The sequence below is a fragment of the Misgurnus anguillicaudatus genome, chromosome 7 (genome assembly GCF_027580225.2).
Source record: "Misgurnus anguillicaudatus chromosome 7, ASM2758022v2, whole genome shotgun sequence".
Taxonomy (NCBI): domain Eukaryota; kingdom Metazoa; phylum Chordata; class Actinopteri; order Cypriniformes; family Cobitidae; genus Misgurnus; species Misgurnus anguillicaudatus.
This window is the reverse complement of record NC_073343.2, coordinates 16,594,179-16,655,126: the sequence shown is the minus strand read 5'-3', so window position 1 is coordinate 16,655,126 and position 60,948 is coordinate 16,594,179. Positions and strand designations below refer to the sequence as shown.

General features: G+C 39.4%; 1 protein-coding gene and 2 long non-coding RNA genes across 4 annotated transcripts; 2 read left to right on the top strand and 1 right to left on the bottom strand.

Moving 5' to 3' along the window:
* Positions 1-9,908: 9,908 nt before the first annotated feature.
* LOC129418070 (uncharacterized) lies at positions 9,909-11,957 on the bottom strand. The gene is made up of 3 exons (XR_008635965.1): positions 11,817-11,957; positions 10,144-10,199; positions 9,909-10,049 (listed from the first exon to the last, which is right to left on the bottom strand). It is a non-coding gene; the product is annotated as an uncharacterized lncRNA (long non-coding RNA).
* Positions 11,958-13,139: 1,182 nt separating this feature from the next.
* LOC129418069 (uncharacterized) lies at positions 13,140-15,382 on the top strand. Its single transcript, XR_008635963.2, has 3 exons — positions 13,140-14,664; positions 14,765-14,895; positions 14,979-15,382. It is a non-coding gene; the product is annotated as an uncharacterized lncRNA (long non-coding RNA).
* A 5,342-nt stretch (positions 15,383-20,724) lies between these two features.
* LOC141365290 (fos-related antigen 2-like) lies at positions 20,725-37,521 on the top strand. Of its 2 annotated transcripts, none has more exons than XM_073869477.1 (5): positions 20,725-21,015; positions 21,236-21,451; positions 23,940-24,194; positions 24,340-24,447; positions 34,146-37,521. In XM_073869477.1, the coding sequence occupies exons 2-5, from the start codon at positions 21,350-21,352 to the stop codon at positions 34,689-34,691; spliced, it is 1,011 nt and encodes a 336-aa protein (XP_073725578.1). In that variant the 5' UTR covers positions 20,725-21,015; positions 21,236-21,349; the 3' UTR covers positions 34,692-37,521. The 2 variants fall into 2 exon arrangements, with proteins under 2 accessions (XP_073725578.1, XP_073725580.1); XM_073869479.1 differs by having other exon boundaries at positions 20,729-21,015; positions 21,359-21,451.
* Positions 37,522-60,948: the final 23,427 nt, after the last annotated feature.

Here is a 60,948-nt window from a genome sequence, read left to right as displayed (position 1 = left end):
TTTTATTTGGCCTCCACCAGAATGGGACCAATGTCTGGAGCTTTCTTTCAGAGTTCCGATTCAAGTTTCAACGACGCCGAGCTTTACACTATTTTTAACCGTTGCCTCGATGTGGCCCTTAAACCCAGCGAGCTAAGGATGCTGAGACCTCTGGGTTTTGAGGACATGGCATGTTTCATCAGTAACTGGCCTGAGCCCAGGGTCTCAGCCAAGGTGGCACCTTCAGTTTCGATGCCTTCAATTCCTGAGGGCCTCGTCATGGGAGGGTTGACGCTGGAGGACCCGGCTCTCACCACATCAGCTCTGCCAAGCCTGTCAGCCTCCAAGGGAAACGCGAAAGGGGGATTTCTTGGGAGTCGGCATCCGAAGGATCTTCCATGGAGCCTGTCGCTCCCCCCAATGTGCCCACAGCAACAACCTCACTCTCTGCACCTCGCCCTCGGAAGAAGAAGAGGAGAGGGGCATCGGTTTTTCATGCTGCCCACTGCTACCCCTCTGGTCTCTGCCCCACAGGAGCCAACTCTGTCTTGCCTACCCCGTCTGCTCCCTTGTCTGCCCCTGTTACGCCTTGGAACCCTGTCGTGCCCCCAGTCATTCCTGCATCAGCCCTGCCACATTTTGCTCCCTCTAGACCTGCCTCTCCCAGAACCCCCACTTCACCCCCTGAACCCAAGTGTTTATCCTGTCTTGTGTTCAGTTAACTGTTTGCTCCATTGTGGGTTTTTTTGTATAATAAGGTGTGTTACATCTACGTCAGCGCTTGGGTTTGCTTCCTGCTAATTCCTAACACTAATTATTTTCACAGTATTAAGTAAATATTTTGTAAAAAAAAGCAACAATGCCATGTATTCTATACTTTTTTCCTGTTGTATCTACAGTATGTATTTTAAGTAGAAGTGATAAACAGCATTGGTTTTGTATTTTTATTGCACGTGGAATATTTTATTAATCAGTCTCAACATCCAAAGTCATTTATCTCTCAATAATGAAAACTAAAACTGATGACACACACCACTTATTTAAGTATTGAAAAACATCTGGACCAGTCATGGCTGTAGAAGTTGTAAGAACTCTGCCATTGGCATTCTTAAATCTTTAATGCCTCACTCTTGCACAAACAGTGTAATGCCAAAACAATGGAGACTGGTCCCAGAGCTGGTCCATAGTCTGGAAATGGGCTGAGAAAACTCTGGGATGGGCCCACTTAGTAAATACAAACAGCTACTCAGACAGTGCTTCTAGGCACATGACATAATGTATTTATTTTATCTCACAAACCCCCTATTGTCACACAAATACCACAAAATGTATAGTTCAACATAGTGTAGCAGGATTAGTTAAGCTGTGATTGACAGCTATCACCACCTATTAGGGAGTGGCAGTCCCCTTTTTAAGCGGCGATTGGCTGCTGCCACGAATGCGTCATGTCCGGCTTTCCCCCTTGGTGTTCGCAACGATGGCGATAGGTGAGCATTGCGTGTAAATGTTAGTAGTTTTAATCTGTTTGTTATTTAAAACTAATGTTGCGTTGGTTTTAGAGCGTTTGTCTATCGTGCTGGTGCCTTTCCTGTACTTGAGTGGGTTAAATGACTGTTTACCCTCAGTTAGCTGTTGTTTACCTGATGTTGGTAAACTTATGCCGTAAAACTGTAATGTGTCTGAGGTGATACCACTGTTTGGTACAATCTCAGAAATAAAGGTACAAAACTGTACCTTTTCTGTCACTGGGGCTGTACCCTTTCAAAAAGTACAGCTTTGCACCTAAGGATTTCATTTTAGTACCTCTGAGGTACATATTGGGACCAAAGAGAGCTTATTAGTACTTCAAAAATACATATTAGTATTTCAAAGGTACATATTGGTGCTAAATATTTACATATCTGTACCTAATGGTCCATACTATTACCTTCTTAAAGGGTGCTGACCCACTGACAGCTAGTGTACATATTTTGACTTTTTTCTAACAATATAGGTCCTAAAGGTACGGTAATCTACCCAAAATTGTATTCTGTTTTTTAGTCAGGTAAAGGTACCAAACGGAAACATAGGGTACAGCCCCAGTGACAGAAAGGGTACAGATTTGTACCTTTATTTCTGACAGTGTAAGTGTCCAGCCCAAAGTCGTAATGTTTGAGTGTATAACGTTGTGATTTAGTTTTAATATTATATTTATTCATTTTAGGATTCTCCCTTTTGTTCCACGCCGTGCTTCCTCTGTTGCTGCAGTTTGATTTTCGCGCTGCTGTGTCGTACCGCTGAAACAACTATCTTTACCGTGGTACCATGGACTGTACACAGTCTGGCTTCTAAGCTTTACTGCAAAATTCTATTTCTCAGTGGAGGATTGTCCAGCACATTGAAGCTGGCGTATGGACTTTGTGTTCGCGCCGTATGTTTTCTTCTGTTTAACCCATTTGCCATTTATTGGTGTGTGTTGATTTGCTTTCAGGGGCTGGGGGTTTCCTCGGGCAAAGGATCTTGTAATGGTGGTGGTACAGCGTCAACGGTTGCCGTGCTACACATTTTTGATGTGTATGAGTGTGTGCTCTGAATTCACGGTGTGGTGTGTGAGTGCTTTTTGATAATTTGCGCCAGTGATCACTCCTGAGGGAACCTCAGCTCTGTAAGTTGATGTATTGTGTTTATATTTGTTATTTTGACTGTTGTCAGTCACTGTATTCCTAAAAGAAATTATATTTCTTTTTTTTCTACAGTCGTTTTGTACTGTGTAATTTTGTTTTGTGTGATGTTTTATGTAATCTGTTTTGTGTCTCTTATTGTTGAAGTATAAGAGAGCTGTGTGGAGTAACATCAGTCTATGCCTGTTTTAAGTAATTCTCCTACCTCAATGAAGGTTGTAATAATACATTTTATATTTTTGTATTATACCCACGTCTCCTGCTCATTGCTCTTGTTCTGAGGAATGAACGTGTGTGCCTTACAGCCTTTTTGGGGGTAAGGATTATTTCCCTGGGTGTAAGTCCCGGGGTGGCGTAGTCGGAGTTTTATGCAAAATCTTTGCTTTCGTCACGAAGCTATCCCGCAACCCCCTCGTCATGCCACAATAGTTATGTCAACAAATCAATGAAGCAAAGGAGCTGAAACACAGTAAAACATTTCTTCAAAGACAAAGCAACTTCAAGTAACAATAAATAAAATAAATGTTCAATAACAGCTAAAGCTAAACCTTAAAAGTGAAAATGTAAGAAACAGTTTCATGTTACCAAATGAAACACAACAAAGATAGTTTATTTTGAATGTTTGTATTAAGCTATTATCAAAAATGTTTTACAAAAACAAATGACAGTACAGAATATATAGAACAAAAAAGTGTTTGTTAAAGGTCCCGTTCTTCCTGTGTTTTTGAAGCTTTGATTGTGTTTACCGTGCGCAATATAACGTGTTCATGTTTCATGTGTAAAAAAAAACATGGTATTTTTCACACAATTTACTTTATCTCTATAGTGCTGTTTTCACTGTCCTAAAAGCAGGCTGATGTCTTCCTTGTTCTATGAAGTCCCTCCTTCAGAAATACGTAACAAGTTCTGATTTTGTAGCTTGTTTAGTGTGTTGTGATTTGACAGCAGCTTAGCTTAGCAGTGCTGTTTGAGCTAGGCTGGCGACTGACGTAGTCCGGTGGGCAGAGGTTAGTCAGAACCCGGGAAGTAGAGGGCTGTAGTCCAAACCGACCTTTCGCTGTTGGCTTTGAAAGGGGAATTCTGTTTAAGAAAATATATCGCCTGGCAGGACTTTGAGCTTTATCATTTTGCAGATATTATTTGTGCTCTAACAGCAACATTACACACTAACTAAAGTTTGAAAAATGGGATCAGGAAGAACGTGACCTTTAATGTGTATAATGGTATTTTCAGGCAATTGTATTATGTTTTAAAATAACATGCAAAGAATTTCCAAATTATCCACTCATGTCTCCCTATTAGTGCAAAGCACTAATATAATATAATCTGTAATTATTATAACAATATAATAATGATTCGGGTAATGTTTGTGACGTTGTGGGTTCAGCATCCTCTTTGGTGAAAATGCAAGACAGGTTATTTTGTCCTGGGAATGGACAAAATAATATAAACATCTATTGTAATAGTGATAAATAATATTTGTATTGGCTACTGTGAAAAACAAGCACTGTGGTTATCTTTAATTACTTAAAGTTGTCTAGGTTTCATTCCAAAACAAGGTTTTGCCAGAATATTGTAAGCTGGTTAATATGTGTTAAGCCAGGGGTCTCAAAATGTTTATTACTGCTCTATGTGTTATTGCATAACAAGCTACATAATGATATTGTCAGGGATGGTGGTGGATGAACCCAAGTGCAGACAGCTCTCAACTCAAAATACTTTTATTAATAAACAAAAACTCCCTCGAGGGGGTAAACAAGACAAGAATTAAATAAAAGACATGGGGTAAACAAGAATTAAATAAAAGACATGGGGTAAACAAGAATTAAATAAAAGACATGGCAAAAACAAGACAAGAACTACTGACGGTGTCACACACGAATACAATGATCCGACAAAGACAAGAGACACAATGGCATATAAATAGGGGAACTAATAAGGGGACAATAACAAACAGGTGAGGAAACTAATCATACATAATAAGGAAACAGGAGGGTAAGGTTAAGACTAAAGACAGGAGAGCACGTGCCACACATAACACATAGGTCACGTGACTCTCCACACAAACACAGAACACGCATACGGGGGTGTCAGGATCCCGGCACCAGAAACAAGACTAAATACACTTAATAACATTCGGGATCCTGACAGATATATTAGATATACTTCATTATATATAGCAGTATACATACTTTTATCCTTTGTACGTTTCTCCTCATCTTTCCTCTTTTCCTAACCTAGGCACTTGATGGCTCTTTTTCTTATCTGTAGTTTAATATGTGTTGCATTACATCTACTGCTACCTCCCTATGCAGTCCATTAGAAGCTGTGACTTGATGTGATTCAACTAAGCCCACTGCAGCTCTTCTCTGAGTAACAGCAGAGTATTCACCAGGAAGTAACAAATCTTCTCTGGACAAACACTACAAAGTCCTGATATGATATGATATGATTGACCCAAGGTTCACAAACTCTAAAAAATGTTGGGTTAAAATTAACCCAACTTGGGTTGTTTTGAAACCCAACATTGGGTTAAATATGGACCAACCCAATGCTGGGTTATTTTATCCCAAGAAGTTGGGTTGTACAATTCAATTTTTTAAGATTTTTTAACCCATCTGTTGGGTAGAAATAACTTTTTATTGGGTTGAAACAACCCAATGTTTGGTTAATGTGTTTAAAGCTGTATAAAATGTTTAAAAGTATCATCTTCTTTTTGTGAAATTTTGGTGGTTTAAATTGCTTTCATACCTTTCATTGTGGTGTCTATAAATAACAAAGCATAAATTTAGAGAAACCATATTTATTGCCCATGAATAATTAAAGAGTACATAGCCCTACACAAACAATCACATTTCTGATAAAAATATATTAGAATATTTTATATCTCATAATCTAAAATGACAGATGCCCAGTTAACATTACAATTAGATTAAAAAGTTGTACAACTAACGGATAATGTATTGGCAGCAGGTCATCACAGAAAAAACCCCAACAGTTTCTTCAGGACAAATGTCACAAACACATTGGTTTAATCATTTGTAAATTTAATGTCGGATATGTTCTTAATAGACATTGAAATTAAATTTTTGTGTAATATTAAAATGATTTGCAGCATCTGAGTTTTTAGTTTGAGCAGTAGTAGGATGTCACGACTGGCAAATCAGAATCTAGCATTTTAGAAAATCGTGTAATAAGAAATGGTTAATGTAACAAATAAGAGCAACACAAAGTTGCACAAACAGTCAACATATGATCAACATGAATTATCATCTTAGCATGACAAAAACTACACAGACTTCTTATAGAAAGGGATTCTATTCTTGCAAGTTTGTAAACAACTGTCTGCAGAAAATCCCACACTGGTGTGCACTGCTTGGTAAAGTGAAAGTCTAAAACATAAACAAAAAGTTCAAAACGTTTCAACAGCACCAAGGAGGGTGTATTGCTGGAGTGGCTGTCTGTCAAAAACAACGAAGGCTTGATGGCACAGATCGCCATCTTCCAAGTCAATGACAAAAGGGAATGGTTTTCTCACCTCAGCCTCTCACAAGAATGCAACCATGTTGGTCCCAACGTGTTAAAAACACTTGTTAGAATGCAAGCAAAGACTAAAATCTATCTAGCAAAGTCTAAATGCATGATTCAGCATCATTATACAAAACCAAACAATTCATATTTCATAAACACAAATGTACCATCTAGTTTAATTTAATTTCTGTTTTATTTTTAATAAACTTGCAATGCACAAACCCTTTGTTCGTGCCAATAACTCAGATTCTCAGTAATTTCAGATTCTGCCACGTCACGTCATTTTTTGATTTCCCAACAACCTGCATACTTGCCCTTATTACTTAAAGGCGCTCTAAGTGAATTCACGCGTTTTAGACCATAAAACATTTTTTGTTAAATACAGAAAACATCTCCTCACTATTTGCTTGCTGCCTGTCCGCTGATTAAACTGTAAAAAACGCGATCTCTGTAGATAGCCCAGGCTCCGCAAACTGCAATACAAACAAAGTGGCCAAACCTACAAACAGAAACCATAACAAAGTGTTCCAGCCAATAAACGACAAGAAGGATTTGGGGGTGGGGATTGGGCGCGTTCATGAAAGCACGGAAGGGAGGGGGAGCGGGAGGAGTTAGCTACGCTCCGTTTGTTTGAAAACAGTTCAAACATCAACAAAAAGTGACGTCTCACAGATTCGCTTAGAGTGCCTTTAATAAAGCCAACGCTTTATATATTATGTAACGAAAACAGGGCTGGACATAAAGTTTGTCCCTAAAGTTAATGTTTTAGATGAGCGAGTGAAAGACAATTTTACTTGTCCGTTTTAACTCTATTACTACTTGTAAGCATGTCTACTTGCTAGTTCACCAACAAAATATTACATGTTCTAGGTCTTTCAGCCAATCAAACGCAAAGTTACAGGGTCCACATCCCTGAAGTCCAAAAAATTTTCATCCATCCTTCACAAAATAAATCCAAACGGCTCCACGATGTAGGGGTGGCACGGTTCACAAAACCGATGTAGAGGTGGCACGGTTCACAACACCCTCGGTTCGGTTCGTATCACGGTTTTATGGTCACGGTTCTCGGTTCAGTATGGTTCTTGTTGTTATTTTTTCTTTTAATTTTTAACACTCCAGAAATGTATTATCTTATTAATGTATTAATTATCCATAATTTAGGATACAGTATTAAAAAAGTTATCTCATGTAATCATGCACAAACTGAATTTGACTTTAAGCACATTATTGGGACCATCCATGATGAAAGCCAGGTGAGATTTTGATACAAAGAGGGAAGACATTGATGATTTCAACATGCTTTTCATTTATTTGGCAAAAAAGAGAATGTGCATTGCCATCTACATGAACTTTCTGTGCATTTTTAGCACACAAAGATAACTTGCATTTATCAAAGTACCAACTTCAGTGTAGCTCTTAGATATGTCATGGTTCTGCCATCTTGTCCTTTGTTTAATCTAGTCTTGTGGCAGAATCATGACAGACCCATGTTTTGTGTGGGTTCACGTGGTCTTGGTATTGGTTTACTGGACCACGTGTTCCCTGTGTCTTGTCTCTTTTACCCCGCTCCCTTGTCATCCTCCTCATTATTGTTTCATTTATATCACCTGTTCCCCTCTTGATTTGTTACCCTATTTAATCCTCTTGTATTCATTGTCCTGTGCTTGTGCATTGTTGTCTCATGCCTGTGTATACTCTGTCTCAGTTAAGTATAGTGATATTCAGTGTTTTGTAGAAAAGTGTTCTGTCAGTTTATTGTAAGTGTTTACCAGTTTAGTGTCTTAGTCTAGTCCTGTTTCCAGTTGTGTGTTTATTCTGCCATATTAGTTATCCGGTTTATGTTGTTTTGCTCCCTCGTGGGCCTTTGTTTTCTGTTTGTTAAATAAAGTGTTGTGTTCATCCCACTTCTGTCTGCACTTGGGGTCCCTCATACTTCCACATAACAAGATATGGGTCTGTGTACTTTTTATTTTAATTTTGTCAGTCTTGACTCAAGATTATATTGAAAATGAAATGTCAAATCATTAATTTAATTTTTCAATTTGGCCGGAATGATGCTTCATCACATTAAAAATGAAAATGAAATAATTTAATATAATGTTTTAATTTTAATTTTAGCATTTCATTTTCAAATTTGGGACATATTTTGCGATTTTATTTTATAATTTAATTAATTATTTTATAATTTAATTAATTATTTTATAATTTAATTAATTATTTTATAATTTAATTAATTATTTTATAATTTAATTAATTAAAAAAAGACCAAAAAAACCTTTCATACTTAGATTTATCACTGAGAGGCTGCAGACAGTAGCCTATATGTGGATGAGAGAGAAACATAACGTTTACACCTGTAATATTTACATCGGTCTCTTTTGTTCACTTTTGACTACTTCTGTCCTGATTACTTTGAGGGGCAATTTATGAAATAAGATTGCGCAACTTTCACACCCTAGCAAAATGAAACTACGCGGAAATCAGCCGCTTTCGTTTTATCAAAAGGCTAAAAATAGCGCTGAATACGAAAAAACATAAAACATTGTGTTCAGTACCTCAGATTAGATAAATGGGCGGAGAGAAGTCGTCTCCTGTGGCTGTTTGAACACATTTAACCCATAGACTGCAGTTCTATCTATCGTTTTATTTCCGTTGTCATCATACGTAACACGAAATAAAAAATGTTTCCACACACCAAACTTATACGATGCTGGCGCATCCTCCAACTCCGGGCAGACTTCCTTTTCTCTCCCACCTGCCATTTCTACACGTAACATGAGCTGCAGCACTCATTCTCCACACCAGTCACCTCTTCTTTCGCGCAAAAGGGAAACACGCTATCTGAGATCACATACAGAGCATGAGGCTACATTGCGCATGCCATGAACCGTTGAACCGTGCGACCCCTACCATGATGACAAACAAAGGCCCCCTCAGGGCAATCCACGTGGTGTTGTTGTAGAAATATCCATACTTAAAACTTTAAAACTATAAACGGAAAAAAAACTAGCTTCTGATAACACCACCATCTTGGTCGCGTCCACATTCAAGATGAGAGCTGTCCTGAATACAGAGCAGTCCAAGATGGTGGTGTTACCAGAATCCAGCCATTTTCATTTATAAATATAGATATCTCTACAACAACGGACAACCCTCAGAAGGCCTTTGTTTATCATCGTGGAGCCATTTGGATTTCTTTTGTGAAGGATGGATGCACATTTTTGGACCTAAAGAAGTGGACCCTGTAACTTTACGTTTGATTAACTGAAAGAACTAAAACATTTTCTAAAATAACTGAAAATGTGTTTGTCTGAAAAATAATGGACATATGCATCTCGGACGGCTTGGGGGTGAATAAATCATGGGTTTAATATCATTTTTGGCCAAACTATTCCTTTGATCATGCAGCCTTACATACCACTTTTCAAAAATAAGCAAAATAAGCAGCGATTCTTAAAGGCGGAGTCCACGATGTTTGAAAAACGCTTTGGAAAATTAGACGGGCCGTCTACCAAAACACACTTATACCCAATCAAATCAAATCAAATGCCGGGTTGCGTATGTGTGGGGCGGGTCTATCAACAGAAGGTCCAGATTCTATTGGGGTAGGGGCGTGTTTGTTTAGGTGATTTCAAATATCAACATTGGCTTTCAAACATCATGGACTCCGCCTTTAATAAAGAAATGCTTTGATATGCCTTAATGTAATTGTCACGGAGTGACTTCAGTAGGGTGGAATCTAATGAGAGTGTAGTGGTTCCGTCCGGACCTATCTGCAGCAAACACCAGCGCTTCCGGGTTTCCCGGGAATCCCCGAAATCACCGCAATGGGCAACAGCTGTGCCGATGACGTGGCGGATAGCGATTGGTCAGGATACGCTGGAGAGACGAGCATAAAAAGAGGAGTTAGAAGAGGCACAGTGCGTTGTGTTGTTATTGAACTGGTGAGTGTGTTGGGCAGACGCTGGGCTACCTCCGTAAGGATTACTCTGGGACTGCAGGAAAGGAAATTAGGAGATCGTTGGGCATCTGCAAAACAAGAGAGAGATATCGCGAGGATTAACGAAGGGTGAGCAAACGAGAATTAAGAACGCACAAACGATTGGATTGTTGCGGTGTGTACGGAGGCTGGAGAACGCTTTCTTACACGAGGCTGGAGAAAAACCACGGAGCTGTGAGTAATTGCATATATTGTTGTTGGCCACCGGAGTGTTAAAGGAGTGTGTGCTTTACCTTTCTAGCGGCCCCATTAAGGGAAGTCAGTGGGTGAGCCGTGAAGCTGGAGAGAAACCACGGAGCTGTGAGTAACTGTATATATTGTTGTTGGCTACCCGAAGTGTTAAAGGAGTGTGTGTTTTACCTTTCTAGCGGCCCCACCCAGGGAAGACAGTGGGTGAGCCGGAGACTAAGTGCGCCTACAGGCAGCGGGCATTAAAGCCTTTAGTTGATTGGGGTTTCGTCAGCGCGACATCAGAGGTTGCCTTCTTCAACTAGGAGCTGGCTTTGTCTAGAGAGGAGCCAGACCCTAATTATTCACTGGAGTGTGTGAAGTGCTGTGTGAGGAGTGATCGATTGACGTGAGTACACAAGTTGCAGTGTGGTGCCGTGCTTTATTGTCTGTGTTCCCCCTCAGGGAAAGGAAGCTCTTTGCGAGTACTATCGGCAGCCGCCGCGTCGGCGAATACCCAGTCTACTCTATACACGCCAGGATATAAGCCCTGTAAGGACCCTTGGACGCGGTAGGGAAGGCACTGAGAGGGACGTGGTAGTCTGTGCAAAAACCACTGGCGGAGGAGCCACCAAGAGGAGGGCTGGGGGGCCCAGGAGCCGTAAAAACGCTGTGTGTGGCTAGAGCACCGGAAATAACTGCTATCTGTCTAGATCTTCGCCTGCCCTAGGAGAAAGGGAAGAGGACGTGTGGATCCCGTTAGCTGGAACCCACGGATAGCGAGGCGCCACCCGCAGTATCAGGAGGGACCCCCCGCTCCCGTGTCTGGCTCCGTTGGCGATGTGGTGACGTATACCTTCCTTTCCTCCACTTCCTCCAGTGTCACCCGTACTGTACACATCTTGAACGCCCCGTAGAGAGAACACACTCATTACAAACAAGCTAAAGCTATACTTACCCAACACGTCTTGAATGCCCTGTGGAGAGAACACACTCAATGCAAACGAGCTAAAGCTATATTTACCCAACACGTCTTGAATGCCCTTTAGAGAGAACACACTCATTGCAAACGAGCTAAAGCTATATTTACCCAACACGTCTTGAATGCCCTGTAGAGAGAACACACTCATTGCAAACGAGCTAAAGCTATACTTACCCAACACGTCTTGAACGCCCTGTAGAGAGAACACACTCAATGCAAACGAGCTAAAGCTATACTTACCCAACACGTCTTGAATGCCTTGCAACGAGCTAAAGTTATACTTACCCCATTCGTCTCAAAGGCCCCGAGATCCCAGTGGAAGAATAAACTTACCTTGCACGCTCGAACACATAGTGGTACCTAGGAGAGAGAGAATACTTACCTTGTGGCGAGGTGACGCGGCCTATCTCCAGCTTGGCCCGAAGAACCTGATATAGAGAAACAGAGAAAGATTCAGCGACGAAGACGTGGGGCGTTAACATATCATCACACTCACTTTGTGTTTTATTCTATCCTCAGGAGGACGAAGCGGGCCGTGAGGAGACCGTCCATCCAGGAGGCTCCGCCCGACCCTTGCCCTGTGATCTCCTGGCCCTACAGTATCGACCTCTCCCCTCCAACGTCCCAGGCCCGTAGTGTTCCCCCTGAGGGCGAGAGGATATTATTAGATTCCCTTCCCCGTTCCCTTGATTCTTTTAACTAAATTAAATAAAGTTTTGTTATCATTTTACTTATCTTTCGTCTGTCTAGTCATTGGGGTGCTTTGGGGACCTCCTCAAGGCGGAACTTTGGTAAGAGCGTGACCCACGTAGCTCGTGGTCCGCTCGGGCCGTGACATAATATCAACATATAACTTTGAATAATAAAAGACAAACAAGTGCATTTTCATGTTACCTGTAAAGAACTTGGTAAAAGCTGGTATCAGAACCTCCAAGTTCTGTTGTTTTAGCTTTTCCAGGACAAAATTATCCATCTTTTATCCATCTCTACAGGGTCTGTGGAAAAAGAGCCAGAACTGTGACTTAAGTGGGCATAATTTCTCTGAAATAAAAACGTTAATAACAGTTATGTAATGTGAACCATCATTTTGCGTACTTTTGCATTCAGAAATAGTTTAATAGATTAAAAACAATGATAGAAACCTTGTTCCTTCAAATTAATCAAAGATAAGTCGATGAAAAACCATTCATGAATACGGACTACCGGCACATCCGGGAATTTGACTGTAAATTTTGTCCCCGCCTCTTTTGGGGGGAACACAAACTATACTTCTCATAGACTTCCATACAAAATAGTGGAACAAAGCAACGTACGTACACAGCCAGCAGGCGTAAATAACTTAAGAAATCACTCATATTAAACATGTCGAGCAATCATCTGTCCACCCCGCCCGCCACAGAGTGCGAAAGACACATCAACACACCCAACCCGGTCAATATAAAAACATGTCCCTTTCATTCTCCCACCATCCAATTTGTGCAACAATGATATCCAGTGATTGCTGGAAAATCACTTAGGCTAGTTGTATGGCTGGACGGAAAAGTGCACTCAGTAATCTAAATATAAAGACATAATATATAAATACAAAGTAACTTTCAAATACGAAGTAAAATCATTCCCTGGCTTCCCTGTTGACTTGATGAGGTACGGGTAAATGTCCAGGTAAGACACCTCTGGCCAATGGGGTTACACAAATTTGACGCTGTGAGAAAGGGGCATGTTTTTATTTTGACCAAATTAAATATGTTAATGTATCTTTCGCACTCTATGGCAGGCAGGGTGGACAGATAATTACTCAACATGTTTAATCTGAGTGATTTCTTGAGTTGTTTGTGCCTGCCGGGTGTGTGCGGGCGTTGCTTTGTCCCGCTCTTTTGTGTGGGGGTCGGTGGGAGGTCTGGTTTGTTTTCCCCGGAAAGTGGACGTGAACCTGTTCAGAGACATTCTATGACGTTGTGCCGGTTGTGCGTATCCTGAGGTAATAGTAAATTCCCGCTTCAGGTAGCATTGCAGTGAGAGGCAGGAGTTCAGCTGACGCGTCTGTGTGGGGGAGGGGAGGAGTTCTCTCTGGGGAAGAAGAACACTGACATCCGGTGGTTGCGCCTGGACCTTTTGTGACTTCACTTAAAGAGCACATATTATGAGATACAGGTTTTTAAACATCCTTTTCTGTGTAGGTGTGTATTAGTACATGCTAACGATATTCAAAAAGTACATACCTCAAAGAAAACAATGACGCGAGTTATCGTCTCTAACGTTCTAGGACTACAAAAAACACTCGGATTGTAGGCAACAGTTTACTTCCTGGGATTAGTGACATAGACAAGACCAACATTATCATAGTTCAGCCCTCTCTGCTTTGCTTGGGTACGCCCTCAAAGATGGGGGTGGAGAGCGCTGAGTCCGAAGAGAGCTGAAATGGTGGAGGTTGGGAGTCCCTGATCGAGTGTGTTTGTAAACTCTTTCATCGTTTAAGCGATTAAATCTCTCGAGTAGACGCTGTCTCTTTAGATGCGAGGGCAAAATAGCACTTTGTGGACTTCCACAGAGGACATCATGTTTAATACGGTTCCGGCAAAATCCAGTCAGAAGTTGTTTGTAAGTTCTCAGACTTTTTACAATGACTGCTTCATGAACCGAAGCTGGATTTGCGCAACATCTCCTCCTGAAAGTGGGATTACTGTGGACTTCTGGATCACAGGCTGTAAGTATTCATGTTTATTATTTGCCTTTTACTGTAAGTTACGTTACCGGTAACCGGAGCTTAACATTATGTGTGTGTAGAGCTAAGCTTGCAAGCTAATTGTTTTGTGTTGTAATACTGTATTTCATAACGTACCATATTTACACACGTGTATATTGAATTATGCAGACTATCGTTTTTTTATCAATGTTGATTTAACGTTAGACGTGATTTAAACTTGCTAAGTTACCAGCTAAACTGTTACCGGTAAAGTTTGTTCTCATGATCAAACTCAAGAAACTCTAAGTACAGATGATTTGTTTAACGTTATATGTATTTTACTGTTGTATTTACTTGAAGCTTTCTTAGATTTTGAAACGAAGTAAACACGTAATGTGTGTTGCTAATGTTGGGCCATGTAATATGTAATACATGAATGTTTTAATGAATAGTCTTACGATTTATAGTCGTTGTACCCTATTGTTATAATATGTCTTTTTGACTGAATACATGTTTGTTTTATTTGTCTATATCCTAGATTCGCAGCTGGACACATCCTTCTACACTGTAGGCAGCAGTAGACGTGATGTACAATGCCAAACATGCAACATGACAGTGGGCACACATTACAAGGAGTCATACTGGCATATGAGGAGCAAAGGTATGTAACACATATGATGTATTTAGCTAGTGATACCACTACCAGTCTTAAATGTATAACTAATGATGACAAAGTTTTTTTTTTCACTGCATAATCATAGGAACCCAGGCAGTAGCGTCGTTTCACAATGTTTCCATCACCATCATTAGTGGATGCCTTTGCCGTCCGTAGCCTGAAATTTCAGATTTGCAGAAAAAATGTGATTTTCCCATTTATTGGAATGCTGTGCAGGTATTTAAGTATTTTAGTAACTGTGTTAAATAAAGTAGTATTTACTTTTACAGTAAATGTATTGCTTGTTTATATTTTTACAGGTTGTACCTTGCAGCCATCCATTACAATGTTACCAAGCCGTAACAAAAGCAGGAGAGGGAAAGTACAAGGCTATGTTCCCAAAACACACAAGTGACATACTATAAGCAGTAATGTTTTTATTTCAAATATATTCATAAATAACAACTTAATGTATGAAGCAGGGAAATAAATGATCAAAACAAAAGATTTATTGACTGCAATATTTGAACAGTTATGCGGATGATGTGATCAGGCAGGTGTTTGATGAGGTATTTGAAGATAAGCTGAAGGAAACCCCGATTCCAATGGACCTGGCATCACAGTTTGAGAGACCTTCAAAGGAGGACGTGATTGCATGCCATCTCACGCGCTTCAGTGAAGGGGTCGTTGGAAGCCAACATACTGACCAGTCTGATCAGGAAGCTCCAAGCGTATCTGGAGAACAACACACGACAGGATGATAACCCTATTGTGTCGTCTTACACTGAAAAAAAAAATAATTGCATTTAATCAATTTTTTAAAGGTGAGTGGTTGCAATCAATTTATTTAAGCTACATTTAAACAAAAAAGATTAGCAACGTAAAGTAAAATATAAAACTTTTGTTTAAATGTAGCTTAAATAAATTGATTGCAACCACTTACCTTAAAAAAATTGATTAAATTCAATGAATCATTTTTTTCAGTGTAGATTTTTCATTAATCTGTATAGAACTTTTGACTGAGTACTATATTTTCTTTGTTACATCTTTTGTTCTTTTGGGTACTTTGTTACTATAATGCTACTTTAGTGTTATTAGTTTAAAAATGTAATACAACTTATAAACACTTACTCGAGTCTCCTGCGCCTCAAGGGCCCAAAGTTGGTACAATAAATGTTCTGTGTGTAGGGATTTACACAATTTGTGCAAAACCTGGATGATGAATCACGCAGGTAAGAGGCCATGGAACCTGTTCCATTCTCCTTAAAACCTAATAAGTAATAACATAGCACTTATAAGTAAGCAGTCTTTCATAAAAAAGTTTACCATAGTGAAATAATGTAGAACTAACATTAATTTCAATGAATACTTTATGTGCTACATTTGGTGTTTCCATATAGTTTGCACAGTAATATATTATGTAAGCAGTCTTTTATAATAAAGTTTACTATAGTAAAATAATGTTAACAAATAAAATAACAAATGAAATAGTCTTATAATCATTTCAACAAATACTTTCTATGTGCTACATTTGGTGTTTCCATATAGTTTGCAAAGTAATGAAGTACGTTATAATTACCTTTTGGATGTCTTTGCAACACATTTTCGTCTTCATTAGCATTCTGGCAGAGCTAAGGACACCTTAAAAACTTAAATCCAATCGCGTTCATTGACGGACATCGTTTATACCGTAACGGCCGTTTGAACTCTCTGGATCTAGCTCGAAGTGGTAAGGCAGTACAGATACCATCGTTTATAGAGAAATATAACTGTTTGTTTACATTCATGCCTGTGAATCTCAGTCAGAACCGGAAAACCCACGCGTAGTCAGGGGCGTAACCTTTGAAACACATGCTGAACCCAGTTGACCAATAACAGTTGTGTAGGTCATCTGACCAATTCGAGTACGCTAGACATTTTGGGAGGCGGAGACAGGAACTAAAGCGTTTCACAGACAGAGAAAAATCTGTGAGGTATGTAAGCAATTTATAAGACTCATAATGCATTAGTTCAAGTTTTAATAACATGTATGTACTATGGGATATTACAATAACGTGCTAACGTGCTAATTAATTAGGATAATAGGTGCTCTTTAATTAAATTTTAAAACTGCCGCTATCTCTACAAATTGACTGCAAATTTGACCATTAAACATATATATTCTCACCTGAACTTATCTTAAAAATAAATTTTGTGAACCAGAGAAAGTAATATTGAGAAACTATATGTATCTATTAAGTTGGCTCTGCTTCAAAATTACCCAACATTTAACCCAAATCGTTGGGTTACACAAAAACTATCCAACACTGATAAAACAATCCAACAAAAAAACAACGAAACATTTTTTAGAGTGCATGAGGAATTAAAATCAGATCACGCATTCCTTTATCCTCACCATCACGGAGAGTGCGGCACTTGGCTGTGTAGCAGACCCCCACGCCACGGTGCACATCCTCCCAAGCACTTTGGAAAGTAAGAAACACCTCGACTCGTTTTACAAAAAATGGTAAAATAGGTAACTTGGGTAACTGATTTCCAAAGAGGATGATTTGTGGGAGTTCATTTATCAGAATGTTTTATACTGTTTCACTGAATTATACAGATTTTTTACACAGTTCACTAGAGCATCTTCTAGACATTATTCAAAAGTTTGGATGAATCTATTGCAGCTGTATTAAAGGCAAACAGTGGTCCAACACTTTATATATTAAAGAAATTTACCTGGTGTTCACATTAGTGTGTCCAGTCCTTGTACTTATTTGTTTGTTTCTTTTGATGTTCACTAGATGTTTTTGCCAGAACACTTCATTGTAAAGACTTCTTACACCATTATTTGTTTGCAACAGTCATAAAAGGCAGGCTTACAGGGACTATATCAGATCAGACAACCAATTGGGCCACACTTAGTGTTATAAACAAATCTTTTATAACACTAACTCCATTCATACTTCTTATAAATCCTACAAGAACCTTATTAGATCAGACAACCAATCACTGGGGCCACACTTTTGTGCTTTAAACAAATATATTAGCATTCCAAGAGACTTTTACTCCACTCATACTTCTCATAAATCTAAAATAGTAAGCTAATTACCTTTCTGAAAAATTCTTCCCCATTGTGTTCTGTGCCTGTGATGAAAAACATTTAAAGGAAGTTGAAAGCAACATGCAACAAATAACTTGCAAAACAAAAGGAAAAAAAATGTAAATCTCTCAAATGCCCCTGCATCTTTCCTTTCTGCCCTCTTGGAATAAAGGCTAACCCTGATGGGTCATATTTGCCTTGGCCAAACACCCCAGCTTTACAGGAATACCCTTTTACAATAAAGACTGATGTTCAGCCTGTTATTCTTTAAAGTCCCCCCACCTCTCCTATTTCTTCTCCATTCGTTTAGTTCTTCCACTATACTCTCCTGCATTTGCCCCGTCTTTGTTTTTAAGTGGCAGTTACTCTGTTCTGTCGCTCTTTGTTTTGAGTCAGCAATGTGTTTATGACGCATTTCCTTCCATTCTAGCAGGAATTGGTTCTTGTAATAACTCTTCTAAACCACATTCAAACCTTTGGTGCATTTGTGTACAAATGTAGCATACCACCAACAAAACTGTTTTTCTGTTATAAAGCGCCTGCATAAACAGTCAGTAACACTGAGAAGGTAAAGCATTGTTAGGGTAATAGTAATAGGGTATAAGAATGTGACATTGGATATTGAAATGGCAGTCATTTTATTGTAATTTTAGATTTCAGCATTTGCTTATTTACAGCGAACCATTTCCTTTTTTTGATCACAGAGGGCTGGTGGTCTATGAAATTTCCCGGTAGATTTTTGGGTCCCACTCCGCCCCTGCTGTGGGCATTAGCATATGGCCAGACATTGCTTTTCCTAACATATATGTTTGTCTTGCCTAACAATATTAAACCATTCCACCTTTGTACACAAGGCTCATCATAATGGATGTTTTTTTAATGAAGGCTCACTGACAAAACTTAAGAATAAAAGTATTCACTGGTGTATTTTTATCCCAAAATTTTACATACCTGACATATGACTACTGCTACTGATTTACTTTTCCTTTGAGTCTTTTTTGCAGACTTCTCCAAATGTTTGTTGAATCTGTAAGCACAGTCGATCACACAACTACTTTCGCACTTTAGTTTTTCACGCAGTCGATCACACAACTACTTTTACACTTTAGTTTTTCAGGCTATGATGCTTAGACCGTTTGCCACTCGGTGGGCATAATCGCAGTCACTTTTGCCGAAGGTGACGTCACATGCATACCCTCTATACCTGCATATACCCTGCACTACACCACTGTTGCCAGGGAAACCTGCAAATAAAATTTTAAGAGATCATCGAATCTATATCAGATGATCTCACTCAGTAATCCACAAATAATTTTCTCACCAACCTTCACCTGAAACTGCCATACAGTGTGTAGAACATTGCGTGAGCAATGGGTTCAATATAAAAGGAACACAAACAGATAAAAACTGATGAAATATATACTTTAAAGGCACTGTGGGTTTGTTGAATGTATAAAATAGCCTACAAATGTAAATATATTTACCTTTGCAAAAAAATGTGTTACATTATTAAATGGCTTTAAAAGTGTGAGAGTAGACATGGTGTAATATTTGACAAACCAATTTTGCTTAATTGTGTATGATAAGCAGGTGTTGATGCGACAATTCTTTAAATACAATAAAGTATAATATGGACTATTTCTCAATAACTATGGCTTTAAGCCGAATTAAAAGTGTTTTTTTTTTCAGTAGCAATGTTTAACAGCTACTTTTAGGTAAGACTTTAGGATACAGAATGTGCCCTATACCGAAAACGACTTTAAAAGAAATTAATCATACTTAAAACTAGGTGAAAACTCCAAATCATTGATTTGTATACTTAATGTTTACACCTGACCCAGCGTTGTTCTTCTTCTGAACAGCGTTTTTCTTCTTCTGAGGTATTTATGGCAGGTATTGGATTTTATGACAGGTGTTGATAGTGATAGAAAATCGTAGCGTAATGTGTCCATGCGAACTGTTATAATTTGTTTCCCTGGTTTAGGAGAGCTGTGCCAGACAACGAGTGACGTTCACAAGTACCGAGAACGCGCGTCACTCTTGTTCTTGTTTTTTTCCATTATTCTCAGCTGTCGAGGCAGTCAAGTCACACAAACATACAGGCATTTAAAACAACAAGTACATACTTGTTTAGTTTGTAGTTTCTAGATTGTTGTTGTTTTTTCTTTTTTGTATTTGTTCATTAATTGACTGATTTCGTATTTTAATATAATTGGAGATGGATAGGAATTGAATGGTACACATATGACTCTACTCCTTTATTGTTGTACCTGGAACAGTGGTTGTGTCTAGACATGCCTGATCGCTTATTTATTCCTTGCAATACCAGATATAATACGTGGGCTGGACCTCACTTTGGGATCTAAAAACTGCATTAATCTAAACATCCCCTCCACCAGTGAACGTTTTGTATCTCTGGCGACATCTACAGTATCTGTTCTCCTAAAGATAAAGATGATTTATTGTAGTCTCAAAAATAATCTTAAGATATTTGTAAAACACAGACTGTAGCCTAACAAATGATATTTCCTTACACCGTGTCAAAATGATGTTAAAGGAATTGCGCAAGCATGCATGCAAATTCAAAAAGCCACTCGTGGTTTGTAGAGCACTTCCGCAAAGCAGCTCTGTGGCCGTTTTCTAGTGAACCCACGATCACCTCCATTTGATCTTGCGTGTTCCATGCATTCGGAACCCCTAAAACATGTGAACAGACCACCCAGTGAAAATACAGGTGGGGAAAGAGGGGAGGGAATCCCTGACGTGTCTTTACATTGCTTTTTACCAAGGAAACCCATGCGCGTGTGCTCTGACGCAACTGCCCATTTTTGGAAACATGCGTCAATGGTCGAAACCAAATGAGAAACGGGGATTGGAGTAAAAAGCGAACAGGTCTAAAGCAAGCCAAATCACAATTAACTAAATGCCCTTTGGTAAATACGATTAGTTTGAACTAGTTTTATTCAGATTGCAGTCTTTGTCTTGAATGATTATCAACGTCTGACCTAATATGTAACAACGTACGGATTGAACACCCCTATTTTATATCAGGGCTGTGACGAGTACTGTAGTTGGCGTTAATAAGTCAAGCTGCGAACTAGAGTAGTGCCATTGAAGTGAGTCATCTTACGGCGTGACCTGAAGAATTAGCACTAAAGTTCGCTTACTCGCCAAAATCAGTTCAGCAAAGTCCAGAGCGGTACACTCATCGCTGCCGTGAGTCACAGCTGTAGGGACAGGACTAAACCTGCGAGAACACCGAGTTCACTGAAGTAGGTGCTTCACGGATTTTTTTTCCAATTTTTATCTTGTTCTTGTAGAACATCATAGTGTCTTTTAGGTACGAGTTTACAACGGGATTATCAATTTATTGGACTATAGGAGACATTTGAGAGCACCGGCTTCGCTAATAATAGAATGTTAATGTATCTGGATTAATGTGCCTACTATAGCCTACAGACCATTAAGAAGTATTCTTGATATTATGTGTAGATTAGGCATAAAGGAGTCGCTTTGATTGGAAGTGCATATTTGCCACTGAAGACAATCTGATCGTGTGGGAACTCATTGTCAACCTTTTGAAATTTCCTCCTATTTCCCTGGATCATGTACCAGGATTACACAGGGACATACGACACATCATCCCGCGGAAGCAGCAGCTCACCGGCGCACCCAGACAGCAGCCCTATTCCTGTTTCCAACTACCAGGTACGTTACATCCTAGTTCTTGTATTTATGTATCTAATAGCCTAACTTCATACTTGCACATAGCCTACATTACACATACACTGCAAATCCTGTACTTACCAACCTGATAATTATTACAGTAGCCTACATTCAAGCGGCACCACAAAACAATTGCACATGTAAATAGGCATAGTCTTAAACTTATTATATCCCGAGAAGTGAATATCAGTTATTGGATGTTGCTTTTTTTACTTTGTTTTCTGATAGGAAAACTGCACACATGTTGCACCTGAATACAATTTACTTTGCATATTGTGACAAACTTAAAGTTTATTAATATAGCAAGATATGCTTGGGGCGCGCATCTTCGCTCAATGTTAAAAACATATCTTACGAATCCCTCTCGTGCTCGTAATGGAGTAATTTTCAAAGGAAAAATTTCCCTTCTGCAATCATATTGCTGCAAGAGTGCAGATGTTGGCTCTGATAACATTATATTTCCGTGGAATTAGACATCTTGACAGATAAGGAGAGCAATGGCGTGGGTGGCGTGCGTAATGTGAAATAACACGCGGGTGCGCACATAGTGGCCACAGGATGCCACACTTCCGGTACTGTATCATAGTTAATATACTTTATTAAACTTAAAATATGGTTTATGTACAGACTAGTTCTGTACCAGTCTTTTAATTTTTTTTGCAAAGAAGTCATTATTTTATGAATTACTTATACATTTGTGTGACTACATGATGAACAAAATGAAAGTAATAAAAATGCCCAAATGCATTATAAAGGTATTCTAGGTTTTATGCATTAAAATAATCTAAAAATGAAATTGAATTAAACTAATGCCAGGGTTCGCACAGGGTCAATAAAGCAAATTTTAATATCTTATAACTATCATGCTATCATTTACTGGTAAATTTGCTGTTTTACTAACATATAAAAATGAAATGCCACCTCCCATTCCAGCATGTGCTGTTTAATCAAGGGGAGTAAAGGCAAAAATTGTTTGGAGGGGAAAATTTGGGTCAACAGCAAAGCAAATGTTTCAGCAATAACACAAATACTGCTTTGTAAGAGAATAAAAGGCAATTTCAAAGTGCTAACCTTTCCTATGTGGTAGAAAATGTGGAAGCTTATAGTCTTTCACAATACTGATATTTTGAGAGAGAGAATAATCCTTAGTGAACATAAAAAGATTTAAGTAAAATGTTTGACTGTAACCTTTAGAGTTATGCTACAAATGACCTATACTTGCAATGAGTGGTGAGGTTATTTTATTTTAAACAACACAAAGTTTCCTGAAATTCATTCGCCTGTAAATGATTTGCGGTTAACATTCTCCATCACGTTGTCAGTTTACTGTTAAAATCCCACCAGGAATGTGTGAATGGACTGGAATTGGGTGGATGGAATGCGATGACATGGAAAGCTTGTTAATTTTCTCGGAAGACTGGACAAAGTAATTTTATAACATTATTCAGCATTTATTAAACCAAATCTTTATAAATATTTGTCTAACATTTTGTTAATAAGACTTAATACTTAATAGATTAATTCTCATGTGTTTTGAGTATGAATTTTATATAAACAGAGTTTAATGGTTGTTTGGTAATCTGTTATTATTATTATTATTATTATATTCATAATATAAATTCATATGGAAATTAGAAATGAAAAGCTGGAAATATTAACAGTACTAGCTATTTTAATTGAATAGTTAAACTTACAATTAGTTAAACTATAACACGTTTCCATTATGTAATATAATTGTATTCTGTAGGTATATAAAAAAAATGTTCAAAATTGAAAATGTTTCACAAATGAGTTTATAAACGGAGCTTGCTTTATAGACAAGCAAGTTCACACACTGAAAGGAAATACATTTAAGTCAAAACAATGGTAGCATTTTCAGTAGTATACCACCCTTTAAAACGGAAAATATTTTTATTATAGTTTTTATAAAAATGACAATTGTTTTTTCTTCTTTGACCATTTTTCTTATTTGCATAAGTAAACAAAGCTCTTCTCTGTTTTTACCATGATCTTTATTAAAGACATTGCCCTCTTTGAAAAAAAAATCTGTTAAAAATCCCACACAAGTGGTGATTCTGTTCTCCATTGCATCACAGAAGCTATTATCTGTTCCTGCTTGGCTTGTGTCCTGCTTGGCTTGTGTCAGGGTGGGTTGCGGGCTTTCCCATGATTCACAGTGTGTATCACCCTTTCGTTCTGGGGGTCAAGCAGTCAAGAGGGCACAGTATGAAAAAAGCAGTTGGAATGATTAATTAGTCTTCAAATGTGGAGATTTTTAAAATGACTAAAAGTGGGTGGCTAGGGGGACTACATTACCAAAAATAATAAATCATACTATGTTTAATATATGGTAAAAGTTAAAGCCTACTTTTCACCCTTTTTCCCTAAATGCCAATATTTGAACAGGTTGTTTGTTCTATCATTTTCTTTGGATTTGTGTTTATCCACACATCTTCCTTTTTTTTTACAGAAATACAGAGGAGACATGCCTGGCTCTAGCAGTGCCTTTATTCCAACCATTAATGCCATAACTACCAGTCAGGACCTGCAATGGATGGTTCAGCCCACTGTAATCACCTCTATGTCTAATCCATACTCGCGGCCTCATTCGTATGGTATGTCTGTGTCTAGTGGCCCAACCCTTTTTGGCAACACAGCCCTCACACGGCCCGGGGTCATCCGATCCATCGGCGACACCCGAGGACGACGCAAGAGAGATGAGCAGGTTAGTGTAGATGAAAACAACAACAGACCATTAAAATAAATGTATAGACCAAACAAACATGTTGTCAACATGTAAAAAAAAAACTATAACTAATTTTTTTTACTGCTTGTCAGTTATTAAAGCTCACTTCTTATTTTGTATGCAGCTCACTCCTGAGGAAGAGGAAAAAAGAAGAGTTAGGCGAGAAAGAAACAAATTAGCTGCAGCTAAATGCCGGAACCGGAGAAGAGAACTAACTGAGATGTTGCAAGGGGTAAGTAGTTTGTACTTATTAAAAGAAGCATTCCCTTACTGTACGTGCACAATTAAACACTAATTTACAAAATGCCCACAATTGTCTCAGGGCTCTTTTTTGGAAGGTAAAAAAAGAGACATTCTAAAATGGCAGTGTTTACAGCAACAAAAGACCAGTTGTTTTCTGACAAACATGGGAATGCCCAATGAAGGCTGTAGTTGAGCTACTTAGATTTATAATGTCATCTGTTAGCAAGTCAGACCTGAAACATGAGGGAGGAATGTGCAGCGTGGAGTTGGGCTGAGGAAAACTTCTAATATTGTTCAAGGAGGAAACCACAGCTAACCATCAAATCCCACACACTGTTAACTTCCTTTTTCCCTTCTCCCAGCCCATTCGTTCATCACCAAATAAGGAACTTTATCTAATACAGTAATAACTTCCAAAGTATGCATTAACTGCTTCTTTCTTAGCAACTGCAGCGTTTGTTTTAATTTTGATTCCTACACAAATTTTTCGGTAAAGAATTCAGACCATTAAAGTTTGTCTTTGGTTGTCGCATCATGTTGTTATGTCAGTATTTTAACTTAAAGGGGACAGAGAATGAAAAAACATTTTTGCCTTGTCTTTGTTGAATAATGTAGTCTACCCGCATTCCCAAACATACAAAAAGTGCTGGATATGCTAAACATCTCAGTCTCATAGAAATTACTCTTTTAGAAATGTCAGCCAGAAAACGGCCCAATCTGAAAAACTGATGCTTATGACATCACAGGCATCTCACTGCCCCTCCACTTTAAAATAATTGGCTACATTTTTTGAGTGGCAGCAAAGTCAGCCAGTCAGTAATGTAGGGCCCTATAAAATCCGTTTTATTTTTTCCCAAATTCCGTTTTATTTTTTCCCAAATTCCGTTTTCTCCGTTTTAATTTTTGCAAATTCCGTTTTATCCGTTTTAATTTTTGGCAATTATATTTTTTACCCTTTACTTTTATTTTAGTCATAAAAAGAGTGTGCCTTTAATGTTAATGATTAAAATGTAAATGATTTGGGGGGAAAACTGGATAACAGGATTACTTAATGACTATAAAAGATGCATTTACACACGCACATACACACGCACGCGCGCACACACAACTCAATTCAATGCATTGTTTTTTAGTGTTGTTGCAGGAGGCTACAACAAGGTGTCAACGCAGTGGTGCCTTCAAAAGTGCCTTAAACACATCAATCCAGCGGAACGCGATCCATATTTTATACACAATCGCTTGAAATGCATATAACTTTACAAACATACACAGGATAGTGATCTGACTTAGGACAGCATGAGCACGCAGCTCTTTGCACGTGCGAGCGAAAGAGAGACAGAGAGCGGCGCCATGATGCAGATGATTATATTTTAAATGCGAGGGATAGTTAGTTTGCCTCAGCTCACTTGAAATGCATAAAACTGAACAAATACATGAGGATTTGTGTTCGCACTTCGGACAGATGCGTGAGCGCATGACGTGAGAGGTACAGTGAGACAGACATGGATGAGAGAGTGCATGTATCTTTGCGCTCACCGTGAACAGAGTGTTGACTAAACTTCCAAAATAACAGTTGTCCGGTCACATAAAAGTCATGTTAGACCTGCTCGGAACTAAGTGCTTAGCATCGAATTTCTTATTTTTTTCGCTGACGAAAGCAGAGTCGTGGAGAGCCGCTTCGCCATGGTTTCAATGTTTTGGAGGAGGTCTGAAACGACGGGAGGGGGCGTGTCGCCCAGATTTACTTCCCCCGGTCTGCATTTCCCCCAGACATACGTTCGTCTCCCACACAAAAACATAATTTTATCCAAAATATGTAAAATTCCGCAAAATTCCGCGTTAATACTAGATTCCGTGTTAATTAGCCAATTCCGCGATTCCGTCCGCGATTCCGTGATCGCGGAAATTATAGGGCCCTAGTAATGAGATTGCAAGTTAAGCCAGTACGGGGAGCCAAATAGGTGCAAAACCACTTGTTTAAAATCCCCCACCCTAGAGCTATCTAAGATAGGTTTTTAGGAAGCTTCTAAGGCATTAGAGACCCAAACACATTTTTTTTGTCTACATATCACAGAACAAGGATAAATACCCCGTTCAATCATTCTATGTCACCTCTAAGGCCTTTTACTTAACTTATAATTTAATATCACAATATAAATCAGTTGTTTAAAAATATTTAACAATAACACAGATTTTACTGACCTGATCACCCAATTAGCGCTGAACTTACTGCTTGAGTTAAAATATTACTGCTACAGATGCACTAGTAACAGTTGTGGACAGTAACGAAGTAGATGTAATTCTTTACTGTACTTAAGTACTTTTTTTGCGTATCTGTACTTTACTCAAGTACTTTTTTTTTGGGATACTTTTACTTTAATACATTTAAAGTCAAAAATCTTACTTTTTACTTTACTAGGCAAGGCAAGGCAAGTTTATTTGTATAGCACATTTCATACACAGAGGTCATTCAAAGTGCTTTACATACAGTAAAAATGAGAAAATAATATATAAAAGAGTAAATGTAAAAATAATAGATACACGATAAAATCACAATAAAAACAAAGATACTACATTTTAAAAATCGGTTGTTCCTTTTTTATTTATCAGTGGATAAAAACTTAACTGGGCAAACTAAGATGCACACGTGACGCGTCAAACCACCAATCAGGCTACAGCACGCGCTTCGTTTTGAACTTGTTTTGGTTGCCCCGGCAACGTTATATTTTAGCGTGAATACACGGTTCATGTAAGAGACACGTCAGTACAGCAGCCAGCGTATCGTTTGGAGAGTGAAACTGCATTCATAAACAATGGAGAAAATAACTGACTCACCACAACACCCATGGACTTACTTACGCAAATTTTTTAAGTAGTTGAAAAGAAGAATGAGTCCTTGTGTCTTCTCTGCCTGCCTCGAGACTGTGCTATTTTATTTTACAAGAATTCTCCTTCAAATCTAAGGAAACACGTAGAGGTAAGCCAATTTTATTCTGCTTATATTTTTTAAATTAGCAATCTTAACAGTAACTTGCATTCCAAAATATATAAATACATTTATTTATGTATTACAATATACATATGACATGCTTAAGCACATAAAAATGTTTCTTAAATTATATTGGCTTATTTTATTTGTCAAAGTAAGCAAAACTAATTTCTAGATATGTAGTTAATGTTTTGAATCTTTTATTTTGCAGAGAAAGCATGGTAGCCACATTAAAAGGTATGTTGCCATAACAGCATCAAGGAAAAGAAAACTGGAAAGTGAGGATGCTCCTTCAACCTCTAGATAGTAAAAGAAAACTCCTGTGAACCTGTGCTTAGTTCAAGCTTGTATTACCCTTAAACTGTTAAACTATGTAACAAATAAATCTTGAAATGAGACTTACTGCTCTCAAATGCTGTTATTTCATTTGGTGCTAAAGGGAATCTTTTGGCTTTAAGGTTTTAGGCTGATGATCATTAATAGACATCAGTGTCTGATTCATTAATGTCCTTCTATTAATAGATTGGTGAGCCAAGCAAGTCTTTTCAATTAATAGATTGGTGAGCCAAGCAAGTCTTTTCAAGTAATTTGAGTTCAGCATGAGTTTTTTTGACAAAAATGCAAAGTACTTTTACTTAAGTAATATTTTACCTTGGGTATCTCTACTTTTACTTAAGTACATAATTTGGTGCGAGGTCATGGCATTTGGGTTCTGGCGCGAGGTCACGGCGTTGGGGTTCGCACGCTTACAAGGTTTGTGAACAGTAAACGCTACAGGCTAAAACACTCGAGATGACAGGATAAAGCGTGCAAAGAAAAGTAGTGTCTTGGACCATTTCTCCAAAATGAATGACACAAATGAAAGTTGCTTGCAACTTGTGTATGCAAAGCTTAAATACAGTAGTAGCACATCACCTATGATGTATCACTTGAAAACCCGACACCCGCAAGCCTCTTCGGGTGAGAAAGGTAGCCAAAGCCAACCTTCCTTGTCATCTATGCTAGCTGGTAGGAAATGTGACAAACAGTGCTCAGAGATTATTACCCAAAAGATATGCAGAATGATTGAAAAGACATGCTGCCTCTTGACTTTGTAAGCAGTGAGGGCTTTCTGGAGATTATGCACTTCCTTGAATCCAACTACACAGTCCCGTCTCGACGGACCATAACCACAAGCATTGAAGAGCATTTTGTCAAGAAAAAAGATGACCTCAAAGTGCGCCTGTGTGGTGCCAGATGTGTAGCCATCATGACGGACCGCTGGACACACTAACCACAGAGAGTTGTGTGTCACCTCCCACTGGATTGACAAGGTCTGGCAGGTTAAGTCAGCAGTACTCCTCACAAAAAGTTTGCCAGGCAGACACACCGCCGACAACCTGGCTGCAACACCAAGCGAAGAGGTAGATGCCTGGGGTATGACAGGGAAAGTGGTTGCATGTGCCAAAACAACGGGAACAACATAGTGGCTGCCAACATTCCTGAAAAGGTGGACTGAGTATCAGTTGCATATTCCGCCCATATACCACAACTGGTGATCAATGACGCATTTAAGCCGTTTGTGTATAAAGTTATATCTGTAGCCGGCAAACTAGTTCCACTTTTCAATCACAGCACTGTAGCCTGCAAAGCACTCCAGGATAAACAAGAACAGATGCAGCTCCTCAAACACAAGCTCATTCAGTCCTGCAAAACTAGATGGAATTCGGTGTTCGACATGTTTGAGAGGCTTCTCGAACAGCGATGGGCAGTGACAGCCGTCTTGTCCGACCGCACAATCATAAGCTGCAGGATTCCAGAATTCTCAAGATCAAGGACGAATACTGGGCAATAATGTCTGATTTTAAACCTGTCCTGGAAACCCTCAAATCCGCAACCACTATCATGTCTTCTGAGAAGACCGTGTCGATCTCCCACAACTACACCATCACCTTCAGCATCATAATAAGCACATTGCCATCGCTATGGATGACAGGCCCCGGGTAGCAGAGTTCAAGGCCACGTTTCGACAGTCATTGAGTGAACGCATGGAGGTAGGTTATAATTTTGTCTTTAGGAGTATCGTTTTTCATTCATTCATCATACACTACACATAGTCACTACACACAGTCAGGTTCAGTGTTGGTCAAGTTACTTGGAAATAGTAATTAGTTACTGATTAATTATAAATTAAATTAAATAAAAAAACTTTTTAAAAACTTGTTTTATTAGTTTTAATATTTTCGTTTTATTCACATTGCATCAAGCAAAATTTAATTAAATGCAACAGTTTCAGACTTGTAGAAAATTGCTGATCATTTAAACCTATTTTCTGCACAGCATATAAAATAAAAATATTTTTGTTAAATCTTTCATTTGAACAGTAAATAAAATACAGCAATAAAATAATTAAAATGAAAGTCTCTCCTGATTTGATTCCAAATTATTAACATTTACGTCTTTTAACAGTAAAGTGCAGAAGTTTTGCTTTGTAGAAACCTTTCTTTAAAGTGAATTTCGTTTTCTATAAATTGTATCTTCATTTGAATAAATGTTTCATCAACCAATTGCATGTATTTAATAACTAATGCGTGCTTTGAGCTAATACGTTACTGCCCATCACTGGTCAGGTTATAGGCCTATTGGGCGTTATATAGGCTACAATTCAATATATCAAGCGTTATGAATTAATTCATTATAGACATTAATTCAGCTATATTGTTCACCACAGGATGACTACAACGAACGCTTGGTTGCAATGCCAGTGATGATCGCCTCTGCCCTGAACCCTTGACATAAACATGAAATGCTTGAAAAAGACATGAAAAAGACAATTTATCAAGAAAAAAACAAAAGGCAGTGCTTGATAAACTCAAGGAACTCTGTGCTGACGTGGAGCATGCAGCTGTTGAGAAGGACATGGGTGAGGAAGAAGAGCCTGGTGCTGCAGGATGATGCTGCTGTGACAGCGGGTCCATCCAGTGGAGCCAGCCACAAGGAGAGTACAATGAGTCTGCTACTGGAAGATGATTACAGTACTGCCGATGCCACAGATCCACAGTTGGAAGTGGATACATATGTGAAAGATAGTCGCCCCTTACTAGAAAGCAATCCGCTTGATTGGTGGAGGGCAAACCAGACGCGCTTTCCCAGACTGGCAAGATTGGCGCAGCGCTACCTTTGCATCCCCGGGACTTCTGTTCCATCAGAAAGGGTTTTCTCCGCTGCAGGCCTTGTGGTTAATCGACTGCGTACCCACTTGGGGTAGACCCATATTTTCTGTTATGTAAGAGTGGTTGGGGCCTAACCCTAGTGACCTAAGAAAAATAAGTTACGGTGTCTTTTATGCATTCATTAAAGATTTTCAGACAGTCTATTTTGTAGGCCACAGTATTCTCTATTTAACTTGTTTTTCGTTAATTTATTTTCCAAGAATAACTAATGGCCAAACCATTGTGTTATGTTTTAATAATTAGGCGGCCTAACACTTAAACCTGTCTGTGAGCTGTCTGTTTTTTTGTTTATTTAATGTTATTCTTAAGAATAGCTGTAGGCCGTGTTGGCCATTGTCTGTTATTGTTTAGGAGATGTTCCCCTTAACAGAAGTTGACACTTGTCTTTTTCAAAAATAAAAAATAATAATAAAAAAAAATCTGAAGGGGCCTGTTTTATCCATTGGTTTTATCGTGTATTAGGTAACATTCCGCATAAGATGGGCTTAGATTTGGAAATACATTACATCGACTTTCGGTGGTAGTCATCGTCTTTCTTTATTATGTGTATATATGCTAATTTGTCCTCTGATTACATAGAAGCTTCTCAACGCCGCGTTTGCGGGAATCATGTTTGAGTGGAAGAAGGGCAGCGCCAGGGCTGTGTGTGTGTGTGTGTGTGTGTGAGCGGGAGGCAGAGCGGCAGAGAGATGCGACAGAGTTGCGAAATTGCAGGCGTGGCTCGAAATGGCTGTTATTTCAAATAGCGTAGCATATTATAAACTAATCAGTTTCAACCGATTAATGAGGCTTGGTGGTCGGTCATGAAAATGTTTAGTTTTCGCCATCCCTAATTTTCACAGAACTTTTAACATTTTATCATTTTAGAGAAAATAGACAATATTCCATTGTCAGCAGTGTTCGAATTATGTCAAAGATTATGGGGGTCCCCTAGCAAAGCCCCACCCCCGGCAACCCCCTTGTCATTATAGGGTGGCCGTGATTTTACAAAGTAAAACATTTTTTTGTTGGTCCTGGATCAAAGTTTATAAAAAATATATATTACCCTTAACTCAAACCCTAATCATTTACTCCCACAAATTAGTATGAAATAATAATTTAAGAAGAATTTTTTTTAAAAGCCCCCAATCCTAAATCGAACAATCTGTCGATTTCTCCAGAAAACAGCATGAGGCGCACTTAAGAGTTTTTTTCAGAGAGTGATTTATTTCAGATAGAAATCTTTTTGGATTAGTTAATTGCAAAATTAATAATGGACAGTAGCCTACCGCTTTGAGGCAGCGCACCACGATCATTTTAAATTCATGTAGTATTTTAATTTGAATAAAAACCAGGGGATCCCTCAAATGTATATTTTTGTATATAATGTATATAATTCTGATTATCAATAATCAGAATTAATAATACTGATTATCAGTGGTTTAACGCATCCACTCACTACCCACCAATTAATTTATGCTATTTTTAAATACTTGACCCACCTGACCGGAAGGAATCCGTACATCTTTAGCTCCTAGACTTCTAAACATGCACGTTTGTCCTATGAAGGCAATTCACAGCTGTTCAGCCAGCGCTACAGACTGCTTGAATCAAAGAGTGCCAAAAAATTAATTCAGCGCTGCAGACCTGAATTGTGTGAAGGACATCAAATTAACGCAAGAATCACTTTGGGTAGTGTGGCGTCAAGTCAAACACATTACTTCAAACTGCTTTGCCCAACAGGCTTGGCCAGAGGTACGCCCCTGATCAGGTGTCTCTGTTTACAAATGAATGTCAACAGCTAAAGTCTGATTGGGGACCAATAACTCGAGTTGTTGGGAGGTGTGCCTTTTATAGTGTTGAAACTGCTATGAATGTTGAAATGAGGACAAGGTTTGGCAGTTAATGAAATGCACTAGGTATACATGCATCATCAATGTGTGTCTTCAATTAGAAGTAAAATAAGGCTTAGTTTATTATGGTTTATACCAAGATAATTTACTCTGTGGTTTCTTAACTAATTGCTTATGAGATGTAATTAAACAGCACATGCTTAATATTATTAATATTACTATTGCTCATTTTAAAAAGGAGAGGTGTGCTTTTACTTTTCTCAACAACTAGTGCTAAATGAAGCTTGGCAGATCTCATTATCTTACATTTTATGAAGAACTCAACAATATCTTAGGACCAGATAATCAAAGACTTTGACACTGCCTTTTTTTACTTGGGCTAGTTGGCAACCCCTAAGTACCCTACCGACTTTATGTAAACCTTCAGAACACCTTAGCAATGTCCTGCATGTTTCTTCTGTCCTGAATTTAAGCAATGCCTTGCTTTGATTGTCACATGACAATTGGTCTGCACAGCACCACACAAAATACCTCAAGAGCAATTCGAGAGGAGACTGCTCCACATCCTTTTGAATGGTCACATTGTATTTTTATTTCTTTTTCTTTTTTGCATGCATTTCTTTGATCAATTGTTAAATCCATTTTAAGCCATGTTGGGTAGTGTTTGGGCAGAACACACTGCTGGGTTAAAATTGACCCAATGCTGGGTTGTTTTAACCTAACTTCTGTGTTATAATAACCCATGGTTGCATAACAACACCCAAACATTGGGTCAGTTTTTAACCTATCATGGGGTAATTTGTCCAATATCTAACCATTATGGGTTAAAAAGAATCCAGCAATTTTTAGAGTGCAGTCATTATCATTTCTGATTACAGGTCAGTGCAGACTTGTGGAAATTTAGACCTGGGTTGCTTGTACGGAAAAAACTAAAGTTTATGTTAAGTGGTCTCAGAGAGGACTGGAGAGGTATAACAGTTTTGCTGGTGGCACCAAGAAACACACCAGCTGTTTGATGGTGTGCTTTACATTTAGTCATTTAGCAGATGCTTTTATACACAGCAACTTACAAATGAGGAAAACAATGGAAGCAATAACATCAACAAAAAAGCAGCAGTGCATAACTGCTCTCAATCTTGTCTCTGCTAATCTAACGCAGTACACAAAGCAGAAATATATATATATATATATATATATATATATATATATATATATATATATATATATATATATATATATATATATATATATATATATATATATATATATATATATATATATATATATATATATATATATATATATATATATATACAAAAATTCTTCAGTCGGTTTTTGAAGGTTGCTAACAACTCTGCTACTCTTGTGGAAAAAGGCAGATCATTCCACCAGTCGCGAACGCTCCAGGAGAACATGTATGATATATTTCTGACTGAAGATTGTTTGCATCAAGTTAGATTCAGTTATCTTCTAATCTTTATTCAGACCCTCTAAATCGAACACTCATTTGCATAAATAAGCACTTATGTTTCGCTGTGAAATGCTTTAACATTATAAATCAATTACAAGCAAAAATATTTTCTATGCAGAAGTGCTTTAAAATGTATGTTGTGAATATTTTATTAAACATTACCATTTTGTCTTTTTAATACAGGAAACAGAGAAGTTAGAAGAGGAGAAGGCAGACCTGCAGAAGGAAATAGAGACACTCCAGAAGGAAAAGGACAAGTTAGAATTTATGTTGGTTGCCCACAACCCAGTGTGCAAGCTGCCCCCTGAGGAACGACAGAAGAGCTCTCACAGCCAGCAGTGTGGACCCCTTCCTCTGACCCTGCGCTCCAACCTGGTTTCCCGGGGCCTAATGAAGACTCTGAACCCAGTGGTAGTGAAGCAGGAGCCTTTGGAGGAAGATGAAGAAGAGGAGGGGGGAAAAGCACAACATTCAGTCATCAAGCCTATCTGCCTGAGCAGTGGCATGTTTTGTTCTGATGGAGACAGCCTCAACACACCTGTGGTGGCTGCCTCCACACCGGTGTCCACCCCCAGCAATCCCAGCCTCATCTTCACTTACCCAAACATGCTGGAACCCGAGAGTCCCTCACCCTCGTCGGAGTCCTGCTCCAAAGCACACCGACGTAGCAGTAGCAGCGGTGATCAGTCTTCAGATTCCCTCAATTCTCCCACTTTGTTGGCGCTCTGAAGGAAGCTTTTAGGATCTCCATTACACTCTCAGCTGGGATTTGAAGCTCTATGAAGCTGAGAAACCTTGAAGGGCTAATTTGCTCATTATAATGTTTTGGTTGTTGTTTGTGATTTGTTGTTGTTTAGATGTATGCACAAATTTTAAACGCTATTTCAGCTCTGAATAGTGGTGAGGTTTCTCAATACAAATAGAAAGTGGGAGGAAAGCTTGCATCATTTAATCTTTAAGAGCATCTTGCAGTCAGTGCTTAATAAAGCTATTGGCCCCCAGTTTGGAAGCATGGCAGGTTACTATTCTCTGCCAGCCATCTGATTTTAAACAGAGCAAAATTGTTTAAAAACGTAATTACTGATAGGTACTGAATCCAATATTGGACACTACGCTAGACAACTGCTGCTTTAAACTTTCGTACTTGTGATGTGTGAATTTTGTCTCATTGTATTTTGTCTCCTGCTGTTTATACTTTTTAGGATTCACTAGATGAGCCTAAATTCCAGATGGTAAAAGAATAACCTATAATAAAAGGCTGTTTTTTGTTGATATTTTGTACATGAGGCACAAGTGCTATCAAATTTTGCCAAATTTACATACCTTTTGATATGTTTAAAATAAAAAACACTCATTAGCATCAGTGAATCTACTGTCAGGGATTTTTGTCTTACAAGCCATACAAGCATTAATAGAAGCAATTGCACATAGAAATCAATAATTAAAACATAATATATGAGTATAAATAAGGGAAACTCCAGCCATATTAGGCTCTGCCTCTTACCCTGACATTGCAATACTGCTTTTGTATTGGTGCACACTGTGGTTAAAAACATTTAACTATGTTTAACTTTTATAATATATACTTTTATGTATTGACTGGTAGATGCCCTTTTTGCAGGGTACAGTTTGAACTGATACATATACCATGGGCACTTCTCCCTGAAACACTGGTTGGCTTTATAGCTGCACTTGGGAACAGATGCACTTTGTTAGCAACCTTATAATCAAATAAAATGCTATTACTTTAAAAAGTCAGATTACATTGAAAATTTGAAGCAATAGGTGAGTGTATGTGTTTTGGACACTGAAGAAAAATATTTTTGAATAAACTCTTGAAAAACATTCCTTGGAAAAGATACTGAACTTTAAAGAGAACTTGAGTTATTGTTTGTTGTCACTACAGTCAGTTAATGACTGAGCATCAACAAGAGTGTCGTCTTGTACTGGATGCAGCAAAAAAAAAAAAAAAAAATGCTGCTTGACTGGTTTCTGTTTGTGGGACTTCTATATTGCTTATTTATTTCAGGAACTTTAGTTTAAGGGAAAGTTCACCCCAAAATGAAAATTCCTTATGTTGTTATAAACCTGTATGAGTATGTTTATTGTGTTGAACACAAAATCGCAACCCAGTCGATGGTCCCCATTCACTTCCATAGTAGGATTAACAAATACTATGGAATTCAATGGGTAATTTCAACTGTGTCCTCATCATCTATTATCAAAAAATATTTTTTTTTCTACAAAATGAACAAACTCATAAAGGAAAGATGACAGAATTTTTTTGGGTGGGGTTAACTATCCCTTTAAACTTGATTTAACACTTATCAAAAGTAAGAGATTTTATTTGTGAATTTAATACCAAAAAAGAGCAAATGTCTGAGGACAGTGTGTTATGTTGTCAGTCTTTAAACCCAGTGTAATTTAAGCAATCAATTTGTACAGTTTTCTGCATATGTACTTCTCTGTCTGTATTTTCTCTTTTAATATATTGCTTTAAATCTTAAAAGACAGAAAATAACCAACAAAAAACAGCAATATACAAAGCTTTGTTTGTTTAATTGGTCATTTAAATTGATTATGATATATGAAAATACCACTTTGGAAACCTTTTTATTATGTATTTTGCTTGTGGACAGTATTTGAATATGTTGGATTATCATTGTTACATTGTGGTGCTTTTGTATTTGCTTTTCATCAATGCTGTTAATTTATGATTTATTCAATTAACATGAAGATATAAGCATCTTAATATTGGATGGTATAGCTCTAAATCTGTAGACCACTTTGTTTAAGATTTGTTAAGCACCAATTGATGCTAATGAGAAATTTTAGGAACACACAAACACTTGCTTTGTAAAATGCATAAAAACATTACTTGATGAATGGATATCGGAGTTAAAACACGCTGAGTTAAAACACGCTGTAAAAAATATGCAGCATTGTTGTCAAATCAACATATATTTTTATGTTACTTTAACTTATAAAATCAAGTTGAAATAGTTTTAACAGCCAAAACCTAAAACCAAGTTGTTTTAACTTTATACTGCATTTTTTCACAGTGCATTAATAAAAAGAATCTAGGTATGTACAGTATGTGTGATTTAATTTGAGTGTAGTACATCAAATACAAATCTACTTGCTTCTTTCATCAGTGCTGATAAAACTGTGCTTCTGCTTTAGTTCTGACTATTAAGCCATTGCAAGCTGCACCTTATGGATTTGAATTCAAACATTGCCCAGCAAGTAACACTAAATTGAGAATGTGTCGATTTGCCTAACAAATGCATTTGTACATTTTACTTAAACCTAAAAATCACCATATACAACTATCATTTCAAACATTTATGTTAACATTAAGTTTTGGTTAAAGGTTTGGCATTAATTTTACTTATACATTATTATTAAATAAATATAATTTGCCTGAAGTTTTGGTAATAATCAAATCGACTTTGAAAGTCATTAATGGATGTTTTGCAGTTGTGTATTGAAATGTAGACCATATTCCTGTGTTTGTGTGGAAATCTATTATTTTTAAATAAATCTTTTTGAAAATGTGTACTCTGAGCACATTGTTTTTGAATATTATGAATAAGGTACAGTCATTATGAAATTAGAAATGTTCACACGTTTTGCTACAGATTGATAAACAGCATTTTATGAAATCTCATATAGATAATTTATTGTAGCATGTCAAAATAGGCACTTTATGGGTGTGAGCAAAATAAATAGTTTTTGTGTTCATCCATTTAAATCCAAAATAGCTGGTGGGTAGGCGGAGTCTCAAAAACTTGCATGCTGCAGACAGTATCAGATAAGCCACAACAAAGCAGGAGATTTTCACTTAACAAGTTAGTAGCGGTGTTCAGCTTTATTTGATTAAAAAGTCAATCATCTGTTAGCCTCGTCAGAAAAGCTGGGTCGGTAAGGCCCGCAGAGCCGGATTAAATAAATGGACTACACTAGGCAGGCTGCATTTTTTTGCCCCCCCCCCCCCATCGAGGTTATTTATGAATTGAAATCTGAAACTTACCAAAGTTACTAATAAAACTTAATTCACATTTTACATAGCCTAGTCTTTGGTTACAAATTGGTTTTTGTATACCAAATTAAGTCATGTGTTGTATATTAACCAGTCTATCAGACAATTTTTTGCTAAATGTATTATTTATACGTCATTACACGGCTCTATTAAATGCTATTAAATTATCCTCACCTTATCCATTGGGAGTGTCGTTGTTAAGGCAGTAGTACAAGTAAATAACCAATAGGTGTCAGTAATCCGCGGGAGAGCTTCGCTGCATATTTCTCTTCAAGATTGAATCGCAACCTAATCCTCGTCGAGCAACACGTCCACTGAGGTAAATGTCCTCAAAACACTGGTTATTTATGTTTCGGTTATATCAATTATATAATAACAGTTTTTATATTATGTATAACAGTTTTATCTCAAAGTAATGGTAGTGCTAAAGTCTAATGTATCGTTTCTGAGGCTAGATTTTTCTTTACGCTATTCACGTTTGTGAAGTGAATTTAAAACACAGATTGCTTGCAGTTGACTTAGTTAGCCACTATCCATTGGTTTTGTTATCATGTTTGGTATCTAACGTGATTTTTGTGGGGCTTAAAGAAAATAAAAACTCGACTCCGCTAGTTCTGCCATTGCAGAATTATTATGCAAGGAACTGTTTTTTTTTTTTTGCCTCGTTATTATACGCAAACATGCCTTATATAACGTAGGGAAATGATCATTTGTCCTTTATTTATTTATTTTTTGCAGCAACCATGTCTGTGTCCTTAAAGGAACTCTGTCAGAGAGTGGAACGATGAACTTGAAAATCAACCATTCTGATGACTGGCGTCCCCATCCGAGTCACCACCTCAGACAACAACAGTCATAAACTCACAAACACAAATACACTCAGTAATGCGCTTAATAAAGAAAGACTTAACTATGATTTTATCTGTGTTAACCTATGATATCAGTTATTGATGTATTTTAAATATTTACGTATCATAGGCTTATCATACATGCATTGAAGTTTTAAAATGTATCTAATATAATACTTTAATTAAATTGAATGTTTTGGAAACCACCATTAAATTATTTTGTGCATGTAAAACACAAGTAGCAATGTTTTTATTGAATTCAATTTTGAATTCAATTGAATGTTTTGCATACCACCATTAAATTATTTTGTGAATGTTAAACACAAGTAAATGTTTTATTTATTGGAGATAAAATGGCTGTTTAATTAATATAATACTTCTGTTTGTTAGGCACTAACAAGTGAAAATAGTTAGGTTTTGAGTACATTTATTAAAACTCGATAGCTGTAATGCTTCTGTGCAGAAGGAAGCCCGTGAGCCACGAAGGTAAGTTTGCGAGCAGATTCATTTCCACTTATTAGACAGCAGTCCGCTCATCGTGTTTTGTATTGCATCACTTATAAATCGTAAACCTTTAAAATCGAGTTTAGTAAGATGTATACTACAGTCAGCTTTGGTTAACTATTGAAGCATCGTCTTTAAGGCTCAATGTGACCGTATTTGTTGAACACTGCTGGCAGCGGCGACGTCTGTGTCCGTACCATTTTTATCAATGAGAGCATAAGTTCGTATCTCTCTGCTCGCGAGTCATAAAGCTCGTGTTTAATTGAAATAATGTTTAATAACTTAAAAAATACGGCGTTTTTTTAATTTCCTGAAAAACAATGGTTTTGGACATACGGGGATCCCGCCCGACAGCTGCGAAATTGTAGATGGGACATTTGTAAAAAAAAAATAAAAAATCCATCTCTGTCTGGGCCCCATCCCGCCAATCGGGCCCTAGGCACGTGCCTAGTTTGCCTTTGGGTTAATCCGGCTCTGAAGGCCCGGTCTCGGTTAGTTTGGCAAAACACTTTTAGTTTGGCAAAACACTATTACTTAGTTCTTGTAGAATTGTAAAATAAAGCCGTAAAATTTTTTTTAAACTATCTAGCCTGCAAAAAAATCTACTGTCTACAAACAATATTAACAATTTACATTTAAAAGGTATAATTTACGGGATTAGCATCAATGTATGATCTCTGTTTTGAGATACAGATGCTCTAGCATTTTAGGTTTAAATAAACATGCGTTAAAACTTTGTTATACAGTATAGAGGATATCAGTGACTGCTCTGTGCTCTCTAGCTACCTGGTGGGTGGAGAGCTGCGAGTGGGGTGGTGGGCGGGATAAATTCAAACAGAATGTGACGAAACGGCTAGTTACATCACAACGGCGCTGAGTTTGAACTCATGCAATCTGAGACTCAAGGCAGAGGACATTCAGAAACCTGTATCTCACTCAAAACAGCATGGATGGATTTTTTTCCAAGTTTGTATGCGTGTGGAAGCATCAGAGACACAAAATAACACCCCAAAACCCATGAAAAAAATTAGTTTTTCATAATATGGGCACTTTAAATACGTGTTCATCAACAGATGGGGAGCATTGTGGGATAAAAATAAAGACTTTTAGGTCTCATGCTGCCTTCACAGGCTAGTGTTTAAAACAGGCACAATGATTTTCATAATTTTACAATAAAATACACGTCCACAAATACTCAGTTTACATTTTGACTGAACCACACAAGCACATTTAAATGATCTGTAATAAAACAACAAGTTTAATGCTTGTATTATTCTCATATTCTTAATCTTTATGTCACGGAGTGACTGCAAGCAGCGGAACCGAAAATATGGCGGGACTAAAAATGGCGAAAATAATTCGTAATCAGGCGATATCGGCATCAGGTGTGCTTATTTAGCATGGCGATTGGGCAGTTCTGAGGAGAGAAGGAGTATAAATAGAGCATCAGGAAAACAGGAAGAGAACGTTTATTCCAGCAAACATTGTGGGGGAGAGGGAAGCGATTGGCCCACTCGTACAGTACATCATCGGTGTGGTGCCCTACTTCATCCTACCCACCGTGTACGAGTCTGTCTGTGGCCGTGTCTGGCCCAATGTGCAGCAGCCTCGACCTGTTCCTCTATCTGCTCGTCTGTTCAAAGTCAAGGGGTGTTGTATCTCCCTCTACATATTCACCAAAATAGTCTATTGTTGAAGAGACTCTGTGTCTGATGCCAGTCTGCAGGTTTGAGCCAAGGGCTCTGTGTCGACGTGGGACTGTTCCACGACGTATTGGAAAGTCAACGTTCAAGTGTTGCATTGGAAGTCTGCCCTAGCAAGGAAGGCTAGAAGTTCACTGTATGTACATACGTCCTCTCCAGTCACCCAAGCCCCAAAGAGCTAAAGCTTGACGTCTGCCTACCTAGGGGTGTGTGAGTTGCATTTATTTCAAGTCTAGTATACTCACCTGTACGCCCAAAGCCAAGTGCCCAGTGTACCCTTCTGTATACTCACCTGTACGCCCAAAGCCAAGTGCCCAGTGTACCCTTCTGTATACTCACCCGTACGCCCAAAGCCAAGAGCCCAGTGTACCTCCCTGTATACTCAACTGTACGCCCAAAGCCAAGTGCCCAGTGTACCTCTCTGTATACTCACCTGTACGCCAAAAGCCCAGTGTACCTTCTGTATACTCACCTGTACACCCAAAGCCCAGTGCCCAGTGTTTCTCCCTGTATACTCACCTGTATGCCCAAAGCCAAGTGCCCAGTGTACTTTTCTGTATACTGACCTGTACTACCAAAGACAAGTGCCCAGTGGACCCTTCTGTATACTTACCTGTACGCCCAAAGCCAAGAGCCCAGTGTACCTCCCTGTATACTCATCTGTACGCCCAAAGCCAAGTGCCCAGTGTACCTCTCTGTATACTCACCTGTACGCCCAAAGCCCAGTGTACCTTCTGTATACTCACCTGTACACCCAAAGCCCAGTGCCCAGTGTTTCTCCCTGTATACTCACCTGTATGCCCAAAGCCAAGTGCCCAGTGTACCTTTCTGTATACTCACCTGTACACCCAAACCCAGTGCCCAGTGTACTTTTCTGTATACTGACCTGTACTACCAAAGACAAGTTCAATTCAATTCAATTTTATTTATATAGCGCTTTTCACAAGTGTTAATTGTTGCAAAGCAGCTTTACATGAGAAGATGTAGAGGAGAACACAGAAAATCTATAGATAATATAAGAAGTAGAGATAGCGGTTAAACCGTACAAGCGAGCATATTAATAATGTAACGTATACAGTAAAGTGCTAAGTTAAGCCAAAGTTGGCTGACTCTCCCTGGGACGAAAACACCCCCTAGGAAAAAACCCAATGGGAAAAACTCCTAGAAGGACAAAGACCCTTATAGATACGGTAGGGATAGGAGGCGGGTAAGCGAATTAAACTGGTTTAGCCGGTGGTCGTTGGTCGGGCATCGGCTGGTCATCACGCTGAAGGACAGCCAGTGGATCAGTGGTGCGATGATCTTCACAGCAACAGGAACTGGGTCTGTTTGTCTCATTGTCCTCGTGGTTGAGGACGAGACAGGGAGAGGAAAAACAGAATTCTATTAGCGTAGGGGCCGTTCGCATGTAATGCAAGTGTCAAACATTATAGTGGTTCAAGTCAGCTCGGTTCCAGACAGGCTAACTATTGCGGCAATAGTATATTACCCATATGAGGTATGTGAGTGCTTTGTTCTAGACAAACTGACTACTGCGGGAAAAGTACATTTACTGGACATTTTATGTGAATGCTTTGTTAAAGAAGAATGTCTTATTATTTGGTAAATCATTCCAGAGCTTAGGGGCTAAGTAGGAAAAGGATCTACCACCTTTAGACACTTTTGATGTTCTAGGGATAATTAAGTGACCAGAATTTTGTGAGCGCAGTTTACGTGATGGATTGTATTCTGATAGTAGTTCTTTAATATACGAGGCCGCTAGGCCATTTAAGGCTTTGTAGGTGATTAGTAATATTTTAAATTGTATGCGATATTTAACTGGTAGCCAGTGTAAAGATGCCAGAATTGGACTGATGTGGTCATACTTTTTAGATTGAGTAAGCACTCTTGCGGCGGCGTTTTGAACCAGCTGTAGCTTGTTTACCTGATTTGCATGGCATCCCCCGAATAGTCTATTCTAGAGGTCATAAAAGCATAGATAAGCTTTTCTGCGTCTGATGCAGACAGCATATGGCGTATTTTTGAGATATTTCTAAGATGGAAGAATGCTGTGCGGCAGACGTTGGCGATATGACTATCGAAAGATTGCTGTCGAACATTACGCCTAAATTCTTAACCGTGGAAGATGGCAGCACCGTGCAGCCATCTATGGGCAACTTGTAATCTGACATATTATGTTTGTAGCGATTCGGTTCAATAATAAGTATCTCTGTCTTATTGGAGTTTAGCATAAGAAAGTTATGTGCCATCCAGTCCCTAATATCACTAATGCAGTCTGTTAGCTTAGAAAACTGGTGGGTTTCGCTAGGATGCGACGAGATGTAAAGCTGGGTGTCATCCGCATAGCAGTGAAAACTTATGTTATGTTTCCTGATAATGTCTCCTAGAGGTAACATATATAACGAGAATAGGATAGGGCCTAGAACTGATCCCTGAGGTACGCCGTATTTAACGGGGGAGTGATATGACTCTTCCTCATTTACATAAACAAAGTGATATTGATTGGTTAGATACGATCTGCACCAGGCTAACGCCTGACCACTGATGCCAACATAGTTTTCTAGTCTATTGAGTAAGATTGTGTGATCTATTGTGTCAAAGGCTGCACTAAGGTCTAGTAATATAAGGATTGAGATTTCACCACGATCGGATGTTAATAGGAGGTCATTTGTAACTCTAAGCAGCGCTGTCTCTGTGCTATGGTGGGGCCTGAATCCTGATTGGAACTTTTCATATGCTTTATTATTTTCTACGAATGTGCGTAGCTGGCTTGCCACTACTTTTTCTAATATTTTAGAAAGAAAAGGTAGATTTGAGATTGGTCTAAAGTTATTAAGATCTCCCTGGTCAAGGTTTGTTTTTTTAATGAGCGGTCTAATAACTGCTAGTTTGAAAGCTGTTGAAACGTATCCTAATTCTAGAGATGAGTTAAAGATATTAAGTACCGTGTCTGACACTACATGAAATACCTCTTTTAGTAATTTTGTGGGAACGGGGTCTAGTATACAGGACGATGATTTGGATGACGTTACTAGTTTAGAGAGCTCTTCTATTGTAGTAGGATTAAATGACTCAAAATGTTCGTTTGGTAATCTAGTGGAAAATGTACTATTGGGTAGAGTGGTGGCTGCTTGCGTAGTTTCTATGTTTTCCCTAATAAACATAATTTTGTTAGTAAAGAAGTTCATGAAGTCATCACTATTGTGTTGGAGTTTACTATTGGTTTCTGTCTGTTCTTTGTTTCTAGTCAGTTTAGCAACTGTGCTAAATAGGAAACGAGGGTTGTTATGATTTTCTTTAATAAACGTACTGAGATAGGTAGATCTGGCAGTTTTAATAGCCTGTCTGTAGTGTTGAACACTCTCTTTCCATGCTGAACGCCATACCTCTAACTTTGTGCTTCGGTAGTTTCTTTCCATTTTTCTAGCTACTTTTTTAAGGGCTGCAGTATGATGGTCATACCATGGAGCTGGCGGTTTTTCTTTGATTCTCTTTTTTCGAATGGGAGCAACGGCATCCAACGTGCTAGAGCAGACGTTGTTCAGGTTTTCTATTATAATATCTAGATCTTCACGGTTATCTGCTACATGTTTCATTTGAGACATGTCTGGAAGAGTGCTAATAAAGCTATCTTTAGTGGTGGAAATTATTGTTCTGGCTAATCTGTAGCATGTTGTAGACTGAGCGGTCCCATCTAGAAGTATTGTGTATGACAGAAGGCAATGGTCTGAAACGGCATCGCTCTGGGGTGATATTTCGATGTCATTAATATTGAGTCCGAGTGACAGAATTAAGTCTAGTGTGTGATTACGAGTATGCGTGGGCCCTGACACGTTTTGTTTAATGCCGAGAGAATTTAGAACATCCATAAACGCACGTCCTAATGCATCTTTTGGATTATCCACATGGATATTAAAATCACCAACGATAAGCGCTTTATCTACAGTGACTGTAAGCTCAGATAGGAAGTCTGCTATTTCTTTAAGAAAATCTGTGTGGTCGCCCGGAGGCCTATATATGGTAGCTAAAATGAACGAAAGCCGTTTGTTGTTGCGATCAGTTATTTCCATATTTAACAGTATTATTTTAAACAAATTAGTTTTAGGTTGGATTTATGGTTTACTTTGAATATTTTATTGTATATTGTAGCTACACCACCCCCTCTCCCTTTTAGACGAGGAACATGTTTATAATAATAGTCTTGTGGGGTGGATTCGTTTAAACTGGTGTAATCGTCTGCTTTAAGCCAGTGCATCTAAGTTTTGGTCAGTAATTATTTCATTGATAATTGGTTCTTTATTGGTAAGCGATCTAATGTTAAGAAGGCCGAATTTTAACATTTGAGTTTCATCTGTTAATGTATTGTGTTCTAATTTTATGTTAATAAGATTTGTACGAGACGAGGTAAACGGTGTTCTGTATTTATTTGTTCGAGGAACAGACAGAGTCGAGATGTGTTGGTACTCTGTTAAAAAAAGGCTCTATGTGCTGGGATATATGTGATCTTGACATGTCAAGGCAGCTAACAGACTGATGGGTAAGCCGATCTGTCTGTTTCCTGACCTGGGCCCTGGATAGTCAGACAATATCAAAAGTAAGACTATTGGTCAGATTTCTAGAGAGTAAAGCACTTCCTTTCGGAGACGGATGGAGGCCATCTCTCTTTAGCAGGTCAGGTCTTCCCCGGAAATGCTTCCAATTGTCTATAAACCCTACATTATGCTGAGGGCACCACTTTGACATCCAGCCATGAAGAGACACTAATCTACTGTAAGTTTCATCCCCCGGTAGGTGGGGAGGGGACCAGAGCAAATTACATTGTCTGACATTGTTTTTGCAATTTCACACACCTTTTTAATAGTATCTTTGGTGATCTCCGACTGGCGGAGTCTGGTGTCATTCGTGCCGGCGTGAATAACAATCTTAGAAAACTTACGGTTAGCATTAGCCAGCACTTTAAGTTTGGATCTAATGTCAGACGCTCTGGCTCCCGGTATACAATCGACTATGGTGGCTGGTGCCTCAATGCCAACGTTCCTGAGTATAGAATCTCCAATAACCAGGGCACCTTTAACAGATGTCTCAGCCGGTGTATTGCTGAGTGGAGAAAATCTGTTTGATATTAAAACAGGAACGTGATTTGGATGCCGAATGTGACTAGGCCGCCTGACAGTAACCCAGTTAGTCAGCCGCCTTGACTCTGAAGTCGGAACCGAGCCATGTGTATTACACTTAACACTAGGTGCACCCGAAACAGTGTTTGTAACATTAACATTAGCGGTCTTACTGTCCTCAACTAGCGTTCGGATGCGCGCTTCTAGTTCTGCAACCTTCTCTGTCAGCCTTTCTACTTCAATACACTTAGCACATGTAAACCCCTCTATGCTGACGGAAGAAGCTAAACTGTACATGTGGCAAGTAATGCAGGATACAATGACAAGCGTAGTCTTACCGTTTTCATGCTGGGCGATGGCGTCTCCGTTCGCCCGAACGCGGTCCGTGAAGCTGCATCGAGATGGGTGCTCGCTCGTTGCGTTCCTCGGTCGTCTCCGGGTGTCTGGAGCCAGGGTGATGTGAGGCACGCTGTACCGCCTAGTACGAATGCCGGGCCACAACTCCTCCACAGCTTCCCGCTCTGGTGAGGAAAGGTCTGAAAAACATACATCGGATGAGTCCGCCATTAGATCGAAAAGGAAGGCAGATTTACAGTAAACAGACAGTGAGCAAGTGCTAACTTCAACCGGCACGTTTGCTGATGCTAGTGGGCTATATGCTAATACTGGGTGTTTACCAGTGATAAATCGTTTCACTTATTGAAACTGTTGAATAATCGTCACGGTAAAGTATTCCTAAGATGAACTAGTAAGTTATATTATATAGATAGGAACAAGATAGTAAGAAAATAAGATTTAGATGATGAACTCGACGGAGCTCCGATAACAGTGTTGCCACTCTCTTGCGTCTCTCTCTTGCGTCTCTCTCTTGCGTCTCGGCCAGACGTAATCACAAGTGCCCAGTGGACCCTTCTGTATACTTACCTGTATGCCCAAAGCCAAGTGCCCAGTGTACCTTTCCGTAAACTCACCTGTACGCCCAAAGCCAAGTGCCCAGTGTACTTCTCTGTCAACTCACCTGTATGCCCAAACCCAAGTGCCCAGTGTACCTCTCTGTATACTCACCTGTACACCCAAAGTCAAGAGTCCAGTGAACCTCCCTGTATACTCACCAGTGTACCTCCTAGACATCTCCAGTTCCAAATCCAGGCACGTACTTGTATACCTTCTAGATGCCGTAAGCCCAGCGTACCCCTCTACATGCTGAAGGTGGCCTGTCCAGGTATTTACCTACCCATTCCCCAGTGTACTTACCTGTCTCTGCTTTGACACCCAGGAAGAGAGGTTGGAGCGTCTATCTGGAATCCATCTGTAAGACACAAAGAGCGGAAGTTAAGAATACCCTCCTGTAATTCACGAGTGAACCAAGGAGATAAAGACAGGCTAAGAGGACTTACCTGTGATCCCTGTGAGAGTCAGAAGCAACTCAGAGCCTTTCCAAGTTCCCGTACTTACCTTTTAAAGAATCCCTTTCCCCCTTATTTTAATATTTAATAAAGATTGTTGTATTTTATCTCGTTCTTTCGTCTGTTTGGTCATTGGGGCATTTTGGGACCTCCTCGGGGTGGAAACTGAGGGAGGGGCGTGACTCACGTTAGCAGTGGTCCGCTCCGACCTGTGACACTTAGAGGAACAGATAAAACAACATGTTTATGATTATTTTGTGTATGATAAAGTGAATACATTCGAGTTGTTCTTTCAGTCTGTAAGGGTTGTGTTTGTGTTTTGTTTAAGTCTTTTATTATGAAGTCCTGTGGTTCATGTTCATGTCTTTTATTTTGAAATGTTCATTGTCATGGTTTTGTCTTGCTTCCCCATCCCCTGATGTGTCATGTTCTGATTGGTTCTATGTCTGTGTAAAAGCTCTCTTGTGCTGCATTGTCTTGGTCAGGCTTTTTTAAATGTATGTGTGTTTGCTAGAGGTTTTGTTATACCTTGCCATGTTTTGTGTTTGTTCCTGTTTTGGTTAATAAACTGCATTCGTCTCCTCTAGGTTTGTACACGGTTACAGAAAGCAGCAGCTTTGATTTTGAGCTTTGCCAGGGCACCAGCTGCATTGAGGATTATGTACCACTGCTATGCGGATGACACTCAACTTCACTTGTCGTTCCACCCTGATGTCCCCACAGTAGAGCCCTGCATGAGCTTTAAATCTAGGCCCTAGCCCGGCCCTGGTCCGACGCGCTCAGGCCCTAGTCCGGCCCTTGTCCGACAGCTTACCAAAATTCTCAGCCCGAGTCCGACTGAAGCCCGTGTATTTTTTTCACTCCACATTGCACAGTCACAGGCTTTTGCAGCAGTTATAGTAGTTCTTATTTGTTTTTTATTGCCAAAGTAGTTATATTTCGTTTCCTTTCTATATAAAGTTAATTTAGAAAAATGTTTGGATCATGTTTCGTTTGTAAAAATAAAGTTTTACATTTTTTAAGTGACGAGTAAATGACCGACAGCCGGTTTACTTTCAGTTTAGCTTCTCAAATCAACACCTGGCTCTCTATAGAATTAATAAATACAATAAAATAAAATATACATTTAAAACACTTAAACCAATTAACTTTTTTCTTTAAATGTTTATTATGACTACAACAATGAACATGTATATTCTGATAATTCTTTCTGTTCGGCTGCTCGCAACGATGAGGCGGGCGTGCAGGAAAAAGCTGTCTTACCATACAGCTAACATTAGACTATGTTGCAGAAATATAAAAGGAATATTGCCGAACATGCAGCAGAAAAGAAAAGAACAGCGACTAAAGAGAGGTCAAGTCCCAAACGAAAACCAACAGCCTTCTAACAGGGTTATACACAGAAGAACAATTTATTTAGCGAGCATCGTGGAGAAAAAGCAGAGCATTCACAGTGGAAGGTTTTAATCCAGTCCTCCTTTCTTCTAAAACCCTTCCAGCTGCGCTAAAAACACGCTCGCTGCTGCTGCTGGTCGCCGGGACACTTAACACTGTGCGAGAAAGTCTTGACAGTCGTGGTAGCATTGTCTCGTGTTTTTTCCACCAGCCAAGCAAGTCTCCTCCATCACCTTCCATGCTGGGATTGAGACGCAGATAAAGCTGTACTTCATCGGCATCCTCATCAGTCTCCACAATATTTTCCCACTCTTCCTCAAACTCGGCCAGCGCTCTTTTCTTTGTCTGGGCGGCAACAACAGGTGCAGGCACAGCTGGGCCCACCGCTGAAAAGTCATAATTTTAATTGTTAGTAAGGGCTAAACCAAACCAAGTCAATTTTTATATAAATTTTTATTTATATAGCGCTTTTAACAATTGTTCAATTTAAATTGAGACCATGTTGGCTATGATTAATACATTAATTTAGAACCCTTTGTAATACAAGGAAAGCAACGTTTTGTTATTTCCAGTGCAAATAAAGTGAAATAATGGATTTCATCCTTCTCCGCGTCCGCAAACATCCTTAACTGGCTAAACTTAGGCCATAAGAAAAAGGCCAGTTTGTGATGTTGCTGGATGTGGACTTTTTTTTATTATCCATTCAAGGTGTCATTGGCGAATAATGGCTTGATAAGGCATGTCTGACACATTTGGCTGGCAGTGATGTTTCAGTTTGTGTAGCCAGGGCACGACAAGGTTCAGAGTTGGATATTTATCCCCCTCCAACTCCCTTTGTGCTTTGTAAAACGGTCGCAAAAATTGCACCAAGAAGGCCAGCACATCTGGGGACAGATCATGTAGTCGCTGGCTCTCATTGCGGCTGTTAAGTATTTCCTGTAACTCGGCGTAGACTGACTGAATTGACTCCAAAGTAATGAATACAGTGCTGTATCTGGTTTCTGACATTTGTTTTAACAGTTTTTGACAACTGGCTTGTTAGACCTGACTGCTTTAGATATCGAACTAAAGCTTTGGCAGCCTGTAGGGTCTCTGCTACCTTTGGAACTATTTCTACACAGTGGCGTGTTTACCCACCACGCAAACCACGCAATTGCGTAGGGCCTCGCGGGCTTGGGGGGCCCCCTACTGGCCACAAGGTGTGCGAAAGTATGTTACGTTTATTCAGACCCAAATCTAAGGCACGGATAAAGCACGCGCAAGCGAGAGATTTGCAAGTATGCACGCAGAATAATATATGCGCGCATCCTCGCGAGGGCACATATAGTATGGGAAGCCGAACTCATCAAAAGAAGGACGAAACTGTGCCACTCGAGTGATCTGCGCTGCGCGAACCAATTATATGCGCGGCTATGGCGTTTAATCAGACCCAAAAGTTGCGTGCACAAAAACCACGTGCGAGCGAGAGATATGAGCGCGCAGAAGACTATTCGCGCGTGGACAAGCGTCCTCGCGAGCGCGCAGATGAGCGAACTCTACAGGACAGCGCACCTCTGCACAGCGTGCACAAAAGCAGCCACACAAGTGCTGGAATGAGCGCTCGCTCGACTCTCTCTGTGCTCTCGTAACTGCACAACATTCACTCGATGGTCAAGACTTTGGGCTTCACACTTGTGATTGGTGGTTTGGTTTGATCTGTGACACGCATCTTTTGTTCCACACTTGTAGAGGTATAAACATGATAAAGACACCACGCAGAGGTTTAAATAATGTCTAAAATACATAAATCATATTCTGTATCTCATCATTGTCATTAAAATCTCATCTTTAGTGTATGTCTAGTCTATTTGCTTGTTGTATCTCACAGTAAGTTTGTTTTTACAATATGAACATGAGAGTTATGTGATTCCCATCTATAAATTCAAGCAATAACCAACTTACAATGTGCTTTGCTGGTGTTTGTTAGTTCAGTTTGTTAGATCAGTCTGAATAATAATCTAATGCTTTCTCTTTTTCCTCATTTAGTTTTTTTAGTAAGATGTCAGACACTGAAGTTGCAGTATTAATTACATTGTTTTAAATACATCTTATAATACATTGGCAAGCAAAAGAAATATCTGAGAGGGGCGCGGAACATTTTTTTTTTAAACCAAGAATTTTTGTCATGTCAAACTGTAACAATTTATTTTTATTTTAAGCAGTGTAAAACAAAATAAACCCGGTTTATATATATCTCACTTAATTCTATATACTGAATATTATTGTTGTGCAATTCAATTGAAAAACCTTGGGCAATGCTGGGGCATGGGGGGGCCTTGGTTCTTGGACTTTGCATAGGGCCCCCAAAATGGTAAACACGCCACTGTTTCTACAAGCTCATCTGGGTTCAATGCATGCCGAAGCACAGTGTTGTATAAATGGTCTTGGCAGTCCAGGCGCCGATATGGGTGAAGAGCGGCAACTATATTAGACCCCTGATCGTTTACCCAGACAACATTATTCATCACTGATGCATCAAAACCAAGGACTGAGACTAATTGTTGCTGCAACTCTTTTCGGATGTTGTCTCCTGTTTTGGCCTCATTTGGAAAGCTTGTTGTTTTAAGTACTCTGCTCTTCATGTCATATTGTGGTGTGACACAGTGACATGTGATTGACATGTAGCTTATCTTATGGTGATCATCTGTCCACATATCAGTTGTCATGCCCACATTTATCAATGACATAATGCCTTTGATTTCTTCAACCACGTACCCTCTCTTAGCAGCCGCAATTTCTTTACATTTTCGGGAGATCGTGGTGGGGTCAGGAAGTAAACTTGCAGCTGATAGGCGGCCGTGGGATGCGCCTACATTTATTAGCTCTTGTGCTAACTGAATGAAACCGTTACCTGCTACCGTTTCGAATGGCCGTATGTCCATACAACAGAAATCAATGCACTTAGTTGTGATTTGTGATTTTACCGTGGCGGGAATTGGTTTTGCTAGAAAATCACTCACAGTCTTTGTTTACCTTTGCAGTGTGTTCCACTACACCCTCCACGCTCAAAATGTCTTTGTAAGTGAGATGACCCCGTCTTCTTACTGTCATAGCATAGCACTGCTTTACAAACTGTGCATTGTACATAGCCAGTTGGTTCATCATTTAAGGTTGTCACTACCTGAAAAGTAGCCCAGAAGTTTGCCTTTCCTCTTGTGTTTTTCTCAGTTTTAAGTTCGCCACTGGCGATTTTTCGCTTTATATTCTCCATTGCACGTGGGTTGAACTGTAGGTCTGTCCGAACAATGTGCTTGCGACGTGTGTGTGATTTGGACTGTCAGCGCGCAGCGCGATAGGTTATAACATGTCTTTTTTTAAATGTTACCAAACGTTTTTGCTTTAACACCATAACGTCTCTTTCTTTTAAATTTTAATGTTTTTTTAATAAATGAATGTCTAAATTATTAAAAGGTGGTAAAATCTAAAAATGGCCCGATGCCATGGATCACCATCTCCAGCTTAACCTTGCAAAGACAGAACTGCTTGTCATATCATCTGAACCAAAGATTCATCACAACCTTTACATTCAGCTAGGTTCCTCGACCATCATGCCACCCAGGACAGCCAGAAACCTGGGAGTGGTCATTGATGATCAGCTTAGCTTCACGGCCCATGTTGCCAGCACCTTCTGCTCTTGTAGATTAATTCTCTACAATATTAGGAAAATTAGACCTTTCCTAAATGAGCATGCCACGCAGGTCCTACTCCAAGCTCTTGTCCTGTCCAGGCTGGACTACTGCAATGAGCTACTGGCTGGACTTCCAGCCTGCACAACCAAACCCCTACAGATTATTCAGAACGCAGCGGCAAGAATGGTCTTCGATAAGCCAAAGGGGGCGCACGTCACTCTTCTCTTTGTCAAGTTACACTGGCTCCCTATACCCGCTCGCATCAAATTTAAAGCTCTGCTCCTGGCCTTTAAAACCATAGCTGGGGCAGCACCCCCTTACCTTCACTTGCTTATACAGCCTTAGGTACCCTCTCGATCCCTGCGCTCTGTCACCGAGTGACGGCTTGTGGTGCCATCTCAAAAAGAGAAAAACAATTATTGCGTACCTTCTCTGGAGCTCTGGATCAAATGAGGAATGATTGGCCAGTCGCGACACATATCTGCTGACTCTATAGCTGTCTTTAAGAATCTGTTAGGAATGACACAACACAGGAATCCCAGCGCAGAGGTTTTAATCACAAATGTTTGGAGACAGACACTCAATGTAACCAGAGAAAATAATAACACTTGAAGATATGTATAGTAGGAAATTCTCAATGTCCGTGTGTGTGACGAAGAGCTGGAGATATAACACAATCGAAGTGATCCAAGCGATCCTCTAGAAACGTCACAATGTGGGAAACACAGCCGGGCTGTAGGACATCCACAAGCTCTGTAATCACAGAGACGAAATCCTGGCGGACTCAGATGGAAATTTCTGGCGGGACACAGAGAGAGAGGTAAGTGTGGATGGTGCTTCAGCAGGTGGAGCCGCTGGACAGCGCTCTGATGTAGACAGCGCTCTGGTGAACCCTTTAACTGGAGACGCGCTCTCTTGACTGTTGCCACTCCAGCCCAGAGAGTCCAGCAGACTGAAGGCGATGACAGGTAAGAACTTCTCAGGAAAATAATGCAGTAAAACAGGGGATCAATAATATAAAGGCAGCAGAGAGCACTGGCTATGATATATAAAAGACAAGAGACGACACAACACGACTAGACTTGAACTAGAATACTCTAGTGCAGCATGAACATACAAAGACGAACCTGCAACGAGACACTGAAAACACAGGGAATATATACTGGACTGATGAGGGGAAAACAAGCTACAGGTGAGGATGACACAATGAGGAAGCAATCACACTAAACAGGAACACCTGTGAGGAAGCACACGTGAACCTGTAAAACACATACAAACACAAGACAACCACAGTACAAACAAGACAAAACCATAAATATATGTATATATAAATAAATATATATAAATATATATACACATGGAAACAGAACACAAGACTAAACAAGACATAAAAACAAAGACTGGAAAATGCAAGGGAGCGGGGAAAAAGTCACAAGACACAGGAGAAACGTGGTCAAATATGACAACACTAAAACCACTTTCTCCCACACAAAACATTGTACTGTTAGAACCCTGCCATACAAAACTAGATATAATTACCAACAAGATTAAGGCAGAGTCCTAACAGAATCAGATAAAAACCCATCTCTTCCGCCATTACCTCACTTCCTAATATAAGACTTACTATCTGTTTCTTTTCCTTTTTCCTAATCCTCTATGTACACATCCTTAAAAAACACCGAACCCATGGCTATGTATACTGTGTAAGACTTGAAAAGACTATTTCCAGTGCACTTATGTATTGCTGTTTTTGTGTTGCTCTAATTGCTTCTATTGTTTACCTCATTTGTAAGTCGCTTTAAACAAAAGTGTCTGCTTAATGATTAAATGTAAATGTTCAGGGTTTTCTAACGTGGCCTGGAAGGGCAAAAAAATTACAATGGTAAATGACTTATTTACTAGATTAAAAACAAATTTACAAGTTTTTTTTAAACAAATGTACAAGTTTTTTTTTTTAAATGTACAAGTGTTTTAACAAATTTACAACGAGTGAATAAATGTACAAGTTTTTAACAAATTTACAAGTGTTTAAACAAATGTACAATGAGTGAATAAATGTACAAATTTGAAAACAAATTTACGTTTTTTATGGAAAGATATGTCACAGAGTGACTTCAGTAGGGCGGAACCTAATAAGAGTGTAATGGTTCCGCCCGGACCTTTTTTCGAGGAAACACCAGCGCTTCCGGGTTTCCCGGGAACCCCCGAAATCACAGCAATGGGCTACAGCTGTGCCGATGACGTAGCGGATAGCGATTCGTCAGGATACGCTGGAAGGACGAGTATAAAAAGAGGAGTTAGGAGAGGCACAGCGCGTGTGTTGTTATTGAACTGTTGAGTGTGTTGGGCAGACGCTGGGCCACCTCCGTAAGGATTACTCTGGGACTGCAGGAAAGGAAATTAGGAGATCGCTGGGCATCTGCAAAACAAGGGAGAGACATTGTGAGGATTAAGGTAGGGTGAGCAGTAGAGTATTAAGAACGCACAAACGATTGGATTGTTGCTGTGTGTACGGAGGCTGGAGAGAAACCACGGAACTGTGAGTAACTGCATATATTGTTGTTGGCCACCCGAAGTGTTAAAGGAGTGTGTGCTTTACCTTTCTAGCGGCCCCATCAAGGGAAGTCAGTGGGTGAGCCGTGAAGCTGGAGAAGAAACCACGGAGCTGTGAGTAACTGCATATATTGTTGTTGGCCACCCGAAGTGTTAAAGGAGTGTGTGCTTTACCTTTCTAGCGGCCCCATCAAGGGAAGTCAGTGGGTGAGCCGTGAAGCTGGAGAAGGAACCACGGAGCTGTGAGTAACTGCATATATTGTTGTTGGCCACCCGAAGTGTTAAAGGAGTGTGTGCTTTACCTTTCTAGCGGCCCCATCAAGGGAAGTCAGTGGGTGAGCCGTGAAGCTGGAGAGAAACCACGGAGCTGTGAGTAATTGCATATCTTGTTGTTGGCCACCCGAAGTGTTAAAGGAGTGTGTGTTTTACATTTCTAGAGGCCCCACCAAGGGAAACCAGTGGGTGAGCCGGATATCGAGTGAGCTGAAGAAAACCACGGAGCTGCGAGCGATTGCATACATTGTTGTAGTTAAACCTGAGTGTTAAAGGAGTGTGTATTTCATCTCCCTAGCGGCTCCACCAAGGGAAGTCAGTGGGTGAGCCGGAGATTAAGTGCGCCTACAGGCAGCGGGCATTAAAGCCTTTAGTTGATTGGGGTTTTCAGCAGCGCGACATCAGAGGCTGCTGTCTTCGACCAAGAGCTGGTTTTGTCTAGAGAGGAGCCAGACCCTAATTATTCACTGGAGTGTTTGAAGTGCTGTGTGAGGAGTGATCGATTGACGTGAGTACACAAGTTGCAGTGTGGTGCCGTGCTTTATTGTCTGTGTTCCCCCTCAGGGAAAAGGAGCTCTTTGTGAGTACCATCGGCAGCCACCGCATCGGCGAATACCCAGTCCACTCTATACACGCTAGGATATAAGCCCTGTAAGGACCCTTGGACGCGGTAGGGAAGGCACTGAGAGGGACGTGGTAGTCTGTGCAAGAACCACTGGTGGAGGAGCCGCCAAGAGGAGGGCTGGGGGGGCCCAGGAGCTGTAAAAACGCTGTGTGTGGCTAGAGCACCGGAAATAACTGCTATCTGTCTAGATCTTCGCCTGCCCTAGGAGAAAGGGAAGAGGACGTGTGGATCCCGTTAGCTGGAACCCACGGATAGCGAGGCGCCGCCGCGCTGGCCGCAGTATCAGGAGGGACCCCTCGCTCCTATGTCTGGCTCCGTTGGCGATGTGGTGACGTATACCTTTCTTTCCTCCACTTCCTCCAGTGTCACCCGTACTGTACAACGTCTTGAGTGCGCTGTAGAAAGAACATACCCATTGTAAACGAGCTAAAGCTATACTTATCCAACACGTCTTGAATGCCCTGTAGAGAGAACACACTCATTGTAAACGAGCTAAAGCTATACTTATCCAACACGTCTTGAATGTCCTGTAGAGAGAACACACTCATTGCAAATGAGTTAAAGCTATACTTACCCAACACGTCTTGAATGCCCTGTAGAGAGAACACACTCATTGTAACGAGCTAAAGCTATACTCACCCAACACGTCGTGAATGCCCTGTAGAGAGAACACACCCATTGCAACGAGCTAAAGCTATACTTACCCAACTCGTCTCGAAGGCCCCGAGATCCCAGTGGAAGAATAAACTTACCGTGTAGTGGACTAGGGTGAACTTACCTTGCACGCTCGAACACATAGTGGTACCTAGAAGAGAGAGAATACTTTCCTTTGTGGCGAGGTGACGCGGCCCATCTCCAGCCTGGCCCGAAGAACCTGAAATAGAGAAACAGAGAAAGATTCAGCGACGATGACGTGAGCCCGTTAACATATCATCACACTCACTCTGTGTTTTATTCTGCCCTCAGGAGGATGAAGCGGGCCGTGAGGAGACCGTCCATACAGGAGGTGGGTTGAGGACGAAGGAGCTCCGCCCGACCCTTGCCCTGTGATCCCTTGGCCCTACAGCATTGACCTGTCCCCTCCAACGTCCCAGGCCCGTAGTGTTCCCCCTGAGGGCGAGAGGACATTTTTAGTTTTCCTTCCCCATTCCCCCTCTTCTTTTTAACTAAATTAAATAAAGTTGTTATCATTTTACTTATCTTTCGTTTGTCTGGTCATTGGGGTGCTTTGGGGACCTCCTCGAGGCGGAACTTTGGTAAGAGCGTGACCCACGTAGTTCGTGGTCCGCTCAGGCCGTGACAGATGTATACGCTGATGTCACACATCCGAGCCTCCGGTGGAAAGAAACCCGGAAGTATTGCCATGAATCACATGAGAGTTGCGAATGCGATGTTGTTTGTTAGGCTGTACATCCTATTATCGGAAAGAGAGTGATAATATATATCCTTTCATCGCTTCCCGAGTTACTCAAAGGCCTGCCGTGAGTGGATTATGAAAATATAAATGGATATTGGACCTTATTTTCAGGTAAGTGAAATAGCTTTAGTTAGCTAACGCTAGCTTTCCAAGTTGCACACGTTTTGAATGGCAGTTATCAAAATAATTCACTGACTTTCTCATTAGATTACAGACAACAGAGGGTGATCCAAACTTTTTAATCAGGATTGCATTGTTCATTCACTCCCGGGGTTACATAGACTGAAACGGGGAAGCATGACGAGTTTGTTTACATGGTGCTGTGAACTCAAACCCAGGAGGACACTTCAGAGTAATCCAGGGTGGGTTTACTTGTTCAATGATATCATCTGAATTACCTTTTAAAGATTAGGATTTTATGTAATGAGACAATTTGTTAAAATTACCAAAATTAATATTATAAATTATATTTTCATTTAATCATTTAAACCTCTCTGAATATGATAGTACTGTAATGTTTTATCATATTACAAATACTCTTATGTTGCCTAAGCAAACTGACATTTATGCCAGATAGATAGATAGACTGCCAAGACTAAAAACATGATTATGTTAATTTCCAGTGTCTGTGATATTGAAACACTAAAGGAAGAAGAGGAGGACTACCATTCGTTTCCTGATCAGAACACAAGAGAAGAGTGAGTCATTGTCTCAGACCTAAGGGCAGGGGGACAAGTTAACCCTCTGGGGTCTGACCATTTTAGGACACTGGCAGAGGTTCTGACATGCTCTTACATTTTTTCTTTTTTCAGTTGCTTTAAAACATAATAATGGCAAGTGTCTCATAACACTGCGTTCAGCACAAACTGCGCTACAATATTATATGAGCTACATGTATGTACAAGTTTGTATTTTTGAGAGAAAAATGTTTATGCATAGTTTTTGAAAAAAGCTAAATTTTTAAGTCACTGATATAAGTCCACAAAACCCATACTAAACATGTTTTAACAAGACTTTTCTGAAAAGAATCTAGTAGTCTAGAGTTTTTTCTTTAAAGTGCTCATATTATGACTGCTTTTCCACAGGTTAAATAGGTGTATGAGTTCCATAAAACATGTTTCAAAAGTTGTTTGCTCGAAATAGCTTGTAGGAAAAGATTGTTACCCATCTCTAGGAGCCTCTGTTTCAGGGCATTTCAGATTGTGCCGTTTTGAGCTAATCATTACATATTTATGAGCTGCTGCTCCTTTGATCACGCCCCACTACTAACGTCATGTGCCCGTGCATAGTGATATCATGAGCAGTACAGACCATACTGTGTTATTATTTTATATATTATTATTATTAACGGTTCATGTTGCCAACAAACAAATCATGTAGAAAAGTATCACTAATAAGTACACTACAGGAGAAGAAACTCATGACACACAATGATTCCAGAGTAAATTGTGAGGTGTTTCAACAATAAACGCGTTTTCCCTGGACAATGCTAACATATTCCCGTTATAAAACATTTTCAAACGCATTATTTTCGCAAATGACAGAAATTTAGACCCGGCGGGGGATGTATACTGCTTGTGGACCACGTGCTAATTGCTAGAAGCTAGCGGGAGGTCCGGACCATAAAGTTATAAGAGGCTCGGGGGTTAGCCTCGTCAGAAAAGCCGGGGCGGTAAGGCCAGGTCTCTGTGTGTCAAACTCATCATGACACACAAAGATTCCAGCGTAAATTGTGATGTAGCAGTCTCAACAATACACTTGTTTTCTTTGGACAATACTAACATATTCCCGTTATAAAACATTTTCAAACGCATTATTTTCGCAAATTACAGAAATTAAGACCTGGCGGGGGATGTATACTGCTTGTGGACCGCATGCTAATTGCTAGAAGCTAGCGGGAGGTCCGGACCGTAAAGTTATAAGAGGCGCGGGGGTTAGCCCCGTCAGAAAAGCCGGGGCGGTAAGGCCCGGTCTCGGTTAGTTTGGCAAAAAACTTTTAGTTTAGCAAAGCACTATTATAAATATTATAAATATTTTTTTTAACTTTCGAAACTTATCTAGCCTGCAAAAATATCTATATAGCCTACTGCAAAAATATCTATATAGCCTACTATATACTATACTATATATCTATATAGCCTACTATATAGCCTACTGTTTACAACCAATTTTAACATCACTATACATTTAAAAGGTATAATTTATGGGATAAGCATCAATGTATGATCTCTGTTTTGAGATACAGATGCTCTAGCATCATAAATGTAGTATTTTGTGACAGAAGATGACAACATGCAAAATATAACGTGACTTCTTACCTTTTGTGTTGATAAAACGATCGCGAATCGAATCCAGTCTGTTTCAGATGTGTGAATGATCCATGAAAGTCCAATAAAATACATCCGATGACCATTTTTGTCCACAAATGCGTATAATCCGTGAAATATAGATACATAGTCTGTTGTTTACATCAGATTTCGCATGAAGGTCTTATCGCCTACAATCTGATGACTATTTGCGTCATAACACACTGTACATAAGATTACTCCGGGTTCCAATAACCACGGGTTAAAACTTTGTTTTTAAAAGTAGGCGGGAGTATAATCCATAATATCCAAATAGCGCTGTTATTTCAGTGAGACATGATAACAGCAGGGTATCAGCGACGTGACTGACTGCTCTGTGGGTAACACTTTAGATTACAGCCCGGAAAGTACTGTGTAAGTACAGCGAATTTACATTGTATGTTTCTGTAATTATAGTACACTTATGAAGTACGTACGTGTAATTATAAGGGAACAATTTATAATATTTGTGGAATAAAGGGGTAACAACCAGGAAAAATACAAATGATGCAGTAAAGTACTGTGTAAGTACAGGGAATTTACAGCGTATGCTTCTGTAATTATAGTATACTTATGAAGTACGTACGTGTAATTATAAGGGAACAATTTGGAATATTCGGGGAACAAATGGGTAACAACCAGGAAAAATACAAATAATATATGCAGTAAATATTTTATAACTAAGGGCTAACTGTTTTAATATTACATGATATGTATGACTTATATGCTAAAAACGTGGGAAATTACAAATTATTAATACAGTAAGTAATTCATAACTTCGGACTAACGATTCAAATACAGTCTAAGTCAATTTTTTCCCCCTTGATTCACGTAGTTACAGAGTAAGTATAGCATCTGCGGGCTGTAAATTAAAGTGGCACTTGTTACCCCCTTGTTTCACGTAGTTACAGAGTAAATACAACATCTGCGGGCTGTAAATTAAAGTGGCACTTGTTACCCCTTTGTTCCCAAAACATTACAAACTGCTTCCCTAAAAACACACGTATGTACTTCATAAGTACACTACATCTACAGAAATGTATGTTGTAAATTTGCTGTACTTACGCAGCACTTCACTGCATATAGTATTTGC

What these genes read in the sequence shown, in the direction of transcription:
- LOC141365290 (XM_073869477.1), top strand. Translation starts at nt 21,350, where the DNA reads ATGTACCAGGATTACACAGGGACATACGACACATCATCCCGCGGAAGC. An exon ending in TTCCTGTTTCCAACTACCAG is followed by an intron (nt 21,452 to 23,939) that starts GTACGTTACATC and finishes TTTTTTTTACAG; the next exon opens with AAATACAGAGGAGACATGCC. An exon ending in TAACTGAGATGTTGCAAGGG is followed by an intron (nt 24,448 to 34,145) that starts GTAAGTAGTTTG and finishes TTTTTAATACAG; the next exon opens with GAAACAGAGAAGTTAGAAGA.